The 72089-nt window shown below is 46.1% G+C and overlaps 1 long non-coding RNA gene and 1 pseudogene across 1 annotated transcript; one reads left to right on the top strand and one right to left on the bottom strand.

The window, feature by feature from the left end:
- Positions 1-25868: 25868 nt before the first annotated feature.
- Positions 25869-35815, bottom strand: LOC146893858 (uncharacterized). The gene is made up of 3 exons (XR_015738578.1): positions 35772-35815; positions 28135-28336; positions 25869-26146 (listed from the first exon to the last, which is right to left on the bottom strand). It is a non-coding gene; the product is annotated as an uncharacterized LOC146893858 (long non-coding RNA).
- Positions 29693-30138, top strand: LOC125387485 (mitochondrial pyruvate carrier 1 pseudogene; annotated as a pseudogene).
- Positions 35816-72089: the final 36274 nt, after the last annotated feature.

Raw genomic sequence — 72089 nt, forward strand, 5'->3', positions numbered from 1 at the left:
ACTCTGTTGTTCCTATCTGGATTCAGAAGATATTTTTGCAAAAGGGTCAATAGTTTTCTTTGGTCGTGAGCCCAGAAAATTACATAGTGGGCCCAGCCTGGTACACAGAGAAGTCTTAGGGTCCAGCGGCTTGGTTTTTCTTTCTTTTCACCCCTGCCCTAAAGAGACAAAGACCAAGTTCCATCCCCTCAGGCAAGTGCTCATTATCTTGGGCTAGCTCATACTATGCTATATAGCTAATACTCAATATGTAGCACAGGGTGGCCCCCAACTCACTTCTGCCTCTGCAGTGCGAGGACCACAGGCTTGTGTGCTGTGTCTGGCTACTTCTGCTATTTTTCAAAGGCATGTCGGAATTTATCTTTAATAACACACACATTTGCTTGAAAGAGCCCCTATATCCTAAGTGGACTTGTGCTATTATATACATTTTGTGTGAAAGGAAGCCCAGCTGGGCACCAGTATCCCCTGCACAATTCTCTTAGTACTTACAAAGTTCCTTTTGTGATAGTAGAAAGGGACATAGACTCAGAACTCTAAGCAGAAATTTAAGGTTCAGCCAGCCTAGGCTACAGTGTGAGGTTCTGCTTCAAAACAAACAAAACAGTGCTGGGGTTCTAGTTCAGTTATCGGGGTGCTGGCATCATTTGTCGGGGCCCTGGGTTTGCTCTCCAGCACCACAGGAACTGGGTATGGTGGGAAAGGCCTGTAGTAGCAGTACTGGGGAGGAGAATGTAAATTGGGACCAAAGTCATCCCCCACTTTGGAGTGAGTTTGAGGTCAGAACCTTTCTGAAAAGTCAATTGAAACCAACAATAAAAGGGGAGGGAGTGGAGGAAGAGGAAGAAGAGAAGGAAGAGGAGGGGGAAAGAGGAAGAAGATGAAAAGGAAGAAGGGGAGGAGAAAAGTGGCCCCAACTCCTACTCAGGAAAAGAGGATTGTGAAGCTGGAGGACAAGATGGCTCCGAGTGTGCCATCATGACCTGAGTTGCCCATGCGGCAGGAGAAAACCAGCTTCTGAAGATTGTCTTCTGGCTTTTATGTGCTAGAAGAAAGACCGCGGCTATGGGCTCAACAGAGAAGCAAGGAAAGCTGCCAACTCCCCCTGGCTTTGTCTACCAGGACCCTCCTCTGTGCCTGTCTGCGTTCCCAGCTGGGTATCTAGGCGCCTAATGAGAACTCCCTTTCTACCTATTAATCAAAACTGTTGGGGAGCGGCACACAGTGGTTACAGGCCTGTAATCTTGGGTAGAGGTGGGAGGGACAAGAGTTCAAGGTCATGCTGGACGACAGGTCAAGTTCAAATCTGGCCTGTGGTCCCTGAAACCTTATCTCAACAAACAAAGCAATTCAGAACTGATTTCCAGCAGAGGATTGGCCCTTGGCCCAGCCCTTGGGCAGCTAAGACCTAGGAGGGTAGTGACTATCAACACATTAAAACAATAACAACAAAACCTGACTTCTTGTAGGCTCCTCTTCCTTTTGGGTGCCCCACCTCTGCACTGGAAAAGTGGACCAAGTGTCAGACAGATAGTATCAGTGGCTTCAAGATCCACCCAGTGATGCCCTAGCCCCAGGCCCACCTGTAATGCTTGTTTGTCATTTGACTTGCTAGGACTTTGCTATTAGTTCCCCACCCTTCTCTCCTATCTTCTCAACCTGGAATTAAGGGTTAAAAATAGGTAGACTCTTTGAGAAGCATAGACTGTGCTGAACCCTTCTGTCTCTTCTGAGCCTGGGCACAGGGTCTGGAGTCAGACAGCTGGGTTATAGGTTCGGGGTCTTTCTCTCTCTCTCTCTCTCTCTCTCTCTCTCTCTCTCTCTCTCTGTCTCTCTGTCTCTCTGTCTCTCTCTCTCTCTCTCCCTCCCTCCCTTCCTTCCTTCCTTTCTTTCTGGTTAGGTTAGGGTTTGGGTTAGGGGTTTTGTTTGTTTTCTTTCTTTTCCCTTCCTCCTTTCCTTCTTCACTCCTTCCCTCCCTCTCTCTCTCCCGTTCTTTCTTTCTTTTTTGTTTATTTGTTTGTTTGTTTGTTTTTTGAGACAGGTTTCTCTGTGTAAGAACCTTGGCTGACCTGGAATGTACTTTGTAGACTAGGTAGACCTTGAACTCACAGAGACCCACCCGCTTCTGCCTCCCTGAAGTGCTGGGGATTAAAGGCGTGTGCCACCACGCCTGCCCGGCTTTTCGTTTGTTTTCATTGGCTTTAGAGACAACCTAGCACAGTGTAACGCAGGTTGGTCTCCTTCCTCCTTCCTCTGCCTCCTAAGTAACAGGATTACTGGCCTGTGCCACACGTCTAGATAGACAGCTGGGTTTGAAAACAGGCTGGGAGGTGGTGGCGCACACCTTTAATCCTAGCACTCAGGAGGCAGAGACAGGTGGATCTCTGAGTTCGAGGCCAACCTGGTCTACAGAGCAAGTTCTAGGACAGGCTTCAAAGCTACACAAAGAAACCCTGATGGAACAAAAAAGAAAGAGAAAAATAGTTTCCTGAGCTGAGTGTGGTGGCCATGCCTTTGGAAGGCTTGGCTGAAGGGCTGCTGAGAGCCCAAATCGTCCTCAGCTTTATGAATGCTACCTAATTTTCAAGAGTGCCTTTTAAAAAAAAATTTAGCATATACAAAACCCTGCATTCCATCTGCACACATAAAGGGCATGGCGGTACACACCTGTGCTCAGCAGAAGCAGCAGAGAGATATGAGATTGGAGGTCAGTAAGAAGCAGTTCCCCACTCTCTAAAATGAGAGCAATCGCCTGGACCTGAGCCTCCTAAGCCCAGCTCTTGGAAGTCGAGGCCTTGCACAGATGGTAAGGGGACTGAATGGCCCCACCCTAAACCCAGGCCTGAGGCACAGAAGCATGCTAGTGTCTGCCCTTCTTGCTCTCCCTGTGTCATTTAAACAATAGCCCAGCCAGAAGGCATATCCTCACCACCATCTCAGTTTTCTGGTTAGAAACCCCTGAAGGGGGGAGAGGTAACGGCACCTGTCCAAAGTCACCGCAATAAGTTGCAATGGCATGGAGACCATCCCGATATGGGCCAGGTCCTTCACCAGCATAGCACTGCTTCCCCAGGGTCCACCTGGCTGAGTGTCGTCCACTGTGACTCCGAGTGTCATTCCGAGTTCAAGTCATCTCTTCCAATTCTGCGCTATCTTGGAGAACAGCTGACTGAATGAGTCGAACTTTTTATCAAAAGTCCCTCCAACAACCAATGGCCTGCAACAGAAACCTGAACCATGGTGAGTTCAAAACCAACCTGGGCTATAGGGTCTTTAAAGAGCCATAAACAAAATAGAATGTGTAGAGGAGAAACATTCCACGTCTCTGTGTGCATTCTTATTCCCAAGCCTTACATAGCCAGGTACTAACCATGCCATAATTTCCCATATATTCTTCTACAACTCTCTTTTTTTACTTCAACGTTTGTCATTTTTATTCATTTATTTTGGGGGGTTTGTTTTGAGATGAAGTTTCCTATAGCCCAAGCTGGCCTCAAACTCGCTATTTATGGTAGGTGACAACGAACTTCTAATATTCCTGCCTCTAATTCCAGGTACTGGGAATAGAAACACGCACTGATATGCCCAATCCGTGTGGTGCTGGGATTCCAATCCAGGATTTCATGCATACCGGCTACACTGCCAGGCCCAGTTTGTCTGTCCCAGTGTTACAATGACCTTTCTGCCTCTGCTTCCTAAGTGGTGAGATCACAGGAGCTGTGGTGCCTGACTCAAAACCACCCCTTTTGATATGCTAATAATGGTAGGCAGTCACCTCAGTTTATTCTTTTGTTTGCTTGTTTTTGCTTGGTTGTTTGGTTGTTTGGTTTTACAAGATAGGGTTTCTCTGTGTAGCTCTGGCTGTCCTGGACTCGCTCTGTAGACCACACTAACTCAGAGAGGCTCCTGCCTCTGCCTCCCGAATGCTGGGATTAAAGGAGTGTGCCACCACTGTCTGGGTTCAATTTATTATTCTTTTAACTAGTATTTCACATATGAACAGAATCTGTGTAGTTATACTTTATTCTACAGGTTATTATTTTTTAATGGGGTCTTTAGTTAAATCTGAGGTCACTGATTCAGCTAGGCTGGTTGGCCAGGAGGCGGCTGGGATTGTCCCATATCTACCCCCTCACCCCCACCCCCGGGCACTCTGCATGCAGTTACTAGGGAGCTGAGCCTGGGTTTCTACGTAGCTACTAGGGATTTAACTCAAGTCCCCACGCTTTCACGGCAAGGCAGTTACAGATGGGGCCATCTTCCCAACCCCAGATACGGTGGCAATTAGCGATTGTCAAGGTGACAGAATCTAGGATGGCCTGAGATAAACCCCAGGGCCTATCTGTGTGGAAGCTTCTAGACTGCATTAAGGAGTGGTGGCATCATCCCGTGAGCTGGGTAGGGGGCTGAATAAAAGAGGAAGAGCAGGCTGAGCGCCGGCATCCATCCCTCACCCGACTGGGAGTGCCCTGTGACCAGCGGCCTCAAGCTCGGGCCTTCACACAGCCTCATGACGGACTGTGCCCACAGTAGGGCCTTCCTCCCTGAAGTCACTCTCGCCAGGTCATTTGTCATACGGATGAGGAGAGAAACTATCACAAGGCCGTAGTTTAGCTCTCTGAGGTCTCCTGGGGGTGGCATTTCAACTCTTCTCAGGTCAGGCAGAAGAATTCTATACCACTGTGCAGAGCAACGATAAGGAACATGCATGCCTCTAGGTGCTGGAGCGTCTCCGTCTCTATCCAACAGCAGTGCGCAGCGATGCACGTCACAGTAGCACTGAGGGGCCATTTCAGAGTCCACGCTGGACACCTACTGTTGAGGCTGCTGCCGACAATGCCCCATGCCAGGCAGCACCAGATCTCGACCAGAAAATGAAAATCCCCTCGCAGGGAGTGACTAGTTTCCTATTACAGCCACACCTGCCCCCAGTGCCGGGAAGATGCTGGTGGGTCCCTGGCCAAACGTGGAAACGGTCTGTTACCTCTGCCAGGAATTCCAGATAAAAAGTGTAGCTCGGATGAAACAATTCGGGGGGAGTTTATCAACCACAAAGGCTTAACGCTGGTTACTCTGTCACTCCCAGTTACTGAATCACTGAAAGTGGAGAAGCCTTTGCTACGGTTCAGTTCCGGTCAGCAGAACTTCCCCAGAGGCTGAGGCTGTCACGTGACTTTGCAGTCAAGCACACACACTCGTGGCTCTGCCAACCTTCTAAATGTATGGCTTACACAGTGATTCTCTGGCTGCACTTTGGATCCTTTGACTCTAAATGGGGATTTAAAAGGGCAAGTGGGACTGGGGCTCCATCAGTAGAGTGTTTGCTTAGCATGAAGAAAGCCCAGGGTTTAGTCCCCAGTATCATGCAAACTAGGCATGGTGGTGCACACTGTGTTACCTTGGCTACAAAAGATCTTTTTTTCTTTTTTCTGGTTTTTCGAGACAGGGTTTCCCTGTGTAACAGTCCTAGCTGTCCTGGAACTAGCTCTTGTAGACCAGGCTGGCCTCAAACTCACAGGGATTCACCTGCCTCTGCCTCCAGAGTGCTGGGATTAAAGGTGTGTGCCACCACCATCTGGCCAGCTACAAAAGATCTTAAGGTTGGGGCATACTCCTGTAGTCCTGGTACTGAGGAAACTGAGACAGAATAGCAAGAGTTTCAGGCCAGTCTAGACCAGACAGTGACTTCCTGGACATTCTGAGCTGTAGAGTAAAACTCTAACTCAAAAAAAAAAAAAAAAAAAAAAAAGTTGGGAGAGGAGGAGGAAGACGTCAAGGATGACGACAACGTGGCTGCCATTGCCGGTTTATTGGTACCAGCACTCTGATTTTCTAGGATGCACCTGTCCCTCACTCAAGTTTTGGATGGTGGTGCCACCTCTCTTAACTACAGCGGTGATAGGGGAGTTGGGAGGTTGACTTGGCCAACTAGACAACCTGTGTTCATCGACAAATCAGGTCCAAAGGCAGGCATGTGCTCTAGTCAAGGGTAGGGATGTATTGAGACTCTATGGGGGACAGGAGTCAGCTCAGCCTGGCCTTGGGCTTGCTCTGGAGTAGAAGGTAGTTTTAACTTCTCCTGTTGCAGGTCCTCAAGTGTTAGGGTTATAGGCATGTGCTATCAGCTTAGCTATGAGACTTTCAGTCCCACTGGAAGCTCTGCTGCTCTTTTTTTTTTTCTTTCTTTCTTTTTGTTTTTCAAGACAGGGTTTCTCTATAGCTTTGGAGTTTGTCCTGAATACTAGCTCTTATAGACCAGGCTGGCCTCGAACTCACAGAGATCTGCCTGCCTCTGCTTCCTAAGGGCTGGGATTAAAGGCGTGCGCCACCACCACCCGGCTCTGCTGCTCTTTCCTGATTAGCGAGAGTTTGAGAGGATGTGAACTTGGACTCTCAGAAGTTACTAAACCTTTAATTAAGAATGAAAACAGTGCAGATGACTACCAAGACCTATTGGCATTGCCCTGCCAGATCAAAGGGTACTAACGACTAAAATAAACTCTTGGGATTTCAGTTCCTTATTAATATGTTTGCTTATTTGTTTTGCTTAAAGCAAGCTGAGTTAGGTTTCCTGAATTTATAGAATGTAGTATTGGTCATGACCAATACTGGGCCATAGAGTGAGACCCTGTCTCAAACAAGTGAACAAGTAAACAGACAAAACTAAAAAGGGAAGCACTTGGCAATATAATGGTTTGCTTGATATATTTGAACGTTGTCATATGGAAAAGAAGAACTCCTAAACTATGCATGGTTGTGCATGCCTTTAATCCTAGAACTTCACTTGGGAGACAGAAGCAGGAAGATATTTGAGGGTTTGAGGCCAGCCTGGTCAACAGAGTGAGCCCCAGAAGAGCCAGGATTACATTGAAATTACATATTTGTCTCAGATAACCAAAGCAAATAAACAGAAACAACTAAAAAAAAAGCCCAAAACAACAACAACAAAAAGAAAAAGAAAATACTACCTAGACTCAGCAAAACATGGCAATTGGGTAAGAGTCAGCAGAGCACATGTGACTTTTTGCTATGTAAATATTAATTCATTGCATATGTATTCCTTTATTTCTATGTGTGTGAGTGCACAAATGAGACCACGGTGTGCGTGTGAAGGTCAAAGGACAGCTTGAGGGACTTGCTTTTTACATTCTGTTGTGTGGAGACAGGGACTCGCTGCTGCTGCTGCTGCTGCTGCTGCTGCTGCTGCTGCTGCTGCTGCTGCCACTGCCACCGCCACCACCACTGACGCCACTGACGCCACTGACGCCGCGCCTGCCACCACCACTGCCATCTGGTCCAGGCCACTGACTTCCTAGGTGACTCTCCTGCCTCTACCACACACCACCTCACTGTAGGAGTGCTGGGCTTGCAGAGACATAGAACCTGGCGATTTTGTAGTTTCCAGAGACAAAACTCCAGTCACCAGTATTGTGCAGCAAGCATACCCAATTAAGCCATCGCCCCAACTCACTTGGTTTCAACATAAGGAAGAACTTTCTAGAAACTCAGGTCTCTGGATTTCATCAGTGAGGTAATAGGTTTCCCATCTGAAGTGACCTTGTCCAAAATGGAAACGAACTCCTATTACCCTCAGGGGAGTTTTATTTTAAGGAAAGAGTTGCCTCGATGTTTCTCCAAAGCACTATGTGCTGACAGAATGCCAGAGTTATCAATAAAGGGCCAAGTGTGATTTCTGTCTATGCCTCCAGCATAAGGAAATTGCTAATAGATTCTAACTATAAAAACGCTTCATCCAGGTGTGGCAGCACACACTTGTAATTTCAATGTGTGGGAAACAGACATAGAGGAGTTAGTTCAAGGCTAGCCTGAGCTACACAGGGCCTTGTCTCAAAAAAAACAAAAAACCAAAAAAAAAAAAAACAAAAAAAATAAAACACTGGGTGGTGGTGGTACACATCTTTAACCCCAGTAGAGGCAGGAGGATCTCTTTAAATTCAAGGCCAGCCTGGTCTAAAGAGCTAGTTCCAGGACAGGCCCCAAAGCTATAGAGAAACCTGTCTCAAAAAACAAAAACAAACAAAAAGAAAAGAAAAAAAAAGAAAAAGGAAGAAAATCCAAAAATCAGAAAGAGAAGAGACAGAAAAGAAGATGAGAAAGGCTATGTGATAGCACTCACCTGTAATCATGGCACTTAAGAGGCTGAAGCAGTAGGATTCCTAGGAGTCCAAGGGCAGCCTGGGTTACATAAAGAGTTCCAGGAGAGTCAGTCTACAATGTAAGACTGTGTCTAACAAACAACACCGTTCGGTCCTTTTGCCTATATAAAGGTTGACAACTGAGGATGAAATAGTCTATTCAACACCTTTAGCTTCTGTTATGAAAACCTTCACATCCCCTTACCATATAAATGATCACCTACGATCTCAGAAAGGTTACTTTCTCTACTCTCACTTTAGTGAACTGACATTACTCAAGAGACTGTCTACAGCTCAGGTGGCAGAGTGCTGAAACCCTGGGTTCCATCCACAGTACCCCATAAGCACAACAAGCAGAAAGAAGAGGGCCAATTAGATTCTGATCGCCTGAGCTGAGGATTGTGTCAAAATGAAGACATTTACATAATCCAAACTAGGAGCAAATAAATATTTGTGGTATAGACTAGAAACCCACGGCTAGTAAATGCCAATATGAGATGATTATGTAAATTTCTCTTCTTTATTGCCAAACTGCAGATTTGAATCACTCTGCTCCCCTTCAGTCTCCACAGCTTGTTCATTATCCTATAGCAAAATCAGTATCTAGATCCACATTTCCTCAACTGTCACCTGCAAAAGATGCTCTCTGGGAACAAAGGAAATGGGCTCCCTGGCTCAATGTGCTTGAGAAATATTGAGATTTTATTTACTTTTATTTCCGTATGTGTACATACTGTGGCTGTGTGTTTGTCTATGCTCCACATGAGTGCAGTGCCATTGGAAGACAGAAGAGGGCAACAGATCACCTATGTGGTGTTTTGAACAAGAATAGGCTCCATAGACTCACTTATTTGAATGCTTAGTCATCCAGTTCTGGAACTGTTTGGAAGAATGAGAAGGATTAGGAGGTGCGGCCTTGTTGGAGTAGGCGTGGCCTTGCTGGAGGAAGTGAGTCACTCTGGGTGAATTTTGAGGGTTCAAAAGCCCACACCAGGTCCAGAGTCTCTCTGCCTATGAATCGGGTTGTAGCTCTCAGCTACTGTTCCAGGGATTGCCTACATGATGATAATGAACTAGATTCTGAAACTGGAAACCAGCTCCCAATTAAATGCTTTCTCTTATAAGAGTTGCTTTGGTCGTGGTGTCTCTTCAAAGCAATAGACACCATGGAACTGGAGTTACTGGGGATTGTGAGCTGCCATGTGGGTACTGGGAAATAAACCTGGACTCTCTAGAAAAAACATCTAGTACTTTTAACCACTGAGCCATTTTTTAGCCTTATCTGTCTGTCTATCTATCTATCCATCCATCCATCCATCTATCCATCCATCCATTTGATATTCACAGTGCCCATTAATACCAAAGTCCCTGAGATGTCCCTCAAGCCCCGGGGCCCCTGCGGAACATAACATCACTGCTGTGAAGGGGTGGAGCCTGGAACAAAGCTTCAGTGAATAACCTACCTCTCACCTGGGCTAGTTAGCAGTCTAGATGGAGAAAGTAATCTCAGCTGCAGGGTTGCCTGGTCATTTTTCTCGGAGGGGAAGAGACTTTGGGACTGAGGCGTACATAAGCAGAAGTAAAGACATCTGACTGCTGAAGGACCACACCACACGATGATGAACACAAGTGAAGGGCTTGGAGCCGCCATGGAGTCTGGGAAGGTGTGTGGGGGGAGGAGTGCTGTTTGACTTTCGTCTGTTGTTTTGTCTTTGTTTTTATTTGGTTGGTCTGTTGATTTGGTCATGGTATATCACCATGATGACCTGGAGCTCGCTACATAGAACATATACTTCAGAGGCTGGTCTTGAACTTGCGTCAGTCTATCTGCCACTATATCATGAGTGTTGGAATTACGGCCTGTACCCAGGTGACATGTAGGCTTTTTCAAAAAGTTAGTTAATTGAAAAATGTTTCACAGTACTAGGGATTGAATCAGGGGCCTAAATCCTGCCAGGCAAGTGCTCTCCCAGTGAGCTCTACTGAGCGACATCCCTAGGCCCGTGCCATTTCTTAATGCTGAAATCTTGAGTAGCTTAATTAACTTTGTTTGCTTCAATGTAAAATGGAAGTAATTATAGTGTACACTTCTCCAGGAGTTGTATAGACAGTAAATTAACTGGGTAAAAGTGGAGAAAGAACTCAAGGTGTAGTATAGGCACGCAGTGGATGCTTGACTATTTTGCTCACTTCCTGCTCAGCACAAGTGCTAAGACATGATCCACAGTCCTGGCTGTGATTACAGCTAGTACATTCGGATACTGATGGACAGGGCTGACCTGAGCTAGGCACTGTCCTTATCCTCAAAACCATTGTGCAATGTGGACCTTATCATGCCTGTTTTAGTCACCGGGAATTGAGACCCAGAAAGTAGAGGTGGCCTGAGCTAGATTAATAAGTTGGCATCAGCAAAACGGGGATAAAGCCCTGCTGCCTGTACTTAGAACACTACCTTCATAAGCCGATCCACTCCCCCTCTTCAAAGCTTCATCTTCATCCAGTGTGGTAGCACACGGCTGTTAGGACAGCGCTCAGGAGAATCAGCCAGCCAGGGCCGCACGGCAACATACCAATAAAAGGGGGGCTAGTGATGCATGCCCTCCATAAACCTAGTTTTTTAGGAGGCTGAGACAGGGGTCCCACAGGTTCAAGGCCCACCTGGACTGCAGTGTGAGGTCAGCGACGGTCTGGGAAAGGAAGTGAGCCCCTGCCTTGAAATAAAACTAAGATTGGGGACAGACGGGAGCAACTTACTGCTCTTGACGAGGACCTGAATTAGGTTCTGAGCATCCACATGGCAGCTCAACCATCCCGAACTCTAGTCCCAGAGCGTCCGGCCTCCATGGGCATCAAGCAAGCATGCAGCACATACACATTTAAGCAGGGGAAACGCTCCTACACGTGAAATACAGCTAAATAAATCTTTCAAAAGACAAGAGGCTGGGAATACAGGTTAGGGGTCTTACACTCACCTGGCATGTGGAAGACTCTGGGTCCACTTCTCAATAAAATAAAACAAAAGCAGGGGTTCCATTTCCCTTTCAATCATGCCTGGTCTACAAGAGCTAGTTCCAGGACAGGCTCCAAAGCTACAGAGAAACCGGGTCTCAAAAAACAGAAAAAAACAACAAAAACAACAACAAAAATTTCATAGGGAGCAGCACTATTGGGGGTGTGGCCTGTTGGAGGAAGTGCATCACTTTTGAGGTGGACTTTGAGGCCTCACATTTGCTTAAGATACCACCCAGCGTCTCAGACCACCTCCTGTTGCCTGCGAAATGTAGAACCCTCAGCTCCTTCTCCAGTGGCACTATGTCTGCCTGCACACTGCCATATTCCCAACCGTGATGATAATGGATTAAATCTCTGGACTGTAAGACACCACAATTAAATGGTGTTTTGTTTTTTTTTTTTCTGCCGGGGAGCAGTTAGTTCGAGACAGGGTTTTTCTGTGAAACAGTCCTGGCTATCCTGGAACACACTCCGTAGACCAGGCTAGCCTTGAACAGGTATTGCCTGCCTCTGATTCCCAAGTGCTGGGATTGAAGGCGTGTGTCACCACCTCCAGGCAAATGTTTCTCTTTATAAGAGTTGCTTTGCTCATGGTGTCTTCATAGCAATAGAAACTCCAAGAAGCACTACTTCTGGATTTACTCACCGATGTTTCATAGAACTCCAGTCGATGAACCAGGTATTTCCTCCGTCATAGCCGTATCCAACAGGAAAGTTGGAAAGTCTATGAACTATCTAAGCCCCACAGACCTGTCCAAATAATACATCACCCAGATACCAGCTTCTTTTACTTATGGGAGAGGAGAGTGGAGACGGATTCTCACTTTATTACCTAGACTGGCCTGGAATTCACTATGTAGCCTAGGTTGGCCTGGAACTCACAGCAATCCTCCTGCCTCAGTCTCCCCAGTGCTGTATGACAGGCATGAGCCAGCACAGAGCTTAGCCTTGCCTTCTTTTTAATTAATTTATTTATTATATATACACGTTCCAAGAGACAGTGCCAGATCTCATTACACATGGTTGTGAGCCACCATATGGTTGCTGGGAATTGAACTCAGGACCTCTGGAGGAGCAGCCAGTGCTCTTAACCTCTGAGCCATCTTTCCAGCCTCTACACACTATAGCCAGGACCAATGTGATCATAGCCTCCTGCTCTATAGTCCTCCTCCAGGTCTAGACTAATGTGTCCCCGCTGGGCCCAGCCCTGCTCCTCACTTTCAAAGCCTCTGGATCAATTAGCAACCCTCGGTTTCCCAGGGAGGCCATTGTTTTTCATCCTCTGCCTAGATTTCACAAGTGCTATGACAGCCGTCCCTCTCACCTGCTTCTCCCCCGCCTCACCCGCCCACTCCCACTCCCCCCCCCACCCCCCCACCCCCCCCCCCCCACCCCCCGCTAGATACCGTTTGCTTCAAGTTTTCCCCGAAGCCACCTTCCTGGCCCTCCAAAGGGCTCTGCTGTTCCTCACACTCACCCGAACCAAAGGGACTGCATTCCAGTCCCTTTCCCCGAATCTGCATCCCTAACAGGATGGGGCAACCTGAATTCCAAAGGGTACTTTTGTACTTCCACTGCCTGGCACAGCACGGGGAATCAGATCACGCCTGTGACAAACACGTGGCTGAACAGGTAGCTGGCGCTAATTTATACCCTGGTGTTTTAGATTGCCATCACCTGCCCTCTTTCAGGAAACTGCTGGTTTTTATCAGATCCCACGAGCTGTGTGCCGTCAGCGTGGGCATCGGCTCAGCTTCTCAGCCAAGATCATCTATCTCCACCTTTCCCAGAATGTGCTATCTGTGGCATTTCTGCCAAATTTTATATATAGCTGTTTGGTTCACGTTACCTGGTTCCAGGAAAAAAAAAAAAAAAAAAAAAAAAAAAAAAAAAAAAAAAAAAACCAAAATCTTTCCATGTTGAAATTCTGGGTTCCCAGTTTCCAGCTGGAGTGTACGTCATCAGCGCGTAGTGCAGTAGAGAAGAGGAGAAACCAGTTCGCTCGCTCACACGAGCCGCGTCTGTGGAAAACTGATTCTGCAGGAGGGAGAAGAAGGGCTGTGCTGTCCATCCTGGCCCCGAAACTCTCTTGTCAGCTTCATATGCCAAACCTTTGGCCAGCTACGCTACACACCCGGGCCTGCTTCTGTTTTTGAGACAGTGTCTCAGGTAGCTGAGGCTAGCCTCAGACTCATTAAATAGCCCAGGATGGCCTTGAATTTCTGATGCTCCCACCTCCACTGCCAAGTGCTAAGATTTTGCGAGTGTATTTCCATACCCAGTTCAGCTTCTAGTTTGTGAAACAGCACTGCTCTGGCTGGAATGAGACTCCCCGGTGAGCCCACCTCACAGGCACACTGAGGTTAAAAGTTAAAAGGCACAGCACAAATAAGACCATTTCAAATGTCTAGAGGGCTCTCTGTGGGTCACTATAGAAATGACACCAGCATACGGTCAGCCTAGGAGGTCCAGAGGCAACCTTAGGTTCAGTATTCAGTATTGAGGTGAATTAACTCTTAATTAGGAATCCACGTGATGGATAGGCATATTACAGTCTGAGATGTACTAAGATGGGAATGTGGGCTCAGTGGACCTCAGTGGGGGCCCAGGAAGCAGTGTGATCACCAATGCTTTTGGGTCAGGAGGGGCTGCTTCTTGGTTCCCGGCTGCCCAGCTAGCTTAGACCCGAAATAATCACACAGAAACTGTATTAATTAAATCACTGTTTGGCCCATTAGCTCTAGCTTCTTATTGGCTAACTCACCACAAGGTCATGGCCTACCAGCAAAATTTCATCATGGCTATCTCCTGAGGAGGTTCCATGGTGTCCCTCTGACTCCACCTCCTTTCTCCCAGCATTCAGTTCCATCTTTCCTGCCTACCTAAGTTCTGCCCTATCAACAGGCCACGGCAGTTTATTCATTAACCAATAAAAGCAACACACAGACAGAATTCCCACATCACCTAACAGTAACTCTTTGTGGGCTGGAGAGGTGGCTCAGCTATCAAGAGCACTTATTACTCTTCCAGAGGACCCAGGTTTGATTCCCCAGCATCCACATTGTGTCTTGTAGATGTCTGTAACTCTAGTTCCAGGGGAATCTGATGACCTCTTCTGGCCTCTGTAGGAATGAGGCATGCAATTGGCATGCACAAACATACATGCTTGCAAAACACCCATACACATAACGCAAAAAAATAAATAAATCTAGAACAGTAACTCTTAGCTGCATTGCCCACTGGGAACACAGGAGAGGATGCACAATCCCATTCTAGGATGATCCAACTGAAGAGTGGGGTCCAAACATAGGCAGTTAAAGGCTATCTCAGCGGCTGGAGGGTTGGCTTAGTCATTAGGAACACTCACTGCTCTTTCAGAGGACCTGGATACTGAGTCCCAGAACCTACTGGAAGCTCACGACTATCTGTTAATCCAATCCTAGATGATCTGATTACTTTTTCTAACCTCCACAGGCGCCGCACTCACATGGTGAACAGACGTACAGGCAAAATAAGCACACACACACACACACACACACGCCAGACATGGTGGCACTGGCCTTTAATTCCACCACTAGCAAGGCAGAGACAGGCAGATCTCTTAGTCTGAGCACAGCCTGGTCTACAGAGCAAGTTCTTGGACAGCCAAGAATATCCCAGGCTCATCAAGATTTGGGAAATGGGGGTATGTCTGGGGGCTCTCATGATCACTACTATTATAAAATGTGTTTATTTCTTACTTTGCTTTAATTTTTTGTGTGTATGTGTGGTATTGGTGTATGTGTGGGGACACATGTGTGGGAGTGCCAGTGTGTACAAGAGCACATGTATGTGTGTAAGCATACATGGACATTAGAAGTTGATGTCAAGTGTCCTATTCACTGGCTCTCCACTATATTCTACTGAAGCGGAGTCTCTCATTGAACTGACTCTCTCATCCTGCTAGCCTAGCTAGCCAGGATGCCCAGCTCCTCTAAGCACTGGGAATCTACTGAACTATCTCCCCAGCCCCTATTTTGGGTGTTTTTTAGACAGAGTCTCACTGGGTAACCCAGGCTGGCCTGGAACTCACTATGAAACCCAGGTCAGCCTCAAACTTGTTGCAATTCTTTTTTTTCCTCCCCCAACCCCCAGACATGGTTTCTCTGTGTGGCTCTGGCTGTCCTGGACTAGGTCTGTAAACTAGGCTGGCCTCCAACTCACAGAGTTCGGCCTGCCTCTGCTGAGATAGAGGCGTGCACCACCACCAGCCGATTGCCTTGCTGCAATTCTCCTGCCTCTGCTTCCCCACTGCAGAAATTACAGGTGTGAGCCACATGACCGGCCATTTATTTATTTACTGACTTGTTTGTCATGCTATGGAGCCAAGCAGGCTTTAAACTCTGTCTTCCTGCCTCCACCTCTGGAGTGCTGGCAACACCAGGCCCAGCATGGACTGTACCTTCCCCACCACCCTAACCCTGACTGCCCCCAGGACCACACCAGAGGCCTGACTCTTCCCCTGGAATGTCTAATTAGTGTGCAAAGAGTCCTTTGTGAGGCCCAGATGAAAGGCCCCTTGCTGTGCAATGTCATTACAATGATTAGAGTTAGCCCATCTGTAAAATGGACGGTAATGAGGTAGCTTGTTTACCAAACTGTTTAAATGAAAAGTTTGCAAGGGGCCAGGCCCAGGGGAGCCTTAGAGGGCAGCTCGGCTAAATGACCTCCACCCTGCTGCCCAGATGAACTGACTGTTCTCTGTTGACCTGAGGGGGGCCATGCATGTATGCTGACAGCCAAAGAAGGGGAGAAAAGAGGGTGAGCTGGGGAGAGCTGGAGACTGTGGGGTGTGGGAAGGAGAAAGAAAGGGGGCGGCTCCAGAATAACACCAGGAGGGGAAGGGAGCAGAGAAGTGTGTGTGTGTGTGTGTGTGTGTGTGTACTTGTTGCCAAGGAGACAGATAAATTCTCAAAATTCTCAGCCTTAAGGTCAGGAAGAAACCACATGCTTCCCTCCCAAGTTCCACAAACTCCTTAATTCCACATGGAATCAGTTGTCACTCAGGTCATATGCTCCTCTTTGGTCAGCACCATGCAGGACCCCTCCAGGTTCCAGATGCCAGACCTAGGGCAAAGAGAGGAAAGAGAGGGGCCAGGCAGAGAACCTGGACCTCAGAGGATTCTTGGGTACATTTTCTTACCAGCTGCCACTTGGAGAGAAGGGAACACGCAATGCAAGGCCTGCAAAGGGTTCAGAACCACTTGGGAATTGGGGGGCTGGGGGAGCCATCCTTAAGGGTCAGCTCAGTGTACTCAGAATACAAACCTTAAGGAAGATGTATTGGCTTTGCAACTTTGGCAGGTTCCTTCCAAGTCTGGGCCTACACATTTCTGTTTCCACACATTTCTTCATGGAAACTTCTCCTTTGTCTCCTTTGTTTTGCTTGCTTGTTTGTTTGAGACAGGGCTCACCCTAGCTGGCTTGCAACCTGCTGTGTAGGGTAGGCCAGCCTAGCCCCGAACTTACAGCATCTTCCTGCTTCTACCTTCTGAGTCCTGGGATCAGAGGCATGAACCACTGCACCAGCTTCTTCATGGAAACTCGCTGCCTTTTCTTTTTCGAAAGACAACTTGTGAGAGTCACTTCTTTCCTGCCAGGTGGCTCTCAGAGGTCCAGCTCAGATCACCAGGCTTGGCTACAAGCATTCTTGCCCACTGTACCATCTTTCCAGCTCCGGGGAACCTTGGTCCTGACCCTAGACCGAGAACATCTTAACCTACTGTATATAGATAAGGACATTAAGGCGGGAGGGTGGTGGTCAGCTTCTATGAGCTCACCTGTTCCCATGGTATTGGAGACTAGAGGCTCAGCAGTGACACAGAAAAGGTGTCATTGCCCAAGGTGAACTGGCAGCCGGGGCCAGTTCAAAGTGTGTTTTGATAGTTCATCCTCCTGACTCAGCCTCTGAGTGCTGTGGTGAAAGGCGTGTGCCACCATGCCTGTCCTGGATTAGTTTATTTAAACCAAACCCATTGACTCTAGACTGCATTTCTCCCACCACAGCCTGGGGCCATCTCTTTCTCATCCTTCTAGGCTCTCAACACACTACAGATTTCTTGATAGGCCCCAGAGGTCTGAATCCATCCCTGGGAAGTACCAGTGACCCAGAGGCAAAGACTCAGCTGGAGGCCCTGCCACAGGGTGGGAAGGGATGGACTTGCTCAGGCGGCTTGCCTAGCCCCAGAGCTGGCCCCTGTCCTAGCTCCAAAGTCCAGAGGCCTGGGACTTCTCCTTGCTGTTGTACCAAGCTGGCCCAGTTTATGAAGCTGTCTGTTGCACTAAGTATAGTGGCACACACCTTTAATGCCAGCACTTAAAAGACAGCCAGGCCGATTTTTGTGTCAAAGTCATCCTGATCTAGATAGTCAGTCTCAGACCAGCCTGGACTACACAGTGAGAACTTTTCTAAAACACAAACAATAAACCCCACAACTGTCTGGCATGTGTGGAACCCCCCCCCCCACCTCAAAGCCAGCTGCATCTGCCTGTCCCAGATTTGGGTTTGGCCTCCAGTCTTCTCCTGTGGTCAAATTGTCTTCCTCTCACCAATCCGTCCCCTCCAATTTTCTTCTCCGTGGTCCAACTACCATTTCTCACCGACTTCTGTTACCCTCGAGAACCTTCCCTGCAGACAATTAAGGAGGTGGCACCCAGTAATTGCTGGCCCCTTACGTAGGTGGGCTCCCATTTTTCATGAAGTAGCCATGTCTGCACCCACAATGGGCACTGAGTAGAGCTGGATAGACCAAGGGGTTTCCAGCATCCACACAGAATCAGCATGTAATTCCTCAGACTGGACTATAAGTCTTCGCAGAGCATGGAGGTGGGCTGGATGAGAAGACATTCCAATAAAGTCGGATCAGAGAGAAATTTATTGGTGAATCTTTCATTGGAAGGAAAAATGCAAAGGGGCCTTCATCCAGTGGTTCATAGCACAAGCCAGGAACACATGATGAGTGGGGGGCGAGCTTCGTGGCCTCAGATAATTGAGTTTTACCTCAGAGTTTTGTGGTAAATATCACATGTGGATAGTATGCTTAGCGTGGTTGAGTATCCTATGTAACAGAAGAGATTCCCCATCTTTCTGAACCCCAGAAAACCACAGCACAAGGAGCAGACAGCACGGGTCTTCTAGGTGCGGTCATTCCACAAAAGCTGATGGTAGAGGCTGGAGAGATGGCGCTCCAGAGCACTGACTGTTCTAGGAGATCCAACACCAACCCTCTTCTGGACTCCATAGGCACCAGACGTGCAAGGGGTACACAGACATTTGTGCAGACAAAACACCCATACACATATAAAATACCCACAGGCCGCAGGCACACACGTAATACACAGACAAACATGAAGACAAAATACCCACACACAAAATAAATAACTTTACATTTATTGTAAGCACACACCTAGAGGCCAACTACTAGGAAGGCTAAGAATTATTTAAGGCCAGGGAAACAGTGAGGCTTCGTCTTGAAAACAAAGCCTGAGCTAGAGAGATGGTTTAACAGTTAAGAGTCTGTGTTGCTTCTGCAGAAGACCTGAGTTCTGTCCCAGCACCCATGGCAGGTGGTTCACAGATGCCTATAACTTCAACTCTAGGTGGATCTGAAACCTACAATCTCCTGGGGCACATACACTGGTGCGGGAGAATTATCTGTATTCTGTCAATCATATTTTAATAAAACACTGATTGGCCAGGCAGGCAGTATAGGCGGGAAAGCCAGACAGGAAGTAGAGGTGGAGCAAAGAGACTGGGAGTATTCTAGGAAGCTCCCTCTGCCAGTTCTGCCCAGGCCACCGGAAAGGAATGATGTAAGCTGCCCCACTGGAAAAGGTACTGAGCCATGTGCTAACATAGATAAGGATAATGGGGTAACATAAGTTATAAGAGCTAATAAGTAGCCTGACCTAATGGGTCAATCAGTTTATAACCTAATGTAAACTCCGTGTGATTTTCTTTGGAACGTGCCAGCTGTGGGGTACCGGGCGGGACAGAAACCCCAACAAGCTGGCCCTCATGCTACAATACACACAATAAAAATAATAAAATAATATTGTTTAAAAATTAAAATAAAACTAACCTACAAAACAAACAGAAAGACCATTTCAAAGCTGGGGATGTAGCCAGTGTGAAAGTGCTTGATTGGGATGTTCAAGGCCCAGAGTTTGATACCAGTACTAAAAGGAGAAAAGGAGGAGAGGAAGAGGAGGACACAGCCGTAGAAGATTCTGTTCTCTAGTTATGAAGAAGATACGTGATCGTGAGTACTGGCACTACATTAAATACATTCTCTACTTCCCAATAAATACCAATGTATGGCTTGCTTGTTTTCCTTCTCTAAGAGAAGGTTTAATTGTGTAGCCCTACCTGTCATGAACTCATCTGAACTCACCGCATAGACCGCACTAGCCTCCGACATACAGAGATCTACCTGCCTCTGCTTCGCAGACCAGGCAGACAGACTCTTCCAGTTCAGGTGTTCCAACCTCTCCTCAGGGCACCCCCCCCCCCCCGCCACGAGAGAGGGTATTTTTCTCCTTCTCTTAATTCCCTCAGACAACTTGGCAATGTCAACACTACCCATGAGACCCAGGACCTGTGTTGTGTGTTGAAGGATGGTGGTTTCGATCTTCATGACCCCTGACTCCACGTTCTCCTCTCTGGTGCCCAGAGAGCTTCCTTCCCAGCATATAACACAGTCTAACCCCATGCCCAAGCCTGAAGGGGGGCCAGCCTCAGAGTGCCCAGTCATGCAGCAACCAAGACAGGGCTCAAAGGAGCTGTGAGCACAGAAAGGGAGTGAGAAAGAAAGAGACGCGGGAAAGCTGTGGCCAGGCAGGCAACAAAGACTACTTTGGAATGGTAGCTTGGTCTCAGAAATTAAGAATAGGAACAACTCAGATTAAAATGACAGAGACCATGGCCAGGCAGGATTGAAGCCAGGGTGCAAGGTATCCATTAATCTCCCTGCTGCCCTGCTTTTCTGCATGAACCCTGGGATTTCTGTAGCTTTCCAAAGGAGTCAAACACACTGCAAGAAGATTAAAAGCTAAGCCAAACCACCATGACTGGAAAGAGGCTCTGCCAAGGCCAAGGGATTAAATTCAGCCTCCTGGAGCAAAGTCTGACTAGGACAGCCTGGAGTCCAAGGACTGTAAGGCCCTGTGCCTCTCTGTGGGCCCGTGCTCAGGAGTTAATCATGCTGCCCGGGGCATCCTGATTGTGTCAGAGGAGACACCTTGCCAGAAAGGACAGCAGCATTGACCGCAGGTGAACTCTGGGGTGGGGATCCAGGGGAAGGAAGACTTTTCTGGGATTAAAAGTCCTGTCATGCTTTGACTTTCTGCAGAGGCAGCAGGGTCCCACGTGGACCGGGGGCCAAGGATGGACTCCCCTGGTCACCATGGCCCAGACGCAAGCAGTTTCTCTGTCACCTCTCTGGTGAGGGAAGAAGGAGACTGGATTCCGCAAACCAAGGGAAGCGAGGCCTTCCATTGAGAAACGTCAAGCCAGGCCTGGTGACACACACTTTTAATCCTAGCACTCCAGAGGCAGAGGCAGGCAGCTCTCTGAGTTCAGTTCGAGGCCAGCCTGGTCTCTAGAGCAAGAGGTTTCAGGACATCCCGGGAAACATGGAGAAAAACTCTGTCTCATTAAAAATAAAAAGGAAAAACAACCAAGTCAATTCAAAAGTGTTCTCTACATAGAAATGGTTCAAATTTACAGCCTCCCACCCTCCCCACCTGAGATAGTCTTCTGGGTAGCCCAGGGTGTCCTTGAGCTCAATCTGTGACCAAGAATGACCCTGAGCTCCTGACCCTGCCGGCCTCCCTCTCCTGAGTTCTGGGATTATAGGTATGCACCACCATGCTTGCTTTATATGACGCTGGGAACTGAACCCAGGGCTTTGGCGTGCTACCATCTGAACCGAGCTATGTGAATAACACATTTGGCTCGTGTGTGTGTGTGTGTGTGTGTGTGTGTGTGTGTGCGCGCGCGCGCGCGCATGTGTGTGTGTTACTGGGGATCAAACCCAGGAACTCAAGTATGCTAACTAAGCCCTCTATCACCGAGCTGCACCCCCAGCTGCCTGTAGCTCTTTAACTAGAGATGACCGTGATCCTTCACAGCCTTTGCCAGCACTTCTTGACTACACTGCAGAGGGAACAAAGGCCGCAGAGCCCTGGAATTTACAGAGAGCCGAGTCTCAGGCTAACGGAGAGATAGTGGGGGACCCTCGGGAGGGAACAGTTAATGTTGGCCCAGATCAGTGAGGACTGAGTTATGAGGCGAATCAAAGAGGCGCCCACTGAATACACTAGAAAACAACATTGAGAATGCCTACAGACATGGCAAAGCCCACGGGAGTCATGGGAAAATGCTGCATGTATGACAGCAGGAAGGGCTTTGGGTGGGGTCCAGCCTTGGAGCACTTGCCAGCACACAAGATACCCTACGCTCAACCTCCCATCCCACATCTTTTAGTTTTCTTACATTGATTTGTTGGTTGGTTGATTTGTGTGGGTACTTGGGGGTGTGGGTATGTGGACACCTGTGTTAGAGGGGTCAGTTCTTTTCTCCCACCTTGTGGGTCCCAAAAATTGAAGTCAAGGTCATCAGGCTTGGTGATGAGCAGGTCCTTCGTGGGGCCATCTTACCATTCCTTTTCTTAAAAAAAATGTATAGCAGGAAACCGTAGACCCATTAGGAGTTATCCACAGGGAGCTAGGTAGTCTGTGCAGCTGGAACAGCATGAGGAACAGGAAGAGGGTGGAGGGGGCAATAAAATCAGGGAGGAGTTTCAGTAGGAGGAGGATTTCACCTAGAGAGAGCTAGAGAAAGCAAGGAAAAGATATGGTTGACTTCTATTTTGAAAGGATTGCCTCATATAGAGCAAGAACAGGTCAGAAGGGGAGGGGATGGATCCAGAAAGGCTACCAGAGGTGCTAACATAATCCAGGCCAGAAGAGCTTGTTCGGATGGGCTGGGACAGGAATGGTGTTCAGATGTGAATGGAGAAGAGGCATATTCCAAGGATGACGCATAGCTCTGTCAGTAGAATACCTGTGGCTAGAGGAGAGAACCCGCTAACAAATAGCCCCTGACTGGCCATGCTATAAGTGACCTGGCAGGGATTAAAGACATCCATCCATCCACCCATCCACCCATCCATCCATCCACCCATCCATCTACCTATTCATCCACACATCCACCCATCCACCCATCCATCCATCTATCCATCCATCCATCCACCCATCCACCCATCTATCCATCCATCCAACCACCCACCCACCCATCCATCCATCCACCCATCCATCTACCTATTCATCCACCCATCCATCCACCCATTCATCTACCTATCCATCCATCCATCCATCCATCCATCCATTCATCCATCCATCCATCTCTTCAGACAGGGTCTCACTGTGTGTACCAGACTGACTTTGAATGAGAAAGAGAGGGGGAGAGAGAGGAGAGAGAGACAGAGAGAGAGAGAGAGAGAGAGAGAGAGAGAGAGAGAGAGAGAGAGAGGGAGAGAGAGAGAGAGATCCTGCTGGGTACTGGATTAAAGGTGTGAGCCACTGTACCCAGCATAAGGGAAAGACTCCCTGAAATAGCAGTTTCTCAGGAATCTCACGCTGGGAGGAGGAAAAACACCAGCTAGAAGGGGAACTTGTCTCCCAGAGCCTTCACAGTTTTTATAACTCTCCAAGCCACTTCCTGGGACGGGACTGAAGCATGACCACACTCGGACATTTGCACTTCTCAGATGTGTAAACCTGTGGCCTTTGGTTTAAACCTTCGTCTTACTTCAGGAAACGGAAGATGGCTTGGTGGAGTGGCCATAGGACCTCTTTGTCTCTCTTCTCCATGTGGCCACATTGTGTCTCCTTTTCCTCATTTTCACTGTTAGATTGCTGTTTGGGCTGGCTTCCCAAGTTTAGCTGACAGAACTTGATTTCTCGGTGTACAGGCTGTGACCCAAGTTTGGAAACATCACTAATTACTTTTTGAAGTCACAATGATACAAAAGCTAACTTTCAGTACAGTAGTCAAGAATCTGTTTTTTTTTTTTTGAGGGGGGGTGTATTTTGTTTTGCTTCCTTTTTTGTTTTTGTTTTGTTTTCTCAAGACAGTTTCTCTGTGTCACTCTGGTTATCCTGGAACTCACTGTTTAGACCAAGCTGACCTGGATCTCAGAGATTCTGAATGCTGGAACTAAAGCCATGCACCACCCCTGCCAGGCTGTTTCTTTGTTTATAATAAACACTGAATTACAAGCATTTTTTTTTCCTTCTTTCCTTCCCTCCCCACCTTATCTCTCTTTCTGAAAAGATCTTTCATAGTTCCAGGATGGCCTTGAACTCCTAAATAGCTTGCTAGGCAGGCGTGGTGGCTCACACTTGCAGAGCAGTACTCAAAAGGCAGAGGCTTAAGTTTGAAGCCAGCCTGGTGTACATGGTTAAAGCCTGTTTCATAAATAAGTAAACAAGCAAACAAATAAATGCCAGATAGCAGGTTTTACCTTGGATAACTTTGTGGCCAATTGTAGGCAAAGGTAAGTGTTTAAGGCAGGCTAGCCAGTGTGCTCAGGACACTAAGGACCACATACATTTCTACCTTTTAAGTATGTGTTTTCTTTTTTTAAAATAAATTATTTATATAATTTATAAATTACTTATATAATTTATATATAACAAATATATTTATATAAATTGATATTTTCCTAATTTTATAATTTATTATAATTTTAAAATTATAGTTATAAAAATATAATTTATATTTATGTTTATTGGTATTTGTGTGAGGGTGTCAGAAAAACTGGAACTGGAGTTACAGACAGGTGTGAGCTTCCACATGGGTGCTGGGAGTTGATCCTGGGTCGACCCAGGAGAACAGATGGTGCTCTTAACCACTGAGCAATCTTTCCAGCCCGAGGATCTACTTTCTAAGCGAGGCAGCACCTACATTTGGCCTGAACAGGTAGAAGGAAGTTGTCACTTACAGGCAGGCTGGGAGAGCCGGTTTGCAGGCTCGCAGTGAGGGCAGCCCTGCGGTGAGGGCAGGCTCGCAGTGAGGGCAGCCCTGCGGTGAGGGCAGGCTCGCAGTGAGGGCAGGCCCATTGGAAGTCCAAGTGGAGACCTTGCCATTAACTGGTAAGCTTTCAGTCTACACCTGTGGATATGAAAGCATACATAACCCAGGTTTGGTGGTACCTGACTGTGACCCCAGCATTTGAGATGTGGAGGCAAGAGGATCAGGATTTCAACGCCATCCTTGGCTATGTGAGATCCTTTCAGAGAGAGAGAAGATGGAGGTGGGTTTGGTTGCACTCAGTCAAAGATTAGGTACAGAAGGATCTCAAGGGCAGAGGACTAGAAATCAGGGGAATGAGAATCATGGGAGACTAGGAGTGGCCAGGGGCCAGGAAGCAAACCATCTCCAGACAGTGCAAGCCATTTTTCTGCACGTTTTATTAGGAGTCACATGGTAAATGTTTTCACTTTCACGAGCCACATGCCCCTCGTTGCCATCACTTCAATCTACCACTATAGCACAAAGCATCCGCAGACAGTTGGGAGCAAACAGATGGGGCCGTGTTCCAACAAAGTCCGCGAGAACCTGTGCGGGCTGACTTGGCCTGCCGCTGGAATACGCCAAACCCTGGAAGAAAGAAACGTGGCCCCGGGAGTTGCGCAACACAGACAGAGAGCGGGAACGCTGCCGTTCCGGAAGCCGAGTTGGCAGAGGGATGCCAGGAAGAGTGATAAGTGGAACCGAATCCTGCTGACAGCTCTAGCCGATGAAAGAGAATCAGCCAGTGACAATGGGAACACAGACGACAGGACACCGGTGCCCTCGACTAGAGCATCTCGCCGCAACGATCAGGCAGGCTGATCAGGATAAGTGCCAAAGAGTGAGAATTCTTTGAAGAAGTCTGGTTCCTGGTGGGAGGGAGGCAGGAGAAGCTCTGAGAACAGCTATTCTTTTTGGCCAATGAACCAGGGACACGATTGTTATTTACACAGAATGGGACTGTTATCAAAGAAAAGAAGTGGCTGAGATTCTTGTAGTGGTGGCAGTCAAGCGTGGCCAGGTGCTTTCAAGGAGCACACATTATTTAGATTCTCCAGAACAGAAAGCCGGGCTCCGGCATTGAATTAGAAGCCACTGGGAGATGGCTTCAGTGTGCTGGCGCTATCTGAGGGCATTATTCAAGGGTGAGAAGCTGAGTGTTGACACGCTTGTGATCCCAACACTCAGGAAGATGAGACAGAAGGGTGCCAGTCTCAGAGGCTACTTAGTTTGGGTCTAGACTGGACTGTGTGAAACCCTGTTTCAAGGTGTGGGGGAGACTAGGCAGAGGTTCACACCTGTATTCCCAATGCCCAGAAGACAGGCAACAGGATTGGGGAGTAGTATAAAGTAGGAATTTCCAGGTCACCCAGGGCTACACTAAGAATCTTTGTCACAGGAAGAAAACAATAGTTTAAAAAAGAAAAGGGCTGTGAGGGAAGACAGAGGGAGAGAGGGAAGAAATGACTTGAGGCAGGGACATCATGGTCACCAAGTCCATGGAATTACTAATCAGAATTATTCTATCCTAAGCTCCAACAGTAGCCCACGCAGTCCCGCCATCTACGCAGCCAAGCAAACTTTTCATTAATTGCACTGAGTTATTAGCATGGGGGTCCATTCAGTGACGAAGCCTAAATTTATGCCCCACTTTGCTTCCCAGGGAGTCCAAACTATTTCATATCATTTACCTCATCGATCTCCTCAGTCTTCATGTGAGATTTAGAAGTATTATTTCTTTTTCATTTCGACATCACACCCGCAGAAGGTGGTAAATATTATATGCCCCAAGGTTTATGATGTGGGACCTAGGACGCTGTCAAGGAACTTTGGTTGGTGACTTTGACTTCTGAGAGGAGACCTAGAAGGCAGCAAGGAGTTGAAGAGGTTTGGTCTAGCAGACTGGTCCTTCTGTGTGCCTCTTACCAATGCCAAATGATGGGAATGAAAGGATCTCACCCTAGGAGTAGCATATTAGCCAGCTAGTCAGACTTCCAGTGTATGCCAGTGCCTGGCACCACAGGCAAAACTGGGATGTTCTCTCTCTCTCTCTCTCTCTCTCTCTCACACACACACACACACACGCACGCACGCACACACACACACACACACACACACACACACACACACACAATTTTTGTGTGCTTCTGAGGGTCAAACCCAGGGCCTGGAATATACTAAGCAAAGAACCTTTCACTGAGCTATACCCACAGCCCAGCTGCTGTAGATCTGTCTTGGCAAAGTGTCCCCATCTAACACAATGTGGAGGAGGGCCTGGACGGATGATACAACCCTGAAGATCCAGGAATGCTTACAAGCAATTTGCTATTTCTTTTTTTTTTCTTTTTCTTTTCAAGATTTACTTATGTGTACAGGTCTGCATGTATGCCCGCAGGCCAGAAGAGGATGCCAGATCTCATTACAGATGGTTGTGAGCCACCATGTGGTTCCTGGGAATTGAACTCAGGACCTCTGGGAGGACTTAGAGCACTAAGTCGGTGCTCTTAACCTCTGAGCCATCTCTCCAGCCCTGCAATTTGCTATTTCAATTTCATTCTTTCAATTATTTTAAAATAGAGTCTTCTCTATGCATCCCAGGCTGGTCTTGAACTCCTGACTTTGCTGTATTAGCCTCCCAGTGACAGAATCACTGTCACAGAGTGCACTACCACACCCAGCCTCTTCATGAAATTCTTTCCCATTGATACTGCAGCCAGCACCCTAAGCCAGCCCTCTTTCTTTGTGGGGAGGGGATGCAAGTGCCCGGTGTCCCAACACATTCAACACACTTAGCCAGGGTCAGGAGCCCCAAAAGAACAAGTGACACCATGGTGTGTGTGTGTGTGTGTGTGTGTGTGTGTGTGTGTACACTGCCCTTGCAACTCTGTCTGTTAAAAACTCTGCGAAGGCTAGGCATGGTGGTGCATGACCTCACTCCCAGCACACAGGAGGCAGAGACCTGAGGATCTCTGTGAGTTTGAGGCCAGCCTGGTCTACAATAGCAAGCTCTGGGACATTCAGGGCCACACAGAAAGACTGTCAGAAAAAAAAACTGCAGTGTTGGGAACCAGACCTAGCATATATTTGACAGAGCATCAGGGTGTTCTCAGAAGACATTCTCAGGGTATTTTCTCCCAGTTACATAAGATCAAGCCATGCAAGTAGAATCTGGGGCTATTTCACACACAGGGATCTTCAACCCCATTTTAGCATACGGAGTACAGGCTTCAGAGAAGGTCTTACCTAGAAGGTGCGATCCCCTTTCATGCATAAACCTTTGATTCTTCTTCTTGCCCTGCCTATTTCCAGGGTAATTCTCTGTCTTAAAATCCTGAAGGCCATGCACTCTTTAACCTCAGTCTAGAACTGATACTAAATCACACACACACACAGCTATAAAACCATAAAGCAATTAGCAATAATTCTACTATCAGACAATAATTGCCAAGGGAGTGGAAAAATGTGCCCAAGTCCCCATTTACATAATGAGATGGCTCCAAATCCTGCTGTTTTGTGAAAACTCAAACAACATGGTTTCTCAGAAAGACAACTAACTGGAGGTGACTTCATCCAGGTCATGGGGAAGTCGCCTCAAGTGGCTGAGATCCAGACTCCTTTAATGGGCACTACAGCTGCCCGATTCTCCCCAGGGCCAAAGCTTTCTGGGGAGTTGGAGGAGTGAGGGATTATAATTGGGTGGATAGGAATGGCTAAGTCTAGGAGACCAGGGGGATCTGAAGACTGTCATGAGTGAGGCTTGGGAGTTCTGTCTTTAGACCTCCAGTCAAGGCCCGTGCCAATAGAGAAGCCAACATATCTGCATTCTTGGAACCGGCTTTGGAAGTTTACCAGTTGGACAGCCAGGCCGTGAGTTCTTGCTTCATTTCTCGGCTCCACACAGCATTTCAGGTCAACAGGAGCAATAGCAGAAGGACCCTCTCCCATGTTGGTTCTAGGTCCTTCAGGGTACTTTTGCCACTGCTCCAGTGAAGCTGATGAACCAAGGAGGATGCTTCACTTCACATTCCCCAAGTAACTATTTGCGTTGAGCCTCAAGAGAAAAGAAAATAGATGTTGGGGAAGTTGATAAGGACTTAGGTAGGTCATGGCTCTATTTGACTTCCTACAGGGTCAGCTCTTCAGCTGGGAAAGCAAATAACATCTGTTTGTAACATTGTTCTTACATAAGCACTCCAGACTGCTCATCTTTGAGAAAGGGGGCTTGTGATAGGCTAAGGGGCTTCCGTTTACTATAACTCAATAATGTAAAGTTTAACTTGGAAGTCAAGATGGTGAGTGTAGACTGAGCACTACAACTTACTTGGAGGGGTGGGTGTTGGCTTGGAGTAACTACCTTAGAGATGCATTCTGGGTTGGAAAGGGTTTCCATAATCCCCAGCACATTCTGATATTCCTCTGCGAGACTGCATTTCAAGAGCAAATTAAAAGACACACACACACACACACACACACACACACACACGTTGGACGGTGATGGTGCACACCTTTAATCCCAGCACACGGGAGGCAGAGGCAGGCAGATCTCTGTGAATTTGAGGCCAGCTTGGTCTACAAGAGCTAGTTCCAGGACAGGCTCCAATGCTACAGAGAAACGCTGTCTTGGGGAAAAAACAAAAACAAAACAAAAAACCACATATAAATCTGGTCAACTCAAATAGTGTCCAATAGTTCATCTACTCTTGTATTGCTTTGTTTGATCCGTTTGGTTGGTTGGTTGGGTTTTTTTGTTGCTTATTTGTCAATATTAAGAATCAAACTCTGGCCGAGAGGTGGTGGTTCATGTTTTTAATCTCAGCACTTGGGAGGCAGAGGCAGACAGACCTCTGCATTCAAAGCCAGCCTAGTCTACAAAGAAAGTTCCAGGACAGCCAGGGCTATGCATAGAAACCTGTCTTGAAAAACCAAAAAGAAAACAGAAAGAAGGAATCAAACTCTGAGCCTCTTGCCTGGCAGAAAGATGCTTGTCCTGGCACTGACCTATATTCCAGCTTTTGGTCTCTATTACGCCCACATTTGACCACAAATGGAATGCATTTGTTTATAAACATCAAATCTGCCTTGAAAAGATTCATATTTGGAGCCGGTAATCTGGGTCTGTGAGCAAAGGCACTTGTCACCAAGCTTGACAACCTGAGTTTAATGCCAGGGACCCAGCATCACGAATGTGCCAGAAGAAAATCTAATCCTGCAGGTCGTCTTTGACCTCCACATGCACAACTTGGCACACACATGCTCGCCCGTGCATGTTCCCCAAGCCCCACTAACAGAGAAAGAAAAAGAAAAGGCAACTGCCGCAGCCAAAATATATGGGGGGAAATGTCATGTAGGCTTTGAAGTAAATTTTTTAGAACAATTGCTAAAAGGTAAAAGGTAAAAAAGGTGTGTGTGGGCTTCACCGCGGACTACAGGGCCATGGCGGGGACGCTGGTGCGCAGAGCGGCCGACTATGTCCGGAGCAAGGACTTCCGGGACTATCTCATGAGTGCGCACTTCTGGGGCCCAGTTGCCAACTGGGGTCTCCCCATTGCTGCTATCAATGACATGAAGAAATCTCTGGAGATCATCAGTGGGCAGATGACCTTCGCCCTCTGTTGCTATTCTTTGACACTCCTGAGATTTGCCTACAAGGTACAGTCTCGTAACTGGCTTCAATTTGCATGACATTTACAAACAAAGTAGCCCAGTTCATTCAGGGAGGACGGCTCACCAACTGACTATGAGATGAGGAAGAAGGCATCTGCGCAGCAGTACAGGGATCTGCTCTGGAATGGGACAGAGCCCCAGCCACGGCTGCCATGCCACAGACCACATAGGCATCAATGGTCTTGCTGAGGGAAAAACACCGAATGCTGTCTTAATTACCATGCCAACATTCTAGAAAAGCCAAGAGTCCCTAAACCAACTCTCTGCTGCCTTGCCAATGCTAAAATTTATTTTCCTTCACCGAGAGTAGTACAAAAACATATGCAACTAATTTAATAATTTCGTATGATGGTTTTATCTGTACTATGTGTCTATTATCTATTGCGATTTGTGTAATAAAAATCAAAGGAACAAAGTTTTATAACTCAAAAAAAAAAAAAAGGTGTGTGGGCAGAAAGCTTTCCAAGGGGTTGACTTTCAAGGCCACATGTCTCATCCTTATGCAGCAAACTACTAAGTGCCCCCAACCTGAAGAGGCGGCAGACAGGGTAGGGGCTGAAGTGATAGCACCGGGAGAGTGAACTTTTCACACCCTATTCAGGTACCTCAGGCTCCTGGTGCCGGGCCTGCTCAGCATCACCCCTCATATGCCTGGTGCCGGGACCCGCTCAGCATCACCCCTCATAAGCCTGGTACTAAGCCTACACCACCAGCAGCATCTAACACATCTGCAAACTATCTTCCTCAGACCCTTGGTTAAAAGTACCAGTCATACAATGAGATGCTCACCTCTCAGGAAATGTAGTTCTAATTTTGTATTTTGTTTTTCTTTCTTTGAAATATGCTTCCCACAAAGCCCAGGTTGGTCTTATGCTCTCCTTGTAGCCAAGGATGACCTTGAACTCCTGATGGCCCTGCCTCCACCTTCTATGTGGATTGCAGGAGTATGCTACCAGGCCTGGTTTGATGTAGTGGTGGGGACTGATCCCAGAGCCTCACACAGGATAAGCAAGCTCTCTGCCAACTAAGCTATGTCCCCAGGACCATAATGGGTTCAAACTGACCATGGTAAGAACCGAAAAAGTTAGACAACTTGCCCGCCAGTGCAGGACCTAGTGCTTCCCATCACCTAGGAAAGAATGTCCGATGATGCCTGGTGTGCTGGAGAATGCAAACCAACTCCAGAGGTTGAGCCCCAGAGGAAGGATGAAGTTTAAGTTAGCCCGTACATTGTAACGAGTCTTTCTCCCCGCCAGCCTGCTCCCTGCTCCCAAATAACTACACGCTGACTAATTAATTATGAAAGCGCAGCCCTAGCTTAGGCTTGTCCTACTAGCCTTTATTAAGTTAAATTAACCTGTTTTTATTGATCTACATTTTGCCATATGTCTTTTTACCGTTCTTTCTGTCTGTCCGACTCCCTCCATGTCTCATAGCATCTTCTCCGTGCCTCAGTTATCTCCTCCTGCTTCCTCTCTCTGCCCGGAAATCCCACCTATACCCCTTCCTAGCTATTGACCATTCAGGTTTCCATTAAACCAACCACAGCAATGTATCTTCACACCAAGTGCAAAGATCTCACAACAGGACACAGTGTCTCAGAACACCTCGGGTTGTGGATGTGGCTCAACGTTAGAACAAAAGCCTGGCACACATAAGGCTCTGTGCCAATCCCCTACGAAAAGCTAGCGAGTTCAAAAACGCTCACAAAATGAACTGAATTCAAGATACGGTCCCAAGAACGCTCTCTGATTTCTTTTGTGACAGGCTAGCCTCAAATGAATGATTCCCCCACCTCAACCTTCCAAGTGCGGAGAGCACAGGTCCAGGTGTGTGCCACTGTTATTCGACACTATTTCTGGAGAGGCACGAGGACATAGCTACTCACTACGGACTACTACACAGATAAGGAACTGGTGAGAGACCAAACTAACTCTACCACCTAAGTGCAGCTTGGTGAGCCAATCAGCTGGTTGGGATGCTTATCGGGATATGGATGAGCGTGGATCACTCCACCCCAGCAAGGGTGATGACTCACAAGTTCCTGCGTGACTTGCAGAAGGCTCACCAGGTTGACAGGTGGGAGAGTCTTCTCTTCCCACAGTCCTTACTAACATAACATCAGAGAGGGAGGAGCCTTATGGATCAGGTAAGTGGCAGGGACGTTGTAAGCCTTCTGAGTTGTTTAGTTCCCGAGTCTTAAGAATTCTCCCTTTAGAGCTTCTAAGGCTTAAGAAGCTTCGCTACACCGGGAAGTGGTGGCACACACCTTTAATCCCAGCACTCAGGAGGCAGAGGCAGGCAGATCTCTGTGAGTTCAAGGCCAGCCTGGTCTACAGAGCTAGTTTCAGGACAGGCTCCAAAAGCTACAGAGAAACCCTATCTCAAAAAACAGAAAAAGAAGAAGAGGAGGAGGAGGAGGAGGAGGAGGAGGAGGAGGAGGAGGAGGAGAAAAAGAAGAAACAGCTTCTCCATGGGATGGAATGTTTCAGCTCTGAGGAATCTGATATACAATAGCCTCTACTCCTTGCCCACTAAGAAATTATTATTTAACCCAGCACTCAAGAGACAGGGGCAGATGGATCTCTATGAGTTTGAGGTCAACCTGGTTTACATGGCGAGCTCCAGGACAGCCAGGGCTATGTAGAAAGAACCTGTCTAATAAAAAAAAAATAACTTTGTGTAATTATAACCAGCTTAATGTAATAGCAAGAGATTATCACATTCTAGATAGAAATATCTAAATATTAGATTAGATAAAACTGATTTTTATATTCATATAAAAGGAGCTAGTTTCCTGGAATGGGTAAGGCAACTTGTTCTAAACTCTACTAAAAATCAAGCTACTAGCCCAACTGTGGTGGTTCATATATTTAATCCCAGCACTCGGGAAGAGAGGCAGGTGGACCTCTGAGTTCAAGGCTAGCCTGGTCTGCATAGTGAGTTCCAGGACAGAGGAACCTGGTCTTGAAGAAAGAAAAAAAAATCACAAAAACAAAAAAAAAGAAAGAAAGAAAAGAAATGTATTATCATCATGAAATGGAGGGGCACAAATGTTAATTCATGTTGTGACGTCAGAGGACAAGGTTCAGGGTTGGCTTCTGCCTCCTGTCTTCTAGAGGCAGGGTCATCTGGCCTGTCTGTCTGTACCTATCATGTCTAGCCGTGGGTGTGCTAGGACCACAGATGTGCGCTACTCCATATGACCGGCCATATGAGGCTTGGACCGGCCTCAAACTCATGGCAATCCTCCTGCCTCAACTTTCAAGAACACTGAGTTTACAGGCCTGACCATACTTGGCTCCCAAAAGATACCTTCTAGCTAAAAGCAAGAAGTGTACTGTCCCTGCCGTCATTAGCTGTGCCACCACGGGCTCCACACTTTCACACAGCAGGCTCTGCTATTAAACCACACACACGGTTATTTTGCTAAATGCTTGGTTTATCTTTAAACTTAAACTGATACCAGTATTGATTTACCTGAAGCTGGGCCTGCTTTCAGAGTGCCCTGCTCCGTGGATAATCATTAAAACTCAGGCCTGGCCAAGTTAGAGAGATGAGGCTGGGAAAGCAAATGCGGAAGAAATTGGGAGGAGACTTCAGAAAGAGCTGAACGATCGAAAGCAAAGACTCCCTTCATCCTGGGAGAGGCAGAAGGATCTGCTGCAAGACGAGGTACATAGGGACTTTTGAGGATAAGAAGCGATGCACTCTGGTCCTCTGACAGCAGGAGGGGAAGCATCCAGACTTCTGTGACATTGATTAGAAGAGAAGGAACACCATAGTACCAAAGTTCATGTGTTTTTTCTAATTTATTTTTTTTAAAAAAAAATATGGTTGCTTTTTTTTTTAAAGTTTAGTTACATATTTTTATTTATTTGTGAGACAGGCATCCATGCAGCACTGTGCATGTGTGGAGGTCAGGGGCAACTTTTGGGTGTCAGATCTCTCTACCATGTGGGTTCTAAGGATCAAATGAAAGTTTGATGGCAAGTACTTTATCGCAGAGAAATATCACCAGTCTTATTTGTGTGTGTGCGTGTGCGTGTGTATGTGCGTGTGTGCGTGTGTTAAACTTTCTGCAGTTGATTCTCTCCTCACTGTAGATTCCAGGAACGGGACTGAGGTCACCAGGTTTATGCGGACCTTTGACCTGCTAAGCCATCTCACCAACCCAAAGTCCACACATTTTTGACCAGGACATTATTTCTCAGGCTTTTTCCTGATTTCAAATGAGATTTTTCTGCCTCCCTTTCAACTCAGAACTCAAACTCTCTTGAAGCCAGGAGTCTTTCCGATTAGCCCAGGGAGGTGCTGACCTCTGCCGATTTCCCAACTCCCAGGAAGTCTTAGCCTTTCCACCAGGGACTCTGAGGAGCGGTAGATCAAGATAAGGAAGAGCTTTACAGCTAGGTAAACCTTCTGGAATTTTCTGATAAGACTGGGGTGTGCAAATGAGGAAACTAGGAATCAAAGGGATCTGGTGACCGGCCCAGCATCTCAGACCTTGGAAGATAGGGCTTCTGATAGTCCGGCCAGGGAGCCAGGTTCTTCCCTTACCACAGGAGTTCTAGGTGCTTCCTGTGTGCAATGCATAGTTTATACACACACACACACACACACACACCCCTCATTCTTCCTTTTGACAGGGACTCATGCGGCCTCAGACTCCCTATATAATGGAGGACAGCTTTGAGTTTTCTTAGCCTCTTGAAAGACCAGAGTGCACTGGTGCTTCCGCCAAAGGCAGGGATGCCTTCCAAGTGCTGGGTGAACCCCATGATGGCCTTAGAATGTGCCATGTCAGGAGTCAAACCCAGGGGTTCCTGCCTTCTAGGCAAGCACTCTCTCCACTGAGCTATTTCCCCAGCCCCTCCGTGTATGTCTGTCCTCCTTTCTTTCCTTTCTGCCATTGGTGTTAGAATTCAGGCATTATATGCTCACACCTGTCACTTGGCAGAATGAACTCAGGCAGTATCCTAGCCAGCCCAGGGTCCTATGGCTGTTACATCACTATGTAGTCTGTATGCAGATATAAAGGTCCCTTTAAGAGACAAGCTCTGCCCATTCCCGACCCCCCACCAAGGGGCAGGCTGGACTATTCCTGTCTATTCCACTCTCCCTCTCTCCCTCTCCCTCTCTCTTTCTCTCTCGTCTCTCTCTCTCTCTGTCTCTCTTCCTTTTCTTCCCCTCTCTCCCTTCCCACCCCTCCTCCCCTCCCCCAAACTTCCCACTTCTATCTGCCTGGCAATGTTTGTGCCTCACCCTTCAGGGTCCCACCCACGCTACACCAGGGCCTTGCTCTATAGCCCTGATGGGCCTGTAACTTGAGGCCATCCTCCTCTTCAGCCTCCCCAGGGCTGGAATTACAGACGTGAGCCATCACATCCAACTGTTCACTTTCCATTGACCTTGTCACCACTCCACGTGGCTCAAGTCACGAGATGAGGAGGTTTCAGCTTTATTTTTTAATTATTTCTTTTAATTGTTGAGCTCATACCATAATTAAATCATTTCCTCTTCCTATTCTCTCCAAACCCTCCCAGGTACTGCTCCTTGACTTCATTCAAATCCATGGCCTCCATTTCATAACATTAATGGCGTTGGGCGCCATCTGTAGTAAGGGGCTGTGGGCAGGCCTGCTTTTCGCCTCACCCAGCTCCCGCACGGCTAGCTTAGTCCCAGAAATAACAACATACAAATTGTATTCATTTAAGCACTGCCTGGCCCATTATCTCTAGAGAGTTAGTTACTGACTAACTCTCATATCTTGATATTAACCCATTTCTAATAATCTGTAGCACCACGAGGTGGTGGCTTACCGGAAAAGATTCAGCATGTCTGACCTGGTGGCTGGCTCCATGGCTTCTGGCTCATTGCCCTCTTCCCAGCATTCTATTTTGTTTACTCTGCCTACCTAATTTTCTGTCCTATCAAAGGGCTAAGGCAGTCTCTTTATTGACCAATGAAAATAACACAATAGACAGATAACCCTCCTCCATCATTTTCCCTTTTTCTGTTTAAACAAAAAAGAAAGGCTTTCATTTTAACATAGTAAAATTACATATAACAAAACAGTTATCAAGCAAGAATTACAGTCATAATATTTATAACTATATCTTTATTATAATAATGGAAAACTATAACTATGACTATCCATTCTTCTACTCCATCAAAGACTCCAGAAGGTTATAGTATTACCTAAGTAAACAAGAAGTAAGCAACTTCCAAAACTCTAGAAATGACAGAGACATCTCGCTGCCTGGACAGTCACCCAAAGTTTCTCTGTATCGTTGGGGCATCCATTTTCAGCCTTCAGGCCCATAATATCCAGAGACATTTCCATGAAGCAGGAAATTTCAAAGGCAGTTCAGTCATTATCTGTTGTGTCCTGCAGAATGTCTTTGTGTTTGCTTATGTATATGCATATATTCCTCAATACGTAAGAGCAGACCACGCAGTCTGCACACTGGCATTTGTACGTCTGTTTTCAGTGATGACCATTTGATATTAGCTAACCAACTCATGTCTTCTTCCCTGGAAAAATCTAAGGACACCAAGCTGCACCCACACAGTCTCACCAACGGGACTGGCGAACGTGAACTGGAGAAAAAAGACAATAGCAATACATACATTAACATGCGTGTGGGGAAAGCTCGTGAATCCTCAGCCTCACACAAAGGACTACAGGCAGCTAAGGAATGCTGAGAGCAGGAGAAATGATCTTCCCCAGGATTTTTGTTGTTGCTGGTTTTGTTTTTCTTTATATGCATGTGACTGTGAGCGAATGCCACTTGTGAAGAGGGCATTGGAACTGGGGTTCCGTATGGTTGTGAGCGACCTGGAGTGGGTGCTGGGAACCAGGCAGTTCTTGATCGTGATAAACGCACAGTAACACGGTGCACTTTGTGCAGCTGGGCCTGTCCTTATCCCCGTGTTCTGGAAGCTTGGGGATTTAAATGGCCCCTTCCTACAGCAGCAGCCCTAAGGTGCCTTCCTTGGTCATCATACTTTATCGCAGAAGGAGAAAGTAACCACTCTACTGTTTCGTCCTGTATGTTGTTATAGCTACAAGCAAGTTAACTAACCTTACACACACACACACAGACACACACACACACACACACACACACACACACACACACGGCCTGAATCCACCGGGCAGACTGGTGCACTTGGCATAGGGATTAATGCACATAGCCTGATCATATAACATGAAGTCTGCACAGAATGATAGGCTCTTAGGGCTAAGGGAGCTTGGGGGTTCCCTTTGACAACCTCTCCTCAGCAGGGAGGCTGAGGTCTAGGAAGTTGCAGGCTCTTGCCTAGGGCCATAGTAAGTGAATGTTTGATCACTTTTGATCTTAGGAATGGTTCTTATGAGTTCCCAAGGGCTCTTCACACTGTTTGGAAGGCTGGAAAGAACTGGAATGCTAGAGTCGGAAACACTTGGCCCAGGCTCAACCTCCCCACGGGGGGAGAGTACCCACAGTTCTCCAGCATGGAAGATAATGTTATGTAATGTTTTAGGTGCACCTGTGTTCTGTGACTGTCACCTGAGGATAGGTGAGGAATTTTTCATTTTTATTTATCATTATTGACACTCAGGAAGTTTTAAGTTTTGAGCATTGTCCACTTTGTTTTTCACCTTTGGGTGAAACTTATATGTAAATGTGGGCCTCTGGAGTGGTCAGAAGGGGCTACAAACCCAAATCTTCATTTGCAACCTCCTTTTGGCCAATAGGCATTGTGCACTTTTAGAACAGGTTGGATTCAGAAGGTTCCAGGCAGGTAGAATATTCTGGTCAATAACTCGATATCAGTGCCTTTGTTCAAAACTGGAGCAGCTGGTGCCTTGCTGCAGGAATGGTGAGATGTAACAGATTCTCCTGTTTTGAGGCTGTGCCCTGAATGGGCAAAGATGCTACATCCTGCTCCATGTGCCTTGCTAGGTTCTAAAGAGCAACGAGGTAGGTGGGTTGCGGCATCTCCGCGTAGATCTCTGGTTCCTCTATCCGCTGATCCTCTATGAGCACCCACCTCTCTGCTGGCTAGGGAAACCAATGCCATCCTAATGAATCTAGGCGACAAAGAACCAGTGTCTGGTATGTTGTGTTGGGACTGGGTGGTGTTATTTCTAGATACTTAAAAGGTCTGCATCAGACATTGTCAGGTCCCCAGGCTCAGTGCCTATGTTTGGTTCTGTAGGAGCCCATAGAAGTGGGTCTGTTCCACCTTAACCAAAGGTCAGAGAATTTAAGCCTATTCCTGCTCCTTCAGGATATGACAGGAGGTTTGACTGGGGGGGAAAGGGGGGAGGCGGGGTGCCTACAGGAGGCTTGGTCTAAGATGTGGCTGTTGCATGTCCTGCTTGACACTTCAGGTATTGAAGAGGCGCTTGCTCTGTTTGTTCTTTGCATCACATTAAAGCAGTCTTGGCCTCTTCCCCTACTTTCGGATTGGGGTATATAATCATGAAAAATAAATGCGGGTGAATTTGGTATGTACTGGATTTCCCTCCTGGTTCCTTTCTGCATCTCTGTTTCTTTTCCTTCACATCTCTGTTCCTCCTGCCTAATACTTCTAATCCTCATGCCCCTACCCTGTGATATGCAAACTCCATTGAGGCTGGACCCTGACAGATGGCACCCTTCAGTGTGGGGCTCACGACTGGTTTCAGTGTCTCGAGTCTTCAGGCAAGTCAACGCCTTCTTGCCTACATTCACTTTGCCACCTATAAGGGAGATCATGGGCTGGGAACGCATGGGCTGGGATAAGCCTTGAGGAATAAGACAACATGTCATTAATCTGCACAATCAATAGAGTCAATAGAAATGCTGCAAATGTGAGTGTGTGAGGTTCCTACCAGTGTGTGTGGCATACTGCATCATGTTTGGCTCCTTGGGGGTCCTGCCACCCAGCTCCCAAGTACACATGGATACTCTTTTTTTTTTTTTTTTTTTTTGAATGCCTGGCCTTAGCTCTTGGCTTAGACAATTTTTCTTAAATTATCCCATCGATATTTTGTCTTTGGACTTTTTTCTTTCTCTGTTTTATGTACCTTAGTTTACTTCTTACTCTGTGGGTGACTGGCCCCTTGCACCCTCCTCCCCTCCTTTTTCTCGCTCCTTGATCCCTCTTCCCAGATTTCTTCTCCTGTTTATTCTCTCTGCCTTCCAGCCCTATCCTTTCTCCTGCCTTGCTACTGATCGTTCAGTTCTTTATTAGGCCAATCAGGTGTTTTAGACAGGCACAGTGACACAACTTCGCAGAGTTTTTAAAAAATGCAACATGAAAGAACGCAACACATCTTTGCATCGTTAAACAAATGTTCCATAACATAAACAAATGTAACACAGCCCAAACTAATATTTTGCAACGGCCAGCTTTTTATAAAAAATAGTAATATATCATAAAACAGTGATTCAAAGGCCAGATGCACTTCTGTACTCATGGCACTGGTGAGGCTCTAACAAGAGGATCGTGAGTTCAAGGACAGTTTAGGGAACATAGAGTCCCACTATGTAGCCTTGGCTAGCCTGGATCTCACTTGGCAAACGAGGCTGACTTCAAATTCACCAAAATCTGCCTGCCTCTGCCTCTGGAGTGCTGGGATTAAAGGCATGAGTCATAACGTTCGGCCCTAAAGTCTTTTTTTTAAAGATTAAATAAACTACTACATTGTTATTAAGAAAATAGTATTAGGGGGGGAAAAAAGCTCAGGGCAACATTGTTACAGACCCAAAGTTGGGCTTGTATTTAGTGGTTTTCTTCTTTGCTTCTGAGTCACACCTGTCAATTTCCTCTGGACCAGAGAGCTAAACAGGAGTTGGCTGGGACACAATCCATTCCTTTCCTGGGGTCAATGCCCGACACCCAGAAGAGGACAGGGTATCTTTCCCACATCCTCCTTGTCAGGCAGACAGGTAACAAATGCTTGTGAGGGACAAAGGGGCAGACATTTGGCCCTTTAGTTTTAGGGGCTCCGGCAGCCCAAAGCCCTGTTACTTCTCTGGCCCTTGAAGACCGCTCCCCACTTCACCATTGACTACTTCCTCCAGGAAGCTGAGGAGGACCCTTGTGCTCCTGGACACGGAAGAAAGGTGGTGGCTGGTCTGAGAAGACCAGCTTGAAAGCCTTTACAAATGGCTCACTCCTGAGTGCTTCAGAAGCACCTCAGTCACGAGGAGTCCAGTCAAGGATTTTATTTGTCTCAGGAAAAAAGCATGTGGAAATCTACTCCAACTTGGCCAATTAGGAAAGTCGGGTGAACTGGGAGAGTAAAGTGCCCTTCAAGGGACACAGAGCCCCGTGTGCGCCTGACAGCTGCCCCGTGAGCCTTGCCACCCCGCTCACATTACAGCCCGAACTGGACTGGGATGCAGCTCACAGGGAGACCTCTCGCCTAGCACCTGCTGCCTTATGACCCCCTCCCCCCCGCCCCGCACCCCCAGGAAAAAAACCCGAAAAGAACTTTTCTTCTTTAAAGAACTCCAACCCTTGTTCCAGCCATAACCAGCCAAAACCAGACTTCCCTGTCTCTAGGGTTTAGGTTCCCCACATTCTGTTACTGTTTCCCCTCTACCCACAGCACTAAACTCAGCTCCAAAGGAGCTGCCTACATTACCCTAGGGGGATGCCTGGAGGCTCACATGCATGTTCAGGATTTTTTTTTTTTTAAATGAGACAGGGTCTCACTCTAGGGAGGTGCTTCTCAAGAATTATCTCTTTCACACCTCACAAGCTTAGCTTTGGGGTGCGGGTTTGTTTATCTTCCTCTGTCTTATAAACGAGGAAACAGGATCTCACAAAGCTTAAGTAATTTGCCATAAATCATCAAGTACTCAAAAGAAAAGATGCTATCTCCACGCAAGACTGTGTCCCCCAAACTCTTTCGTGCTGCTGCAGCAGCTGCAGTCTTTGAGAAGAGAACGAAGGGTCAGTGGGAGTGTCCGTTCAGCCCAGCCACACCAGCCAGACCCTTCCCCTCACTACTCCTCCCTGGTGTCTAAACACAGGAATGGCATGGGCCAGGAACTAAGCCTCCCAAGTAAATGTGCATTTCAGAAACACAAGGAATGTTGTATTTTGGTTTTGGTTTTTGGCTTTTCAAGACAGAGTTTCTCTGTACAGCTCTGGCTGTCCTGGAACTTGTCCTGTAGACCAGGCTGGCCTCAAACTTAGAGGTTCGCTACCTCCCAAGTACTGGGATTAAAGGTGTGTACCAGCGCCACCTGGCTTCAAGGAATATTTTTAAGTAAATATATATATTTATATTTATTTTAAGTAAACATATATATTTATATTGATATATAAATATATAAATAAATATGCATTTCTGTGTGTACACATACCTACTCAAAGATATATGTATATATTCATATTTTAATATTTAATATTCACATATTTAACGGGTTGGTAAAGATGACTTACTAATTATAATCAGGGCTGGAGAGATGGCTGATTAAGACTACTACTTAATCTTGAAGAGAACTAGGGTTCAGTTCCCCGTACCCTCGTGGTGGCTTATTATTTGTAACCCCAATTCTAGGGGATCCAAAGCCCTCTTCTAACCTGCACAGCCACTGCCTGCTTGTAATATATGCCACAAACACTCATACGTGCTAAAAAAAAAAATACATAACCGTAGTTCTTTGATCACTCAAGGAACAAACCAAGTCAGCGTGAAGGCCTGTGTCTGCTGGATTCGGTCTCCACTACTGCTTCACTGAGCTACGCCTGCAGGCCATTTCAAACCGTCCTGAAAGTCAAGAGGACTTGAACTTATTCTTCCCTTCCCCTCTCCACAAATACCCCAAGGTGGGCATTATTTTATCTCCTTATACCAGGAAGACAAAAGCCTTTGTCCACACAGGGTGGCACAACTAAAATCCAAGTAAACCAGATGCCTCAAGGGTGACTTTTGCCCTGCCAAGTAGTGCCAGAATGTTCTTCAAAGACCTCGCAGTAGTTAGCCCTCCTTGTGGGGTCTCAGACTCCGAATCCTTGTGGACACTTAGCTCTCTCAAAATCATTGCTTTCTGCCATGGTGGGAAAAGGAAATCGTGGCTCTGTGCTTTTCTTTCTAATCACAAGTGAAGTGGGAAACTCAAGAAGACACATTGCTAAGCTTCCTTTCTGTGTTCTCACCCTCTCTGGCTACTCAGCCCTCTGGATTGTTTAAAGTTTTCTTTTGTGTTTGTTTAACATGTATAACTTGTACTTAGGTCATACTCCAACACATGCCTTTACAGCGTGATGTGATCAAATCCAACCTTCCCCCATTCATCCCAACCTCTAATCACTGCCGTTCTGTTCGGGTTGGCATTGGAACATACAGCATATACAGCATTTCTCCTTCTGCATCTGCTACATTTCATAGAGCCTATATCACTCAGCTCTATTCATTTTTGTCTCCCTTGACAATATTTCCTTCTTTGTGGCTGGGTAACGCTCTGCGTGTGTGACGTTTTCTTTGCTCACTCATTTCTTGTCCTGTGTGTTTATGTTGTGCATGCAGGCGCACGCGTGAAGGACAGAGGTCAGCATAGGTGTCTTTCTCGCTCCCTCCACCTTATTTGTTGAGATAGGGTCTCTCACTGAACTGGAGCTCACGGACTGGCTGAACAGCCGGGCAGTGAACCTCCAGGATCTCCCGTCTCTGCCTCCCACACAGTGGGATCACAAGCATGCACCGTTACACCTAGTTTTCTGTGGGATGTTGGAGGCCTGAACTCAGGTCTCTGTGCTTACACAGCAAGCTCTTTACTCCATCTCCACAGCCTCTCCCTCATTTATTTCTTTAGAGACAGAATCACCCTATGTAACCCTGGCTGACCTGGACCTCACACAGACCAGGCTGACCTCGAACTCACAGAGACCCGTCTACCTCTGCCTCTGAGTGCTAGGATTAAAGGCCCTGAATCCCCACGCCTGGTTTATTATCTCTTGATGAGCATCTTTATCGATTCCACATCTTAACTCTTGTGAATAATGCCCACATCAATGAACATAGGCATGCAGGTATCTACCTCCTAAGTTGGTTTCAGGTCCTGGGAGTGTGTGTCCAGAAGTCGGATGTCTGGGGCACATGCTACATCTGTTTCAATAGTGTGAGGACCGTCCATGCTGTCCCCTCCACACATTCCCACCAGAGTGAAGAACATTTCCTTTCCCTCCCATTCTCATCAGTGTTTTTTTCCTAACAACTGTTCTGTCTTGAGTGAGATATCTCATTGTAGTTTTTATTTGTATTTCCCTGATACCAGCCACCTGTATTTTTTTATCCATATGCATTATTGAAGAAACAAGCATATTGGCGATTTTTAAGAATGGGAGGGGGTTGCTGGAGCTCAAACGCACAACCTTATGCATACTAAGTAAGCACTCTGTCACTGATCACCGTACTCGACAATTATTAAATAGTTAATTAATTACAGACTTTCGCTGTGTAGTCCAAGCTGCCCTCACATTTACAATCCTACTGCTTTAGCCTCTTGAAAGCTGGGGTGACAGGCATATGCCCTATTGGCCTGACCTCAAAAAATAATTTATTTAAGCTCTGGAATGATTGGCATTCTGTCTTCATAGTCCCCTTTCTAAATTAAGTCCGCTTGGTCAGTCATTACCCCGCTTAGACATGAAATCAGTGAACACACACCTGTCGGCTGTAACTGTTCCCTGCTGGCCGTTGTGTCCTGTGTGCAAAGGAATGGAAAGAAACTCCAACGGAAGAGCAACCTTCTGGTCAGGACAGCCAGTCCCTTACCTGGAGAGCCCTGCCCGTCAGCACCTCAGGTGGTTAGGCAATATCAGTGCCTAAGCAGGAGAGATTAGATTGCTCTGCCAGGGAGAGAGAATATGGAGGCCCAGGAATTCCCAGGAGGGACTGGACAGGGCAGGACAGCGGTAAGGGTGTAAGGGTGGGGGGACAAGGGCGGGGCCAGGACATAGGAAGAAGGCTGGATCCCAGGTTGCTGAGGGGATCTGCCCATCTCTGTTAAAATTCCTACCACATTGTCCGGTGTGGCAGCACATGCCTTTAATCCCAGCATTCGGGAGGCAGAGGCAAGTGGATCTCCATGAGTTCAAAGGCAACCTGGTCTCAAAGTGAGTTCCAGGACAATCAGAGCTGTTATACAGAGAAACCTAGTTAAAAAAAAAAAAAGAAAGAAAGAAAGAAAGAAAGAAAGAAAGAAAGAAAGAAAGAAAGAAAAGAAAAGAAAAAGGAAAAAGGAAAAAGAAAGAAAAAAAGAACAAGAGGATTGGAGAGATGGCCTAGTAGTTAAGAGCACTGGCTACTCTTTCAGAGATCCTGAGTTCAATTCCCAACAACCATGTGGTGGTTCATAGCCATCTATACTAGGGTCTGATGCCCTCTTCTGGCATGCAGGCATATCTGCAGATGGAAGTACTTGTACCTAAATATATTTGTAAATAAATAAAATTTGAGAGAGGGAACAGGCGCAACATCTTACCATATTGTAGAAGGGTGGCTTGTCTGCTTGGGATTTTGAATGTACTATTTTTCCTTGCGCAGGGTGATGCAGAGTAGAAAAAGAGTCAGAGTTTGTGGCTGTAGTGCAAATGGAACCTGGTGCCTCGGGCTGCCAGGCAAATGTTTCATAACTGACCACCATGCCCAGTGAAAGCTACTGTTTGGGAAGTGTTTTCGCCTGTTTTTGAGCAAGGGTCTCAGACATCCTGGACCAACCTGGAATTTGTCAGGTAGCAAAGGATGGCCTTGAACTTCTGACCTCCCTCTGTCTACCTCTTAAGTGTCAACAAGCTTGATTTATGTAGAGTTTTGGATCAAACTCTTCCTGGATGCTAAGCTACTTCCCCAGACCCAGAGAGGGTGGAATGAGGAGCGAATGCCCACTCCGAGCACGCACATTGCACAAATGGGATCCTTGATTGAATAAGGGGAGACAGTGAAGGGCTAGCAAGACAGCAAGATGGCAGAAGGGCTTCATGGGCAAACCTGACATCCCGAGTTCAGTCTTGATGTCTATGTAAAAACACTGACTGTGGTGGTGTGCACCTCTGCAGAGGCAGCACTCCTGGGGCAGGATGGGAAGCTCAAGGGACAGCAAGCCAGGAGTACACACCGAGAAACGGGAAGAGAGCCTAGCTCAACAGGGTGCGAGGAGACAACTGACGCCAAAAAGCTGTTCCCTGACCTCCACACACGGGCTGTGAAAATGCACCTGCGTGTGCATGTGCATGTGTGTACACATGCACACATGCATGACTACACTGAGGAAGAGCAGGGGCTACGAGCAGTCATCAGTCTCTCTGCCTCCAGCTGGAGGGTACAAGGTGACCAGTTGCCTCACACTCCCGCCCCAACACCTTTCCCATTGTGATGGAGTGTATGTTCAAACTATTATGCAAAATAAGCCCATCCTTCCTTAAATTGCTTTTTAAAAAATTCACATTTATGTATTTATTTATCGTGCATGCATACGTGTGTGTGTGTGTGTGTGTGTGTATGCGCGTGTGTACCGCGCACACAGCTTTCAGGAGTCGATTCTCTCTTTCCACCATGTGTGACGGGAGAATCAGGATTGATCAGGCCAGCAGCCGTGGAGGCGAGTGTCCTTACCCACTGGCCGTCTCCCCAGCTCCCCTTGCACTGCTTTTGTCAGACATTTTGTCATAGTAACAAAAAGTAACCGCTACCCAAAGCAGTCTTAAAGAGCTCTTACCCTCACCTGGTTAGCACATGCAGTAGCGAAGGGACAAAACTCAGGAAAGCAAAACGAAGAGAGGACAACTTTAAGGGGGAGATGGGGAGATTTAAAAAAAGTTCAACCGGCCTTCTAGACATAAAATAATACTCATTTAAATAAAAAATTCAATGAGCACATTACCAGACACACAAATCAGAAGGCAGAATAAATAAGCCAGCAAGCGGTTTTGAGGAGATCATTTTAAATGCAGCTCACAGAGCGGGGAATTGCAGAATCTACAGTCAGTCTTTAACAGCAGTCCCACAGCGGGGACAGAGGCGGCACCAGAGCAGTCTAGCCAAGCCATTATGCAGAGAGAGTAGAAAAATATATTTTAGATATAAAAGTCTTTGAATTTTATTGCTTACATCACCTTACTAAACAAAATATCAAATGTGATCCCCCCCCCCAACTTTTTAGCAAGAAAGAAAACAAACCCAGAAAGAAGGTATGGGAGGAACAAAAGCAAGCAGTGAGCTGAGACGTTAGTGAAGAACTGGTGTGGTGGCTGAGTGGGAAAAGGAGCTTGCTGCCAAGCCCGAAGACCCAAGTTCAATTCCCCAGGACCCACATGGTGGAAGTTGTCCTCTGACTGTCGTGTGTATATCCACATGTATACAAAATAATTAAATGTAATGAGAATATGTAAAAACGGGTGAAAGGTAGACAATATTGACTTGGAAATTATAACGACGGAAACAATACTGAAGATCAGCTTGGATCTTGTTCTGAAAGGTAAAACAAAATGTCACCCGAAAACAGGAGGGGGTCAGGATCACATTCTACTTGTACACGGAAATAATAGAGATAATGATTACATCTAAGCCTTTATCTATGCATGCTAATAATTAACCACCAATTGAATAGACATTGAATACTTCACTTCTAAGCCGAGGCAGGAGAAGAGAAAAGCATAGATGCTATCAGAAACCATAACAAGTAAAGAAAAGCATTCATAAGCCAAAAGGAGTAACGATGCCAAGCATATCAGGAAAAAGCAGCACAAACAGTCGTCCGGAATTCTTCTCCGCGTTCCCTCGGAGACAGCGCATGCCTGCACTCACCTCCCTATTTTAAATCTGAATCTACCTAGATAGACACATTGTAGCTTATTTATAATTTGGGGTTCTCTAATAGGATAAACAAGTGAAAGTAAATTACACATAAAATTAATTTTTCTTCCTTTGTTTTAGGCAAGATTTTTGTGTGACACAGGCTGACTTGAACTCACGGTGTAGCCACAGTTAGCTGTGAATTCCTGGTTTTTCTGCCTTTGCCTTCCAAGGGCTGGGATTAGAAAACATGCCATCACACCTAACCATAAAATCAGTTTATATATGAACATGAACAGGTCCCAAAACGATAAATGGAAAAGCGAAGTTGCAGAATGGTCTATATAGTGCAGTGACTTTTACTTAAATTGTTTAAACAAACAATGCTTCATATCACTTATATCATTCCTAACATTTATATCGTTATACAGTCTGGAAATGGGTGGAGCCAGGTGTGCTAGTGCATGCCGGTGAGCCCACCCCTGAGGAGATGGGGACAGGAGAATCGGGAGCTGAGGTCATCCTTGGCTGGATATGGACTTCAGTGCCAGCCTGGGCCGCAAGAGGCCACAACCTTGATTAAAGCATGAGCCAGAAGGTTGCACATTTTTCCCAGGCACGGAGAGTTGAGGAATGGGGGGTGGGGAGGAGCATTACTGGGGATGGAAGCCTAGTCCTCCAGCAGACCATGCCCTATTCCTGCTCACCATTGGACTCATTAGTCTCACAGCTGTGTCTTTGTGTTTGATTCCTTCCTTCCTCCATCCCTTCCTCCCTCCCTCCCTCCGTCCCTCCCTCCGTCCCTCTCTCCCTCCCTCCCTCCCTCCCTCCCTCCCTCCCTCCCTTCCTTCCTTCCTTCCTTCCTTCCTTCCTTCCCAATTTCCTTCCACTTTTGAATTCCTTTATAAATTTCATTTTTATTTTTTCTGTGTATGTCTGCAGGCATGTCTGTGTACCATGTGCATGTCTGATGCCTCTGGAGACCAGAAGAAGGCACCAAATCCCCTGAAACTGAAGTTACAGTGGCTGTGAGCTAACACACACACACACACACACACACACACACACGTACTGGTAATTACAGATCCTCAAGAGTATCACAGAGCTCTGTCTGCCTCTGCTTCCCATGTGCTGGCATAAAAAGCGTGACTTTTTTTTTCTTCTGGAGCTTGAATGAGAAACCATAGAGAAACAATGACTTGCTCAGGAGCGACTTGCTCAGACAGCTTTCTTTTTTTGGTTGGGGGATGGTGGCTTAAGACAGGGTTTTTCTGTGTAGCCCAGGCTGTCCTGGAACTCCCTCTGTAGACCAGGATGGCCTCAAACTCACAGAGATCTGCCTGTCTCTGCCTCCCATGTGCTGGGATGAAAAGCATGACCTCCCCCCTGCCACCATGTAGCTCTGACTGTCCTAGGACTTCCTATGTAGAACAGGCTGGCCTCAATCTCACAGAGATCCACCTGTCTCTGCTTCCTGAGTGCTGGGATCAAAAGTGTGTGCCACCATACCTAATTTTCTTATGCAACTAGGTTGGTCATACCCACCTGCCCAGGGATGGTACCACCCACAGTGGGCTGGTTCCTCCACATCAATTGACAATGAAAAAAATACCTTATGTACAAACCCATAGGCCAATCTGACGAACAAATTTCTCAGTTGGGGGAGTGGGGTCCCTCTTTGCCGTGGGAGTTCCTTCAGCTCCTTCAGCCAATAGCCTTTAAGACACCAGCCCACTTGGGCGTGGTCTCTTATACTATAAATGCAACTGTAAAGTGTGTGCTCACTCTCTTACTTTCAGCTCTCACTGCTAAACTCAGTTCCTGTTTCCTGTTCATGCAGAGGACTGTGATCTAGGACCTGTGAGTCTCCCCTAAATAAATAACCCTTTATTATATGTAATCCTGAACTGGTGTGGGATTATTTTGTAACTTCTGTCACCACCTCTTCCCAGGCGTGTCAAGATGACCACAAAGATTAGGCATCACACTTGGTTTTTCTGTTTTCTTCCTTTTGATTGGTTGTTTTGGGGGTTTGTGTTAGAGATCAAATCCAGGATCTGATGATGGGTTCCACCACTGAGCTGTACCCCAAACCCTTACTTTTCAGGTTTGAAATCCAGCAAATGAGCATTAATGTTAGTAACATGCAAATGTAGACCAGGTGTGCAGTGAGCAAGGAACATAGCTACAAGAACCTTAAGTTCAGTTAATCGAGGTTTTCCAGAATTATTTCAAAGGGTAACTTAGAGCTTGTGTGGTGGTTGAATGAGAACGCCCTACTTAGGCTCATATATTTGACTGTTCGGTCTCCAACTGGTGGGACTATTTGGGAAGTTAGGAGGTGTGGCCCCAGTGGAGAAAATGTGTGTCACTGGAGGTAGGCTTTGGGGGTTTAAAAGCCCACACCAGGCCCCATCTCTCTCCCTCTTTCTTCCTACATGCCTGTGGACCAGATGTGAGCTCTCAGCTACTGCTTGCTCCAGCACCATGCCTGCCTGTCCCAACACTCCCCACCGTGATGGTCATAGACAACCCTCTGAAACTGAAAGCAAGCTCCCAATTAAATGCTTGCCACCGTGGTCATGGTGTCTCTTTACAGCAATAGAACCGTAAGGAAGAGCCATGTGGTGGTGGCGCACGCCTTTAATCCCAGCACTCGGAAGCCAGAGACAGGGCGGATCTCTGTGAGTTCAAGGCCACCCTCGTCTACAAGAGTGAGTTCCAGGACAGGCTCCAAAGCTACACAAAGAAACCCTGTCTTGAAAAAGAACAGTAACTAAGCCAACTTGTAGCAATGATAAGCTTGCCGCAAGTGCTGTATCTTTGGTTTTCTAACGACTCTAGCTCTACACAATGCCCCCCAACACATAAATCTGGGGAAATTTATAAGAGAGACATTTCCTCGATTTCCTCATTTGCTGGAGCAAGGGCTGGGAGTAGCTACCCACGTGGCCAGTATCTCACTAGCGATTCCAGCAGCAGCAGCAATAGCAAAAACCCATTCCTGAAGCTTTCGAGAAGGTTCGGAAAACAAGCATTGGCTTCAGGGAGTAAGAGACTTGAGACTTCACACTCAGACCCCAGAGTCACAGCGAGCCGTTACATTCTGTCTGTTTGCACTTTAATTGGCCTTCTCCCCCGCACAAATCTTCCTGACTCTCCTCTAACTGTCTAATCAAGTGTGAGCCATGAAATACACCAAAGCTAATGTGAGCTTTATACAGTCACTCCATCAGCACCCCTGGGTCAGCACATCGCAAAAGCTTCAGGCTCCAGAAGGTTTTGGGGATGTAAACCCAGTTACGGACGCTCAAGCAGCTAGCTGATACCAGTGTTATACTATGATCCTACGACCGGATAAGATGTTCTTTGTTCATTCAAGTGGTTATACTTTGGGCCTCTACTCGGTATCAGGCACTGCCCGTGAGATGAGGCTCTATGAACTCAGACATGGCCCCTGTCTTGTTGAGGATCACAGGGAATAGTTGTCTTCCTGGCCTAAGGTGCATGGCAATATGCATAAACTACACTACCAACCACGTTAACAAAGGAGACTGAAGCAGGGGATGACTAGAAGTTTGAAGCCATCCTGGACTATGTAGCAAGATCTGGTCCCAAACAACAAGAATAATGACAACAGAAAAGCCAGCAGAATGTTTCTCAACTAAGCAGGATGTTGTAAATGGATCTGGAGTTTCTGTAGTAAGTGAAGCTATTTCTTTCAAAATTCTCAAACCACTACAAATCTTAGTGAAGAAAATCTCCCCCTGCACTGTCAACCTTCTATCCATACCCAGTTTCCCCTAACCGTACTGAGATTGATGGTTAGCACTCTAGTGGCTTCCTAGGAAGATCCCACATCTGACAGAGGGATCTAACAAGGAGAAATGAGGCCTTCTTTAGTAGTATCTCACAGAGGAAAGCTACTGCAAGCACTGTGTGGGACGCTACGGGTGGGCACTTTGGGCCCAGATGCCATTCAGCCTTCCAACAATAGTGAAAACAGACAGACTCACCCCATCACCGCTGATGAGGACAAAACTCAAGGATGAGGACCTCCCTGGCACAAAACACTAAAGAGAGAAGTCAGAGCCTCTGAGACCTCTGACCTCCTGCTCTACCTTACAGGCACGGAGAACCTCTTAGGCCCTCCCAGTGGCTCTCAATCAACACAGATACTTCCACCTTTTAACACAAAGTCAAGGGCAAGTCCAGTAGAGCCAGGTGGGTTACTGATAATTAAGGAATTAATAATTAAGGAACTGGGAACCAAAATGAGCATTGTTTCCTGTGTCTCTTTTTATTACATCCAAGTTTTGTTCTCTTGATAAGGAAATGAGAAAATGGAAAGATTTATGAGGATTTGCCATCCCTCACTACCCAAGAAACAGAAGCATCTTTTCCATCAGTGTGTTTGGAAGATAGATTGGGCATTAAATTATGGAGTTCATCTGTTCAGATATCAGAAATAATGTCGACTTTGATAGAGCTTCACTCGCTGTAGAGATTGCTTTCAAAATTACCTGATCTGATTCAATGAATAATTTAAGAATTGATTTTCTGACAGAGACACTGAGGAATGAAAGATATGACCTCCATCCTTTGGAAGATAAAAAGATAATCTTAGAAGGAAACATTTCTTTCTTCCTGGGTCTTGTACTTCACCTTGGGTTGGAGGGGTCTGGCGTGATGGAGAAATTTCATCATTTGTCCCCCCTCATTCCTGATGGATTCAGCATCTACAGCTTACAAATAGATGCTATTTATTCTGACATGCAGATACACATGCAACTCTCTGCCCAGGGTACCAAGGTGAGGGTTATCACACCCTTGTTCTAGAACTGGAATGCAGAAGTCAACAGTGCATGGTCATTACTCTAGGTTAGCTTAAGTGTAACAAGCAGCAGATGCAGCCTGAGAAACATCCTGGAGACTCAGAGGACACATGCTTCATGGGAAGAGGGTGGAACAAACATGGACACAAGTCAGCAAAGGGACATGTCTCAGCACAGTGACTCAAACATCCAGGAGGAAGAAGACAACCTTAGGGATCCAGGTTGTTTTTTAGTCCAGTCTATCAGAAGCCAAAAAATAACAACCAGATTATCTATATCTTGAGATGAGGACAGTGAAGTCAGCAGCCACAGATGCTGACGAATTCAGGGACAGTCTACATGACTGGTAAGGAGGATATTGCAAGGACCGTGATCGTCAGAACATCCTAAGATGGAAGGACAAAGTGTCGGTGTTCTTTTACTTTTCCATCAGAAAGAGAGCACCAGTCTTCATGGAAAGTCCATGTATATGGTGGGAGCCAGGTTAGCAATGCCCTTGCCTCAAACACATCAATGAAGATCATATCATCAGGAGAGAAATGAGTTCTGTTCCTCCCCAGTCCACAGAAGCAGGACATACACACTGCTGAGGAGCTGCCTAATGACCCACAGAAGTCATTGCGATCCAAGGAAGTTCATTACACCATAAGTGTTGGAGGCCTCTTCTTAGAACCAGAGAAAGTTCTAGAAGGGTCCTAGACAAAATGAAACCCCCATGGAGTGTAGGCAGAGACTGCTTTTTTGTTTCCCAGCTGCCCAGACTCAAATAACCAAACAGAAACTATATTAATTACAATGCTGTTTGGCCAATAACTCAGGCATATTTCTGGCTAATTCTGTATCTTAAACTAACCCATTTCTACCAATCTATGTATCACCACAAGGCTATAGACTACCAGTAAGCATCTTTCTCCTTCAGCAGCTACATGGCATCTCCCTGACTCCGCCTACTCTCTCTATGTATCCCTTCCAGTTGGGCTATATTCTGTCTTGCCATAGGCCAAAGCAGCTTTATCCATAAACATATAAAAGCAGTGCATATACAGAAGGACATCCCATATCATCTCCCCTTTTCTGTCTAATTAAAAAGGAAGATTTTAACTTTAACATAATAAAGTTACATACATAAAATATTTATCAAGCAACAATTATAGTTACAATATTTAGTCCATTTATATTTGATAAATTAAGGAAAATACTCTATTATTTATCCTATCTTTGTAAGTCTAAAGTTTCATATCTAATTTATCTTTTATCATAACTAAAGAAAACTGTAACTATTTGTCTTCAACTCCATCAGAGACTCCAGAAGGATATATTATTACCTAAGTAAACAGGAAGTGATATGGAAAGTCCTTCTATATATGTGTTGCTTTTATTGGTTAATGAATAAAGAAGATGCTTTCAGCCAATGGCTTAACAGAGTGCAGCCAGGCCGGAAAAGATAGAGAGAGTAAGAGGAGTCAAGAGAGAAGCCATGAGCCTTACCAGAGACAGACCTTGCTGGACGAAACCTTGCTGGTAAGACACAACCATGTGGTGACACACAAATTAATACAAATGGGTTAAATTAAGATGTAATAGCCAGTCAATAAGAAGCTAGAGTTACCGGGCCAAGCTGTGATTTAATTAATACAGTTTCTGTGTGGTTATTTTGGGGCTGAGCAGTCAGGAACAAGCTAGTGGCCTCCTGATAACAAAGAAGTGCAATCAAGAAACTTCCAAAACTCTAGAAATGACAGAGACATCTCACTGCCAAAGTTCTACTACATTGGGGGCATCCATCTTCAGTCTACAGGACCATAGTATCTGGCAGACTTTTTCATGAAGCAGGAAATTTGAAGACCTGTTTTGCCTTCTAATGACAAAGTTCACCAGTTGATTTCTTCTGTGTCTTGCAGAATGTCTGGCAGTTTCTTCTGTGAAGCAGGGCCCCTAAAGGACTATCCCATCTTTTGGCAAGTTCAGCAGTCACTTTTCTGTGGGTCCTGCATGTCCAGTTCATACAGCATACCATCAAGTTGTCCAGGCAAGAGCAGTTTCTTGCCCAAATTGCTAACAAACTCCATCAGGAGACTCTTTGATGCCTTCATCCTCCTAAAGTACTTGGTGCTTCCAGAAGCAGACATGTCTCATTATTGAGATAAGCCTAAGTCCTTTTTGTTTGTTTGTTTGTTTGACTGGTTTTTTGAGACAGGGTTTCTCTGTAGCTTTGGAGCCTGTCCTGGAAATAGCTCTAGTACACTAGACTGGCCTCAAACTCACAGAGATCTGCCTGTCTCTGCCTCCCAAGTGCTGGGATTAAAGGCATGCTCCACCACTGCCCAGTAAGCCTAAGTTATTTTTTGAAGTTTTATTTATTATGTATACAGTATTCTGCCAGCTTATAGGCCTACATGCCAGAAAGGGGACCAGATCTCATTATAGATGGTTGAGTCACCATGTGGTTGCTGAGAATTGAACTCAAGACCTCTGGAAAAGTAGCCAGTGCTCTTAATCTCTGAGCCATCTCCCCAGCAGGCCTAAGTTCTTAAAACCTTTTAAATGCCATATTCTGTAGGTCTTTGGAGTATTTATCTATCTAACTGAAATATATCTTTATATATCTAGAAAACTTAACTAAGATAATTAAAAGCTTGATTATTACAGAAGACTATTAATCTGTATTTCTTAACTATACACTACAGTTTTAAAGGATCTGCACAAACATAATACCTTAAACAAGAGTAGAAATATACATTTGATAAAATTGACTTTAAATTTGTATCAATAAACCAAGATCCATGCCAATACAAAGTATTCATCTTTATATAATGCTCCCCTTGTTTTTTTTAAGAAACTGACTGTGACCATTAATCATTCATAACAAACCCTTTTAAAATGAAAATAAACATTTATAAACAACTATTTTGGGACTTTGGGTGTAGGTTTCTCCAAACTGCTTCCTGCTGTTTGTTGAGTGAAGTGTTTTTAGGGTTCACATAGACCTTTCAGGGGATCTTGTTCCGACAAACCACATTAGCCTGGAAAGAATACACAGGTTCTCAACCTCTGTGGAAACAAAAGCAGAACCTCTTTTCCAAAGCTACATATCCTTAGTCTTAAATTTTGAAGTCAGCAGCCCCCACAATCAAATGTCTCTCTCGGTGAAAAAAATCAAATAAAACACAATAATATACATAATGCAGACTTTCTGTGTATGTTCCGTCTTTGTGTGTCTTATTTTTCTTTACTCCTTTAATCCATAACTGTCTGTACTTTTTATATAACTTTTATTTTCTCTTTAAAGACTTTATTTTAAAACCATTTACTTCTTTTTATAACTGTCTAAATATTCTTTTCTTCTCTTTCCAATGTCTATGTACATTTATCCAACACTGTGACCCACTCAGAAGTCTTTTTTATCTGAATCTGTCTTTATTGCATATCTGTAATCATTTCCTAACCAGGACTGCTTCTTAAAATGGTAGGCGGTGTGGCTAGGGCTAGGGCTGCTTTGCCTTTTGGCTCTGCCTCGTCCATCATGGCAGAGGTATGTTCCCTGTCAGCTCTGTGAGCCATGTTTATGACCCTAGCTCCAAGGTCACAGCGGTCTATGTTACCATTAAGCAACTTGTAGCACTCTGCTCACAAACCCCAAAGAACCAGAGTTCATGCTACAAATCAGGAAGCTACCATTTTTTTAAAGAAGTTATGCAGTTTTTCTGCTAATGCTGAGTCAGGAAGCCTTCTCTTAAAGAAGCCACACCTCTGCTGCTGCCAGCAAACAGAGCCTATCTGAAAAAAAAATGCGAAGCTGTGCTTAACTCTGGTTTGTGTGTGTGTGTGTGTGTGTGTGTGTGTGTGTGTGTGTGTATGTGTGTGTGTGTCTAGAATTCCTTCTCAAGCTCTCTCAGTTTTTATATGGATGTAATTGCCCCACATTAGGCACCAGTATGTAGGCAGAGACTGCTCATTCATTTCCCAGCTGCCCAGACTCAAATAATCACACAGAAATTACAATGCTGTTTAGCCAAGGACTCAGGCATATTTCTGGCTAACTCTTATATCTCAAGTTAACCCATTCTATCAATCTATGTACTACCATAAGGCTCTGGCCTACCGGTAGACATCTTTCTCTTTTGGCAACTACACGGCATCTCCCAGACTCCAACCACTCTCTCTAATAGCTTTTTCAGCCTGGTTATATTCTACCCTACCATAGGCCAAAGCAGCTTTATTCATTAACCAATAAAAGCAACACATATACTGAAGGACATCCCACACCATTAAAGTCAAGAGACACACAAGAAGCAATAGGGAAATGGAAATTCAGAATTGTCGTTTTGCTAAGTGTAGAAGTGAACATCAGATTGTCTGGCCATCCCCACACAGGACATGGTAGGGAAGTCTTGCTCAGCCTTCTGAAGTCTGTGAGACTAGAAGCAGCAAGCAGTACTGTGGACCACACAAAGGAATGGAGTCTTTTGACTCTGGCCCAGCTTAGGTACATCCCTACTTTCCATGGATAAGTCCTGTCTCTTTCCACTCCTCTGTACAGCTCACCACGTGAATTCACCAGCATCCTCCACAGGCAAAGGTACCCAAGCTACTTTTTCCTAAGTGCAGTCTTCTTAATAACCTTGAGAGGCATTGTTACCCACTTTACAGATAGGAAAACAGAAGCCAAGAGAAAACAAGCTAACAGTGTAAGAAACTGGCTGACAAGTGACGGCTCTAAGTCAAGAAAGCAGATATGAAGGAAACCCCAGAGAACTGGGGGATGAGTTGAACATTGCGGCACGTGCTTGTCATTCCACACGTGGAGGCTGGGGCAGAAGAGTCCTAAGTTCAAGACCAGTCTAGACTACATAAAAAACTTCAAAAAGAAGTGAGTAGAGGATGGAGGAGAAGAAGCCGAGGCTGGTGGATGTCGCTGCACTCTTTAACAGAAAAAGCAGCAATGAATGAGTGAGTGGCATGTGGGCAAAGGGCAGGTACCAACAGAGAGACAGTGCCCACCTAGAAGTGACTTGGCTGTCACAGCTGGCAGCACCATTCTTATTTGCTTTCAGACTCATCTTTTTGCTCAGAAGCAACTGGCAGCCAAGGAGTCCTGTCCCTGTAGAGATTTGGGGCTCAAAAAGTGATAACTAGGCAAATTCTGGCCACGTCTTCCTGTGGCATCATAAACTGTAAGATTTGTAAATCTTATAATAACCATAAAAATAATAAAAAAATTTAAAAAGACTATTTTATGGTTAAATATATTTTCATATATCCACAAGATAGATGCGCCAGAGTCATTAAAACAGGATGATGCTACAGACTTACGAGAGGCTGTGGTAGTGCCAGTCTGGGAAGGGTATTTGTGGCCGTTATTGATAGTTGACTTGGGAAATGGGATTCTGGATATCTTTCTCCTTTTTACATTTATGCTTCTAAAATTTCCCTTCAGTGAGCATTCCTAGTTTGCATTGTTCAGTCTTATTTTATGTGTGTCTGTGGGCATAGGCACACACACACACACACACACCACAGCACTGATGTGGAGGTCTGAGGTCCAGCTTGTTCAGGACAGGGTCTTTGTTGTTTTTCTACTGTACACACTAGACTAGCTGACCCTTCAGTCTTCTCAGGCTCTCTTGTCTCCACCTCCTGTCTCCTTCTAGAAGCACCAGGATGGCAGCCACTCATGTTATGCTTCTGGCTTTTGCCTGAGATCTGGAGCTGAAGACTCGAGTTAGGCAGTTTTGCTCTTTAAGCCATCTCCCTGGTCCTACTTCTGTTTTTGAGACAAGGTCTCCTGTAGCACAGGCTGACCCTGAATTCGATTTGTAGCTGAGGATGACCTCGAATTCCTAATTCTCCTGTCTCCGCCTCCCAAGTGTGGGATTTCAGATGTATGCCAGCTCCTCTAGCAAAATCCAATCTCTCAACACGGCTCCCATGGCAGTAACATTTCCACAGGCTTTTAGGAGGGATCCAGAATCCAGAACATAGTAGTCTTCTCCCTGCTTTAGTATTTTCTAAAATCAGAAAAATCAGAAATAGGGCAGAGGCATGAACAGGTCTCAGTGAAGGATCTCTGGAGTTACTGGTTGCCTGAGAATCCCCAAGGGCCTGCATCAGCATCACAATGCCCCGGCCTCTTCCCATGACCCACAGGACAGACCTTTTGGGTGTTCTCCTGGGTACCTGCCCTTCATTTCACAGAGCTCTTCCCTGGGCCTCTGCAGAGTTATCCAAGGGTCTAGAGGTGGCATGACTCTCCAAGGTTCTGTGGCTGAAAGGGGAAAAGCAGACCAGAACTTCAAGCCTTTGGTGGCAAATCCTGATTAGCCCCCATTCAGTGCCCTGCTGCTGCCTGGGGTTCTTCTGGGGCAGTTTCTGGGATTTCCTGGGCCTCCAAGAGCCATCCTAGGCTGACCTCAGGGGTCACCACACTGGTTACAAATAGCTCCTTTGGTAACAGATAAGGTGTTTGTAAGGATCTGAAGCTCTCACCTCTTTTTGTTGGTTTGTTTTGGCTGAGACAGGCTCTTGACTCTGTAGTTTTTGTTTTCCTGGCACTCATGATATAGCCCAGGCTGGTCTTAACTGCAGGTGATCCTCCTGGCTCCGCCTCCCAAGTGCTGGGATACTGAGCATGAGCCACGGTGCCCATTCTCTTGTAGGTACTTGAAATCTCCAAATAACAGCCTGTGCAACGCCAAGTAAGACAGCCAATTAATCAAATAAGAGCTTCTACAATTAGGGACTGAGAACTGTCTCAGCCAGTAAAGCGTTGCCGTGCAGTCCTCAGCACCCACAAAAAAAGCTGGATACTGCAGTGTGAGGTTTGAGCACCAGAGAAGCAGATGTCGAGCAGCTCGGAGAAGAGACCCCACACAATGCGTGAGAGAACTTGGAGCACAGACCCGTTTGGGCAGACTGCTCTGTGCTCAATGGGGTGGCGGCAAAAAGTGACTCTCCAGTGTCTCTGATCACACCCTTTACTCTGTGACTCTGTCAAAGTCCCACACCACCAGCGCTGTTCAGCTTCAGCTGTGACACTGGGTGTCATCCAGCTCTGGGGTAGTCGACCAGAGCCAGGCTCAGGTTGAGAGAGGTGGTGGATTGATGTATGACCACAGGAGGACTGAGGGGATCAGAAACCAGAAGTCAAAGATCTTCGAGGATCCCAGCAGGATCAAAGTGTCCATCTAGTCAGCCTTCCTCACCAGCCTCATTTCCTGAGATTCTGCCTCCACCTCCCTCCTCTTCTCTTCCTTTCCTTCGCTTTCTCCCCTTCTTCCTCCTCTTCCTTTTCTCCTTCTTTTCCCCTCTTCTTCCTCCTTTTCTTCCTCCCTCCTCCTCTTCCCACCTCTTTTAGAGGAGAATGGCGTGGTGTTCTCCCACTGGGCCCTGAAAGTCTCTGCACCTGCGAGACCACACAGACTTCCACATTCTCCAAGCAAGCTTGCACTCTGACATGTGTACGTATGAAGTGGTTTGGAAGAGAGTAGTTGTGTGTAAATATGTACACATGTAATGTGACAGGCTCACCAAGAAAATAAACTATCTTTGTCCTCTCTCTCTTCCTTTGCCTTTCTTCCCCAGCAAAGGAAGTCAAGCTCCCCCCCCGCCCCATCCCCCGACACACATACCCAAGAAAGGTTTTCTTTGTGTGGCTCTGGTTGTCCTGGAACTCACTTTGTGAAACAGACTGGCTTTGAACTCAGAGATCCACCTGCCTCTGCCTCCCAAGTTCTGTCATGAAAGGCATGCACCATCATGCCCAGCAAAATCAAGTTTTCAATACTAGGATTTCACCTCTGAACCCAAACTAACCCCCTTTTGGCCTTTCAGGGCCCTTAGTCACTGAATCTTTCTGTAAACTGGCCCTTCCATCTAGGCTTCCTTCTTCCCCCTCTGCTCTGTACCTGGAAATCAGCTGCTAATAATATATTAGGTTCAGTCCTGCAAGCATGGGAATCCGAGGAAAAAGCCAGAAGAAATGGCATGTACCTGGAACCCCAGTGCTGGGGAGAGAGAGACAGGAGGAGGCCAGGCAATCTACCCAAATCAGTGCACTCCCAGCACAGTGAGACACACTGTTTCAACAAATAAGATGAAATTTGGGTCACATTGGCAGCCACCTCAATCCCAGCGCTCGAGAGACAAAGGCAAATGGATTTCTGTGAGCTTGAAGCTGGCCAGAGCTACACAGCAAGATCCTGTCTCAAATGTAAATAATTAAGTAAAAAGGTGATTGAGGAAGAGAGCCAAAATTAGTCTCTGCACTCATGTGAACACGAAGTCTTCTGCACACACATGTACATGTGCACATATGAACATGTACTCAGCCCAGATGACCCTTCTTACTGGCTGCCATTCCTTAGCAAGATAGGTGACCTCTTTCCAAGAACATTTCATTTGATTTGTAACTTTTCTATCAAACTTATTTATTCTGTGATTTGTATACAACAGACAGCTTGTGGGATCTGGTGGTCTCCACCATAAAGGCACCTAGAATCAAATGCGGGTCATCAGGCTTGGCATAGGTGCCTTTGCCCACTCACCCATCTCCCCAGACTTCTAGTCTCATCCACCTCCCGCCCCTAGGCAGGATTTCTCTGTGGATCCCTGGCTATCCTGGAACTAGCTCTGTAGACTAGGCTGCCCTCGAATTCACTCACAGAGATCCGCCTGCCTCTGCCTCCCAAGTGCTAGGATTAAAGGCATGCACCATCACTGCCCAGTTTCCTATCATTCCTTATCACATCTGTCGGCATTACAGTACATTTTGTGGTCCCTTCCTGGCCTGTGCCTTGGCTGGAGGGAGAGTAGCCCTGTGTTCACCGTCTTCACAGGTTACTTCACAGGTTTGTGCACGGGTACCCCAGAGTCAGGTCATGACTAGAAATACACAGTGATTCACTCTAAAATGTCAGGGGTTTGGCTTACAGAAGAGGCAACACGGACAGAACAAGCACTGCTGGTGAAATTGCAGAACTAGGAGGTACGTGAGCACACGGACGGCTCTTTCCAAGACGAGACGCACTTCCGACTGGATGGTACCCAAGGGACCATCAAGTTTCTGCTGCTTTTCAGTGGCCCTCTGCAGCTTTATTGAGATGCTTGCAAAGCATAGTGGGGCAGGACAGCTCCCAAGTCTAAAAAGGAAACCCTGCTAATCTCTGTTTTCCATCCTGAATTTCATAGCAAGATTCTGTCTGATGGAAAGATTCTAACCTGATCCCCAGTTGCTCTAACCTAAATCACCCATCTAACAAATGAAGCCACGAGGCTCAGAGTGCAGCAGGAAGCCGTGTCTTCCAGCCCATGCTCGTTCCTACCTGCACGCTGCAGGAGACTGGCTGCCTCGATGGCAGAAGGACAACCAGCAAGCTCACTTTCAGGGCACACTCATCTGCAGTGGCATTTCAATTGTATTTTAATGAATAAAGCTTGCCTGAAGCTCTGAGAGTAAAACAGTCCCTTGCTCAGCCTTACAGACCAGGTAATGGTAACATACACCTTTAAGCCCAGTAGCCACACTAGTTTGTCATTCAAACTGGGCGGTGCATGCCTTTAATCCAGTGGTGAATGCCTTTAAACCCAATCCTAGAGAGGATTTTAAGACAGAAGGAGACAGCTCTCACACACAGTCTCATTCTGAGATTCCTGGAGGAAGGATCGCCTTATTGGACTGAGGTAGAGGTAAGAGTCAGTGGCTGGCTAATTTGCTCTTCTGGTCTTCAGGTTGAACCCCAGTATCTATCCCTGAGTTTTTATTAATCATGCATCACTCATCTCACCACAAACCTGCCTCTGCCCTTTCACCTTTCCCAAAGTCCCCCTTCTGTGGAGAGGAGGGGGAAATCCATAATGGGAAGACCACGGGATCTTGCTATTTCAGGTATCCTTGTTATTTTCAAAACTAAGACAGGTGCACAAAACCCAGATATTCCTGAATCCAGTTCTGTCTTGATTATTTTTCCATTCCTGTTAAAAAAAAAAAAAGTGGTGCGGGAGAATTATCTGTATTCTGTCAATCATATTTTAATAAAACGCTGATTGGCCAGGCAGGCAGTATAGGCGGGAAAGCCAGACAGGAAGTAGGGGTGGAGCAAAGAGACTGGGAGAATTCTGGGAAGCAGAGAGGTTCCTCTGCCATTCCTGTACAGACCACCGAAGAGGCAACATGTAAGCTGTCACACCGAGAAAGGTACCGAGCCCATGTGGCTAACATAGATAAGGATAATGGGGTAATATATGTTATAAGAGTTAACAAGAAGCCTGACCTAATGGGCCAATCAGTTTATAACCTTATGGAGTCCTGTGTGTAATTTTTCTTTGTTGCTTGCCGGCTGTTGGGGTACTGGGAAGGACAGAAACCCCAACAAGCCAGCCCTCATACTACATATGGCGCCCAACGTGGATAACTGAATCCACAGAAAGCTTGAGAAAGCTTGGGAACGAATAGAGTAAAGCATGTTTTGTTGGTAGCAGCAATTTCTCAGGACTGCTCTGTTTGCTAGAGCAAGCAAGCACTCTCATCTAAGGGAGGCTTCCTGACTCAGCTTTAGCTGCAAAACTTTGTAGCTCATTAAGAGGTCCTGCCACGAAACACTTAAACGGTGTTGGTGAAAAACTGAATGCATGCTTTTCGGTTTTCAGCCGTAGCAAAAAAAAAAAAAAAAAAGCTGCGCTGTTTTAAAATGCCATCTTTCTGGGCTGCCCTGCCAGGGCAAACTCTGACTCTTTCAGGCAGGCAGTCCGACTGAGTGTGGTCTGTGAGCAGAATGCTGCAGCTTGCTGGCAAGGACCTTGAAATGCCATAGAGTTGTGGCAGTGAACACAGCTCTGGCTGGTACCTCTACCATGAGTCTGGAAAGCTAAGAAATGGACTGGGTCTAGCCATCAAAGCCACGGTTTTAGACTCATGTGGTCAGAAAAAGCGATATACAGTAAAAAGAGAGTCAAAGGGGAAGGAAAACCTCTAAATGGTTTACTATGAGTTAAAAATATATGTAGGCTAAAGGTTAAAGTTCTTAGGGTAAAAAAGGAAGAAAGAGAGTAGTTGGGTGTGGTGGTATACACCTTTAATCCCAACACAAGGGAGGCAGAGGTAGACTGACCTCTGTGACCTCAAGGTGTGGTAGTACACACCTTTAATCCAGTGCCTGGGAGGCAGAGACAGACAGATCTCTGTGAGTTTAAGGTGTAGTAGCATACACCTTTGAGCCCAGCACTTGGGAGGCAGAGACAAGTGGATCTCTGTGAGTTCAAGGACAGCCTGGTCTACAGAGTTATTCCAGGACAAAGATATATACAGAGAACCTGTCTCAAAAAGCCAAAAGTTAAAAGAAAAAATAAAAGAAATAGAAGTTAAAATAAAGCTGCATAAAGATGGAAAATGCACAGAGAATCTTCATACTGTATGCTATTATGCTCTCTTTAAATTGTTTGATTGCTGAGGAAGGAGCAACAACTGCTAAAAGACTTTTGTTTATAAATGCTGCTGAACTAACCCAAGATAGGTATTTTGAAAATACCTTGGCTTCAAAACTGAAGTCAAAAGGTATGTTACTTTGGAGAAGAGATTTTGCTTTTGTTTCCACAGAAAACGAGAGACTCTGGATTTATTCAGAGTTAAGAATAATCACCTTTGACCAAGGGAGGCCACCTGAAAAATCTCCGATAGGAACAGATGGCCCAGATGACAGAGGTCTACATCCAGAACTGATCCAAGACTGCTGCCTGAGATGATCAAGACTCCCAGGATACTTCAGTCAGGACTTGACTATAACTCTAAATTTTCTTTAGGTCCCCTTAAGACTATCAGCGCCCCCAACCAGCAGGAAGTAGCCTGAAATACTACGCCCACATTCCCAACAAATGGATTATGGGTATTTTTCCTTTGTTTAAAAAAAAAAAAGAGAGGGAAATGGTGCGGGAGAATTATCTGTATTCTGTCAATCATATTTTAATAAAACGCTGATTGACCAGGCAGGCAGTATAGGCGGGAAAGCCAGACAGGAAGTAGGGGTGGAGCAAAGAGACTGGGAGAATTCTGGGAAGCAGAGAGGTTCCTCTGCCATTCCTGTACAGACCACCGAAGAGGCAACATGTAAGCTGTCACACCGAGAAAGGTACCGAGCCCATGTGGCTAACATAGATAAGGATAATGGGGTAATATATGTTATAAGAGTTAACAAGAAGCCTGACCTAATGGGCCAATCAGTTTATAACCTTATGGAGTCCTGTGTGTAATTTTTCTTTGTTGCTTGCCGGCTGTTGGGGTACTGGGAAGGACAGAAACCCCAACAAGCCAGCCCTCATACTACAAAAAAGACACCACGACTGAGGTGACTTCGAAAAGAAAGCATTTAATTTGGAGGCTCACAGTTCCGTAAGTTGGATGGTCATTGATCATCATGAAGGGGAGCGTAACAGAAGGCAGGCGGAGGCAGTAGCTGAGAGCTTACGTCTGAGCCACAAGCACAAGGCAGAGAGAACCACCTGGAAAACTCATGGGGCTTTTGAAACCTCAAAGCCTACCCCAAGTGACACAGCTCCTTCAACAAGGTCACACACATCTTAATCCTCTCAAACAGTTCCACCCACTAAGGACCAAGCATTCAAACATATGAGCCTATGGGGGCCATTCTAATTCAAGCCACCATAAGGACACACATAACTTTTGCAAATCTCGTAATAAACCGCAGACTGCCTCCAGAGCCTAGGAAGAGTGTCTGTGACCACTGAGACCATTTGGAATAATCCACCCTAAGTGGCCTGGTCCTTCTAGATCCTTCTATCATATTAAACATTATCTGTTAACTCAGAACTGTGACCCACCTCCATACACCACCTATACTAAAAGACACAAAGAGATCTGTCATGGGGAATATTTTCTTTATCTTCTGGAACTAGCTGAATAAGACAATAGCCCTTTAAGGATTTGCCACCAACCGGAACCATAAATTGCACCCTCGGTGCCTCTTGGAAGCTCAAGACAAAACACTCCACAGGGAGACAATAAACAGACACTATTTCTTTCCAGCACCCTTCCCCTCTAATAACACATGGCCCTTGTTTTCCAGCCTCCAGCTTTCCTGCACCACTGGTACCGTGGGAGGCACAGCACCAGCTGAGATGCGGAGCAGTGCTCAGAGGCAATCTTGCTGGAGGATGCAGATGTAACTCAGGCATAGAGCAATTGCCTACCATGCCCAAGGCCTGGCCTTCCATCCCCAACTCTCCTATCCCCCAAATTAAGCAACGCAAGTGCTGAGACTTGGTGCATGCCAGATGTTCCTTCGCACGCATGTAAGGATGTACTGACTCTGATACTCAAGGACGGAATGGGACGGATACCGTCGCCATAGTCCTCATCATCAGTGATGGAGGTTGAGGCACTGCTAGGTTAGGTATCTTACCTAGGGCAAACAGCCTGTCAGGAGCAGAATTGGACGCCTGACAACTGTGGTCCAGGGTTTCAGCTCTCAGTAAAGATACAAAGCAGGATGCCCCTGCGGTTCTGAAGCAAACACATGACGGGCTGCCTGGGCTTCGGGAAGCTGGCTGGCTTAGCTCGGAAAGGTTAGGAAACCTTCTTTGGGGCAGGACAAGTCTAAATTTATTAGAGCTCTCTTTGAGCTTTCTCTCTTTGAGTCACTCTTCCCTGGGTAACTGAAATGGATATTGCTGATACCCAACATGTTCCTGCCCAGGAGGACCAGGGAAGCAGCCTGGAGCCGGTGGCTGCTATGCTTTCCATTCCCACCTGCTCCTGGGGTTGTTAGAGGCATAGACTTGGCATCATTTCTCATAAGTCAGGCCCCACCACCCATCCTCAATATCCAACTAAACACACGGATAATAGAAGCAGAAAAGGGGGCACTTTTTCAAAGAGGTCACACTCAGAAGAGGAACAAAGAGATTCAGTGGCACCACCTCCCCAAGTTTGTCTTCAGGGTCCTGGCACGAGGCTGGGGTTTAAATAGGCGAGAAAAGTGCATAGCCAGGCAGGCAGTCCTGCACAAAGTGTGGCCACACCCAGCCATCATCAAATCAGCTCCAGGCGCTCCTGCAAGGCGGGCTGCGCTTATCAGAGCGATGTGAAATCTCTTTCCTGGTAACAGTCGCCCCTCTGGCTGACCCTGGTTCCCAGCCTTTCCTTCTCCCAGCAGGAGGCTCCTGAGGAAATTCCAACTCTTTGTGGGGCAGGATGTACACTGTATCAATAGCCTGCTAGCCAAAGGGGTGAGGGCGCGCCCGTTTCTCTTTGTCAGTTTCTCTTTTGAATATCTTCATTCCTGCCAAGAAGTTTACAAACGGAAACTTCTACATGCCCCGCTTCCAGCCTTTATAAAACTAAAAGACACTTCCCTGGAATCCTCGCCCTTTGATTCCTAGATACCCACATCCCAGATATCCTGTGTTAGGGCTGCAATAAAACACCAAAAATGGTGTCCCATAATCCTGGAGGCCAGAAGTCCATGGCGAAGGTACCGTCATGGCTAGTTACCTCTGAAAGAAAGGGACAGTGCACCGCCAGCCTCTGTCCCTTCTCCTGGTGACCTGAGGCACTGGAGATGCCATTCCTCTTGCAGCTTCTTCTATACTTGGGATCAGGGGTCTCGTCTGCCTAGGTTTCTAAATATCTCCTTTTAATAAAGACATCAGCCTTTATTAAAAGATTAAGAGCCGCGCTACTGGCTTCATCCTCACGTCGCCACCTACCACAAGAAGTCAGCTGTTTCCAAACAAGTCTTTCTTCTGGACAGGTCGCAAGAGGGGGGAGAGGAGGCCAGCTTTTTCCTTCTGGACACTAACCCACCCACAATGTGTCCTGTGGAATTTTGCTAAAGAAGTCACCCCAATGCTAAAATGTCGCTTTCCAGATTAAGTTGGTGGAGAAAAAGACTCTGCTCCTGCATATTTAGATGGCACCATTCTAAAGTTACCAAAAGCATGGCAAGAAGACACCATGTGAAGCAAGAGATCTGACTTTGGGTCAATGAAGTGAAACCATGTGGAGAGCAGGCAGATGAAACAAGAGCAACCCAAAGAACCAGAAGGCAGTGGGGGCATGGCTTAGTGAGGAAATGCTCTTGATGAGCAAGCCTACCGACCCGAGTTCAAGACCCAGGACCCCAGTAAAAAGTCAGACACGGTGGTGCACATTTGTAGCCCCAGCAGTCCTGTGACGAGATGAGGTGTAGAGGAGGGAGAATCACCTGGAAGCCCACGGGCCAGCCAGCCTGGAATGTTGCACAGCCGCAGAAGTGAGAGAGATCTTGCCCCAACAAGGTGGAAGGCGATAATCGACTCCTGAAAGTTGGCCTCTAACCTCTACACGCATGCGCACACTCTTCTTACACATATGAAGAGCCAAGAGACAACAGGAAGCAATGGGAGCGGAGAGCACTGTAGCTACTCACAGCGGACTTGAACCAAACTTTAATTGTGAAACATAAAGCCGCGACTTCTGGAGCAGGGAAGAAGTAAAGCCGTGATGGATTTTAAATGCAAGCATGGGGCTGGCGGTGAGGGAGCTGGTGCTCGATGCACGCAGCAGAACTGAAGAATTAGGAGTGAAGGAAAACCATTTCCCCCCCCACCTCCCAGGCGCAGTTCTGCCTCACAGTTAATTAGCACGAGTTTTATGAGTTCCCCTAGCTCTCCTGAACGATAAGAAACAATAATGGAAAATGGGCACATTTTATTACGCCTAGACCAATTCATCACAGGAGTCTAAACAACAGCCAAGATGCTCATTGCAGGGACCTTGAAACAGCGCTAGTGTAAGCCTGGGATCAGGCCTCCTAGACACGCTGCTGAGGAAGAGAGGCTTTTCTGGCCCCAGATTCCCACGGATGGACTTCAAGTTCCCGTGACCTACAGATCTAGAAAAGCTCTAGGGACTGTCATGCCCTTAAAAGAGGAGCGAGTGCCAGTTGCCCTTAGAGTGATTGCCATCTTACTGGAAATACACCTGAACAAGAAATGGATAGCATCCCACTGAGCAGAAGAGATGTGAATGCTAAGGAATGAGCATCTGGTTCCTTCTAGAACCCATGTCCTGGAGCCATAATTCCCAAGGTTATTGTACATAGGGCTGGGGGTTGTGGTGGGATATAAGGGGGCAAGGGGATGAGGCTTAGCCGTCAAGAAGATAGAACTCCTTGATGAGATTAGTGTCCCTGTATGGAAATGAAGCCTCTTTTCTCCCTCCCATCATGTCTTTCTTTCGCTCTCCTCCTCTCCCCTATGGAGAGATGATGCAGGAGACACGCTTCTGCAGGTATCTCACCAGGAAGAGTGCTCACCAAGAATGAAATAGTCTGGAACCTGGGCCCTGGACTGTCCATCCTGTAGAACTGTGAGAATGAGAGACCTCCAAGTCCACGGTCTGCGGTATTCCGTTACAGAAACCCAAACTTCAGCTAAAGGTAAAAACATCCAGCAGATAGTGTGGGCTTGGCTCTGACTCAGTCTCACCTTGTGATCAGGACGTTAGGACTATGGCACGCATGGGGGACCAAGGGCACCTCTGGGATCAGGGCACCACTGAGATCAGCTGTTCTCCAATAAGAAGCAACCTCATGTCACACACCCCACATTCTCCCTGTCCTGTTCTTCACCAGGTCTTCCCCCAGCTCGGGACATTGTTCAGCACCCTCCCCAGAGGTTGGGAGCTTCTGCAGTGCCGCTGTTGACTTAGTGGCAGATACTCTGATCACGTGACTTCATACCTCTGCTGACTGCTCTCGAAGAGACTCTTGCCGCTCTTCTTTTAAAGAAAAATATACCACATCCCAGTGGGCTGGTATTTCAGCGGCTATTGGCTGACATAGCAGAAGGCGCTTCCGCAGCACCGTGGGCTCGTGCTTCAGCGACTATTGGCTGAAGCAGAGGAAGATACTCCCACAGCACCTCCCCCTTTTGTTTGAGTAAGAGAGTTCTAAGCCTACTACGAAATTATATACAGTAAGTACAAACCTACAAAATTATATACAATAAGTACAAATATCCTATTCTAACTAGCTAAAGTCTTGTATAATAAATAACTTGGCCAAGTCATGAGAGGAAAGTAGCTACATTTATCTAGTCTTCACAACCCCATAGAAGATCCGAGAAGGGAAATAATGTTACCTGAGTAATTAGGAAGTGCAATCAAAGAACTTCCAAATCATGCAACAAATCACAGAGACAACTGGCTATCTGGGCAATCACCAAAGACCTGTTTGCAGCTTTGAAGCAACCAACTTTGACTAACGCCTAGAATAACTGACAGATTATTTTTAACAGGCAAGAGATTTTTCAAAACCATCTTACCCTGTCTTGGCAAGATTTAACAGTTCTGTTTATCCATTTCCGGATTTTATCCATTTCCGGATTTTAACAGGCAAGAGATTTTTCAAAACCGTCTTACCCTGTCTTGGCAAGATTTGACAGTTCTGTTTATCCATTTCCGGATACCGTGTATTTGTCAGTAGTTGAGGTATGGGCAGTTCCTTGCCCAGAGGCCAGTTTTGTCAAGAAGACAAGCTCCAAATGGAGTGTCTTTGGTGCTCAACAATCTCTCGGGAATAGGTCGGTGTTGCCAGGAGTGATTGTGTCTCACTACACAGAACTCTAAGGTTAAATTAAATGCCATTTTCTACAGCTCTTCGAAGAGGTTGAAGACTATTTATATATAATCTCTATGTATCTAAAGAACCTGATTAGTCTAACCATAAATATGACAGACATAGATGACTATTGATCTACAATTCTTAACACATATCTAACTTAAAGACTAAGAGAATAAACAACTATGCAATAAATGAGGACAATGACCTCCAAATGTATACAATAAATATCAATACATAAACAATATATGAGTATCTTAATCAGAGGTAGAAATGTACACTGCAATATGGTATACATATATCAATACAATATATATCAATACATAAAAAATGTTTTAAACAGATAGAAGAATACATACATATAATATTCAATATATGCCGATGTAATTTTCTATAAACAATAACTCACAAATACCATTATTATCTATCCAATTATCCCCTTTTTTTCCCAAAAGATCCCTGAGCTTATAAAATTCCTTTCCCAACTCTCAACTGTATACTAATTATAATCAATCCCTAAATATTGTTCCTAAACCTGAGGACAAACTTTGCTGAGAGAGGGGACATCGTCCTCTAGAATTACTTCCAGCTGTCATGGGGGTGACACAGCTGAGCCCCGGCCATCTGGTCTGCCCACCCTTTTCTCTCTAACTAGCCTCTGACTGGTCTCAACACTGGTCTCCAAGGTACTCTGCTTCAGCCAATTTTTAAACTCCTACCCCTTGTACACACCCAAGAGTTCCATCACTGAGGACGATGGTGTTGGAGAGAGGTCTCAATCTATGGGAAGTCGGGACGCTGCCCCACTTCTCATCGCTTCCTCTCGATGTTTCCCGGATGTATCCACAGAGATCCTTCAAGGCTCCAAGAGGAAGGCGGGAATCCTAGGTTCCCTCCAGAAATCACACAGTTAGCCTCCGGAAGTCAGAAGCACACTGAATGAATGGCGTTGACATCTTAGGGGTAATTTAGGCTTCCAGTTGTCCACCTTTTATTTCTTATATTCCTTGCATGTTTCCTGTGTTGTGTTGTGTTTTGTTTTCAGGCAGTCTCGTGGATCTGGGACTAGCCTTGCTCTTGCTACACAGCTGAAACAGGGAGGCAGAGGCAGGCAGATCTCCATGAGTTTGAGGCCTACCTGATCTACATAGTGAATTCCAGACCAGTCAGGGATACATATTGAGACCCTGTCTTAAAAAAAGAAAAAAAAATAGTGCTTTCCACAGACACTCAGACAGGTGAGAGCAAAATTATCAAAGATTTTATTCTCTGCTTCACCTTTGGAATTTATCCTAAGAACCAAGCCTGTAGAGGCAAAATAGCAGGTGTCCCGTACACTTATAGCTGTGTGCTTGACAGCCACAGAAACCCCAACAAAGCAGGCCCTCATGTTACAAGATATGACCATGACAATACATGAGATATGACTATGACAATGCATAAGATATGACCATGACAATACATGAGATATGACCATGACAATACATGAGATATGACCATATAATACATGAGATATGACCATGACAATACATGAGATATGACCATGACAATACATAAGATATGACCATGACAAATAAATAAGATAAGACAATGTGTAAGACACTGCACTGTGGAGCATATTTGGAGAATTATACATCAATTCCTCAATGAATTTTCTCAGTTCAATGTATGCCATGCACCTATGTAACACAGTATATTTGAATATTTTCAGCAGCCAGATTTTATATAAACTGCCATTAATAAGTAAATTGAATTTTTTTTAACTTTTTAAAAATTTTTGTTTTTCAATAAAGGGTTTCTCTGTGTAGTCCTGGCTGTCCTGGAACTCACTCTGTAGAGCAGGCTGGCCTCAACCTCAGAGGCCTGTCTACTTCTGCCTCCCTAGTGCTGAGATTAAAGGCATGCACCACCACCACCACCTGTCTGAAAATTTTACCTTAGATATAATGCAATTAAATTTTTTTCTTGTTAAAAGAGTATGAATAGCCAGACATGGTGTCACAGACTTACAATCCCAGCAACTCAGGAAGTCGAGACAGGAGGCAGGTGAATTTGAGGTCAGCCTGGGTTACACAGAAGTTTGGGAACAAAGAAATAAATTAATTTTAAAAGAATTTAAATAGGATCTGCACTTGTGACGTTGTGTGTTTTAAAGAGCTTGTACTAAAGGAAGACATTTTCAGCTTAAGAGACACGTAGTTTAAAACTCTGAAGAAAGGCACAAGAGATATTTAACAAAAACTAAAATCTCTTCAATTCAGTCGGCAAATAATTGCCCATAAAATACAGAAATATTTCTAACAATTGATTGGCAAAAGCCAATCAATACACTAGAAAAATCCCACATAGTCCTTCTTAGCTGGAGATGAGCTTAGCAGGTGATATAACAGATAGGACCCGATGAGTACTTGGGTACATATTGTCTTGAGGGACTTCCAATTTAAGAAGAAATGGTGTCAGTTGTAGCCTTAAAAAGATGTGATGCATGGTATAGATTTTTTTAATCTTCTACTTCTGTCAAAGAGTTCTAGTCAGATGAGAAGAAATTAGTACCCTTCACTATAGACAGCCGTTCTGCTATGCTTGGTTGAAAATTTGGATTTAGAGTAGTTTTCCTTCTCATTTCTTTTGCTTGGACACTTCCATATGTATATACAGTGTGTTCATATGTATATACAATTCCATATTATAGACAGTTCCATATGTATATACAATATGTCCACATGTATAGACAATTTCATAAGTATAGACAATTCCATATGTATAGACAATTCCATATGTGTATACAATGTATCCTGATCATATTCACTCCCCAGCTTCCCCCTTCCTCTCTTTCCCCATACCCCAACACCTGTCCCCCCTCCCTTTTCTTTTAGCCCACAGAATAATCTAGTAATCACTGCCTACATG

This window comes from Myodes glareolus, chromosome 8 (assembly GCF_982192425.1).
Source record: "Myodes glareolus chromosome 8, mMyoGla1.1, whole genome shotgun sequence".
Taxonomy (NCBI): Eukaryota; Metazoa; Chordata; class Mammalia; order Rodentia; family Cricetidae; genus Myodes; species Myodes glareolus.